Source organism: Plutella xylostella, chromosome 16 (genome assembly GCF_932276165.1).
Source record: "Plutella xylostella chromosome 16, ilPluXylo3.1, whole genome shotgun sequence".
Lineage (NCBI taxonomy): Eukaryota > Metazoa > Arthropoda > Insecta > Lepidoptera > Plutellidae > Plutella > Plutella xylostella.
The window spans coordinates 149,595-221,613 of NC_063996.1; the positions used below are offsets into that span (position 1 = coordinate 149,595).

At 39.1% G+C, this 72,019-nt stretch overlaps 1 protein-coding gene and 1 non-coding gene across 2 annotated transcripts; both read right to left on the reverse strand.

Moving 5' to 3' along the window:
• Positions 1–3,928: 3,928 nt before the first annotated feature.
• Positions 3,929–4,001, reverse strand: Trnar-ucg. The gene has a single exon. It is a non-coding gene; the product is annotated as a tRNA-Arg (tRNA).
• Positions 4,002–29,973: 25,972 nt separating this feature from the next.
• Positions 29,974–57,535, reverse strand: LOC119693836 (D(4) dopamine receptor). The gene is made up of 2 exons (XM_038118571.2): positions 57,157–57,535; positions 29,974–31,442 (listed from the first exon to the last, which is right to left on the reverse strand). The coding sequence occupies exons 1-2, from the start codon at positions 57,297–57,299 to the stop codon at positions 30,224–30,226; spliced, it is 1,362 nt and encodes a 453-aa protein (XP_037974499.2). The 5' UTR covers positions 57,300–57,535; the 3' UTR covers positions 29,974–30,223.
• Positions 57,536–72,019: the final 14,484 nt, after the last annotated feature.

A 72,019-nucleotide genomic window follows, 5' to 3' on the forward strand; every position in this document is an offset into this window, starting at 1 on the left:
ACCTGTCTTTTCATAAATATCTTCATTGATAATAAAATAATAATAGGTATAGGGACGGCTAATATTAGGTAGGACTTATTAAGGACAATACCTAACTAATCTTTTTATAGAGCAAAACAAATAACGGATCGTTACTTGGCAAAACTGTAACCGGGCTTCCGTAATATGCGGAAAATTGCCGTAATGAGACAAAGTCCCTTGTCCATTACACCCAAATATGGCCCAATTTAGCATGATAGCGGGTCCAAGGATGCCGTGCGGCTGGGGAGGCTGCGGCCTCCGACACCTCCTCGTGCCTGATGGAGCCCTGGCACGGGATCCTCGTCTAGTAAATTCATGGTTAAAACGTTATCAGCAAGTATTCCGTTTTGTAGAGTTTACCTGTAAAATTAGTTACATTTTCTTACACGGAATACCTACTCCTGTATTTTGTGGTAGTGTACCTAATGCTTGACTTGGATCAGTGTATTTGCTAATACTATAACGTCAGGCATTTTTCACTTTCATTCAACGCATTATTGCGTACCTAACTAATGTTTGCTCGTGGGTTTATAAGTATTAGGCTTTATGGACAACACATCAAATATGCCACTCAAACTATAGCAATATTGGTATCGATTACGTTAAATTAATTTCTACGGTGTCTTGACCTTCGCAGAAACAAGTAGGTACCCGCGCCGTTCTTTCAGCGGGTAGTAGGAGTATCGAGTAGGAGGTGAACTAATAAAAACAATAGATTACCAGGAACCCATAACAACAAATGAGTCAATTGGTCACTCCCGTCCCGCCACACCGCCACAGCATGTGGCTTGTATAGGTAGATTTACTTTGTTTCTTACATAGTAGATTGAACTAGATTCGTCCAGTAGATTCATTCTTAAGATTCTTAAGCTGATAAATGGTTTTATATCTTGCAGTTACACTGGGCTGCAAAAATAACACTTCTTTCACCAAGTGTACCAAAGAATCCTAAAGAATTATTAACATTTCGGCATAAAAGAAAATAATACTTAATGTAAGTAAGTACCATATTTTTACCCGCTGCATCGATAGCGTTGGCGGACTCTGTGACGGATAATTGATGATTGATTGAATTACTTACTATTTAGCTGAACCAATAACTAGCTATTTGCTATAGATATTGTGGAGAATTCTTAGAAGAGGTGTGAAAACGTAGGTAGGAAAGTACGTAGGTAGGCAGGAAAATGACTCCTGAAATAAACTAAGTCAAGGACTGAGAGTAATTTGAGAAAAAAAGCTTTCTTAAAATGTATGGTGACCTGGATATTAGATTGATTGACAAATATTGAAGAAAAGGGGTCATCTTTGAAGATTACCTTCTTATTTTTTATTATATTTTTAAACTATTCTACTATCTTTTAAACTCACGAGTAGAGTAGGCATATTTTGAATGATGATGCATCATTTTGGTAAGTAATTAGTTCTATTTACTTATGTTTAATATTTCAAATTCAAGATTATAAATACGTATAGGTAAGTAAGATTATAAAAAAATGGAAGCCGAAACCTTCGATCAGGTTTTTTTAATAGATAAAGTACTTAGATTATTTTCACAACTGAAGAGCCGCAGTCATTGATACTTACTGGAACAGTCCAATACTCGTTCAAACTGTTACGATGTCTCGCCGCGGAAATGATGAGATCCATGTGTGTAGTGTAGGGCTTTTAGAGCTGTCACTGACCCGGAGACCCTCCCCGGACCCCGACCCTGGTGCAAGTACCTAAGTATATAGGTATTATACATACCTCGTTTCAGCTAAGATGATTCTTGTGACAGTTATCATCGTAGCATATAATAAAATCTTAGCTGAAACGAGGTTATAGGGTGTTTTTTTCAGCAAATTTTTGCTGGTCTAAGAACCATCTATTAAAATAAATTGATGTGCCATATTATGTTATGTCCTGTGGTCCTGTTTCAATCTCCGCTGTGAGAGTGCGAGTCTCCTGCAGGAGGTTTTACCGGAATCTGCACGCCTGGTTCTCTATACACATAACCACGACATGATAATAAATAACCAGCTCACTCGCAGTGCCAGGCGCAATGTGACAATGATACAACGAGAAGTAGGCGGCGTGAACCGTGAACTGATTACCAATGTGCTGGACAGTGGGAGACTGAACTATAGGAACCTTACCATGTCGCTATGTCGATAGTGTAGAGTGCTGTAGACTTGTAGAGTGATGAGCACCCACTGTAACTAGTGAAACTACTAGTGTAGCAATTACCATGGAATATAGATATAATATGAATGGAATATTCAGGATAGAACTGAAAGCGCAAATTGAAAAGATACCTTCACAGTCTAACCATAACCACGTCACGTCATTAATGGCTTGTTTTTCAAAGTTTTGTTATGAACAATGCGACTTGACAGTCATCAATCTTCCATCTACAGATCTCTGTGGGCCAAGGGCCAAGACATTAAAGGACATTGCCAACTTACACCTCTAACTTTCATCATCTTAAGGCCCTGGTTATAAGGGTGAAATTGCCGTGGCAGTATGTTTAAGTTTTGCAGCGGGCTACGGCGTGGCGTCCAGGTTTGGCAAGTTTTTGGAGTCAATGTCTCGCGATGACGTCCGCGCGCGGACACAAAACAAATATTAGTGAGCAATAACATGACGCGGGCGAAATACTAATCTAATGATTTGTCCAAGTTTGTGAATAGATTTCGTATTGCAGGGTTTCATATGTTTCATAATATTAATGCGGCAAGTATAACATAACATTACTTTTAAAGCAGTCGGCGACTGACAACTAATCTGACAAAATAGTGGAGGACTGGGCCTAAAACCCTTTCTTCCAATTAAGGTACTTATACACTAGTCTAGTTTTTGTCTCCCACACGATAAGAACATGAGCGACACCGTTTTCCATTTATTTGGTTCTCCGTATCTGCATTCACCGATTGTATGTTTGTCCCACGGAACCCTGCCAGTGGTGGGCAGTTGGATTGCAGGAATGGAGGCGATAGCTGCCGATGTCAACATTCAGCGGGTCAAGTGGCTCATCAATCATCATGTGTACCAGCAGCGGCCAAATGTAAATAATATGTTACTATTGTAATTTATGTAGCTACGACTATGAATCCATGACCAGTGATAACGTAGTTCAATAAAAAAAGCTTATATCCGAAACCCATAATACTTCAACTACTTTAGTATGGGTACCAGTTAAGTTGAAATATACAGTCTGGGTCAAAGAACGGGGCACGCCTGAAACCTTCAGCAAGGCTCTTGTTGTCTTAGCTAATGCAAGTTCAATACATACATATGCTATGCCTATGTATGTACAATAATTTTATTGTACATCGTGAGGTAGGTATGCCATGTTGGTTTCTTATGCTTAACCCTAACCAATATTTCATCATCCTTCGCTAATCGGGTTACAGGTTTTCCCCGAATACAAACATTTAAATTATTAAATTATTTCTTTGTCAAAACAATGCTTCAAATGGACCACGTAAGGTTTTGAATTGCAAATGGCTGGCGACCTCAAAACTTATAAAATGGTTTCCTGTTTTGGCTGTTTACCCTTATACAGTCCTGGTACCGTTCGTGTCGGTTACATAAGTCATCGACGAATATTTTCGGTGGGAAAATAAATTTGTAGGGAAATCCGGCTAGATTCTGCTTAATCTGAGAAAAACTTACAAATATGAAACACATGCAGCGCAGGTAACTCCTTCCTCGGCTTTCCTCACCCGGATACAGTATCCAAGAATCCAATTTTCAAAAGGCGACAAAAAATAATTTATTATTAGAATATTAAATTTTGTATTGCGCAATAGTACCTAGTTATAATGTAAGTAGAATATTAATTATAATAAATAATTTGCATTCGTTTTGTTACATAACTAAAAACTTATTCCTATAATCCTTTCCTAAAATAAAAATTTCTAATTTTCGACCGTGACAGGACTCGAACCTGCAATCTTCGGATCCGAAGTCCGACGCCTTATCCATTAGGCCACACGGTCCTTGTTATCGCTGTCGAAATAAGCGATCGGTTCCCATAGCACGAGCCTCCGCACTCGTGACATCACTGTGACGTCACCAGGCCGACCCTCACAGATTATTGCATAACAATTCTTCACTAGTGTTTTAGGCTCATTCATAAAAAAAACATACTCACAGTTAGCTAATGTAATGTTAATTAAAGTTGTAAGTTGCTAATTCATTCATTAACTTAACTACTTACGTACGAACTGCTATAAAAATAAAGAATTATTTTATGATGAAATCATGCGCTGAGAAAAGATAAGAAAATCTAAGAAATTAGGTACCAAATTACCAAAAAAACGGAGTGGGCTGCGTTGCATTGTGGCACAATTATCCCTACTGCAGCCGCTACCGGCTGCTGCGACGCGATGATTGATTCATCATCCAGCCACTGCCGACACCCTGGGGAATCACCCACTTTCCTAAGCTGATTCGCTGATCACCCTAGTCCAGCTCTCGTGTTCCTTTGTCACCGACACTAGAGGAAAACCCAATGTTTCAGGATACAAAAAATGGCCAGTAGAATACAGATTCTACTGTAATTGTTTATAATGAAGGGCTTTAGTCTGAGCTTGCTAAAGGTAAATATTCTTTGAAATATCTGATACCTATCCCTATAATTATGTGTTAAGTAGTTCATTAATTTAGGGATAGGTACTTTTACCCGTTAAATTTTACTATATTTTCGTGTTGCAAAGCTAGCGTTGTCAGACTCTATCATCCCTATATTTTTAATGACCCTGACGTTATTAAAGATTATGTATGTACCTATGTCTGTATGTATGTGTCTGGCCCCCTGTGGGCGATAACCCGGGGTTTCGCGGCCGCGGGAATATTCCTCGCACTATCAGTTAACCGCTGACGCAAAAATACTACATTCATAAGTTTTGCACCAATAGTGTAATTCCTAACATTGTATTAAAGGTTTAAACTGTATGTTTTGACTTTAACTTACTATGTATTAGTAGGTAAATATTGTATTATATTATATACGTAGTATTATACATTATGTTTAATATATCTATTGTATTAGATACATACATATAGTATAATATGATTTATATAGTATATAGGTTAGGTATAGATATATGTATAGTGCGACAAACTTATCTGTTCCGGTGAGAACAAATTAAATTATTCCATATCTCGTTACTCACTAAAAAATTATATATTGATATAGATTAGATGGATTTATTTAAACCACAAGGGTAAATTACCATTACGGTAGAACTTAACATCCTAGAGAATTAAGAAATATTAGAAATTTACGTGAACTCTAACCGGAACAGATAAGTTTGTGGCACTGTAAGTACATTTCATATACCTATGTTGTATTGCTCTATCTACTGCATTTTTTCATAGACAACTATTTTGGGAAAAATCTTTATATATAAAAAAAAAGTGTAAGGTGTTTTGGGGAGTTGTTTAAGGTATATTTTTGTATGAGAGCAGAGGTATATTTTTGTGAAATATACTGGTAGACAATTAATTTGTAAATTTAAATCTGTAAATATCTCAGCAATCGTAAGGTGTTTTGAGGAGTTGTTTAGGGGGAGTTGTTTTAGGTATGTTTTTGTATGAGGGCAGAGGTATATTTTTGTGAAAAATACTGATAGACAATTGGAAATTTAAATCTACCTGTAAATATCTATGAACTTGTGCATTATATGCATAGTATATACGTGATTTTTTTTAAATACATACAAGTAATGAAAAAGTTACAATATTGAAGTACATTTCAAAATTGTAGATATACTAAATCATATCAGTATATATTATTATGTCATGTATACCTGCATCATTTATTTACTGATTATTTAGTACACTTCTTTGATCATAAATATCTTTCATCCCTATGGTTTTCTTGAAAAATCGCTTTAAGCGATAAGACTGCCAGTTTTGTACATATGTTAAGTTATGTTTCATATGTGTGTGTACAAAGGAAGAGTATTCTATCTATCTATGTATCTAATATTAGTAAAAAAATTAAATGTTTATAGGAGGGCATCCCCTTAACTTGAAAATGTGCGGCATAACGAAAGTACTTCATAAGCGAGGAGCGGCGTAACGCAAGTAGGTTGAAAGCGTAGGATCGGAGCGGCGTAGCGGCGGCCCGACGTTAAGCCAGCAACTCTAGCCCCGGCACCATGCATATCTCAATTATGACGAAGATCGCAGGAAACGGCTAGGCTATTTTATAAAATAACAACGTTCCATTTCGTTCAGATGCTCTACAATTTCAGGTGGATCGGCCGGCGGTCCCGTTTCAGGATTTACATCACGTTGACCACGCGATTACATTAGCTCATACGGAATCAGAGAATCTGGAGCAACCGACTTACTGTTATTGAGATAATGTAGGCTATGAACTGTATTAAAATTTGAATGTTGTTTGCATAGCTAGGTCTGCCGTAGTGCGGAAACTTCCCCAGTCTATAATAACAATCATTAGAATCGTCTATCCGAGTTTAGAAACATGGGTAGGAATATTAGAAATACCTTATTTCGTTGATTTTATAAGCTAAAATGTAGGTACAGGGACGAATTACGTATATCAGTGAATAATGTCTCGTTGGCTTAATTATAAAACCTACCTACCTATAAAATTCCACCCTGTATATGTATAGTCTTACGAGTATCTCGGCACATCGCCTCACATGTCCGAATTAATTAATTATGCACCGGATGCATTATAACGGTGGTTCGTTGTTGGTGGATCGTTCAATATTTATTTGTAAGATATTTATGTACTTACATGAACATTTACAATTTACAGTTCACGGCCGTCTTATTGATACATAGAACAACGCGGACTCGGGTGATGTATTGATAAGTATTTGAACCGCCCCCCCCTCTCGTGGTGTCGCTCAGCTCCAAACAATCATTACGCGTAAACGTAATGTAAATGTAATGGACCTAACTTTGAGCTTATTTTAATAACTGATAAACTTTACTGTTCTTGAATGTGCGTGGAAAGATTTGCTGTTAATTTTAGATGGCGCTTTTATGGCACGTTGTGTTTTATCTTATTGTTATTGTTTTTGCTCGTGAACATTGACGCTGCTGGTATTACATCAGGATTTTAAATACATAGATAGTAGTAATAGTTCATAGTTCTGAATCAGTCTAATTAAATAACTGTAAGTAATTAAAATAAGCGATACGAGTACCTACCTAGGAGGTAGCAGTGCAAATCAAATTTCCGTACATGTTGAATAAGCCTGCATGATATCTTTGCAGTTATTAGGTATTTCTTAAATATTTGTACTTACTTATAATTAATAACGTAAAGATACGCGATATGTAAAAATAACTCTGAAAAGTTGAAAATGTACCCGCGTATTTTGTAGTCTACACGGGTAGCGCCGCGGGGCGCCACCAGTCAACAAATCACTGCCAATTACCAGGGAACGAGGAAGCTCGAGGAGATATAAATAAGGGCAATTTTGCCTTTGTAAGGTACGCGTGTGCTCGCTCCCTCCCGCTGCGGGCGAGCTCCTGCGCGCCGTGCCGCCCTGGTACCCGCGTTACAGCCGCTGTAACCAGCCAGAGGGCGTGCCGGTCTCACGATCAACGATGTAAATGAGATATAGATTCATTACGGGAGGTGTGCTTGAAAACGTTTATTAGTAAACAGGCAGCGGTCTGTCAGTCTGAAGTTTCAATAAATTTAATGAAAAACTATTATTTTATATTATTATTAGTTTCGCAGTAGAATTATCAAAGTGCGAGATCGGATTAATCATTATAAATCAACTACTACTTATGTATCTAACCAAGGTTTGTTTATTACTGGGCATGAGATTTATTAGTTACTGGATAGATAGAATAATTATTATTATCCTAACTAATATTATAAATGCGAAAGTAACTGTGTCTGTCTGTCTGTCTGTCTGTCTGTTACTCTTTCACGCCAAAACTACTGAACGGATTTGAATGAAATTTGGTATACATACGGTCTAGACCCTGGGAAAGAACATAGGCTACTTTTTATCCCGGAATTCCCACGGGAAAACTTTTTAAGGCGAAGCGAAGCTCGCGGGAACAGCTAGTACTTAATATAAATTGATAGTCTTTGGTTAATAAGGTAAGCTTATCATACTTCATCACACGAACATCATAACATTTTTTTATCTGAAGAAACGTTTACTGCATGTATACAGTACCACCGTAATGCAATAACAAGCAAGAATTCAGTACGGCATCAGCAGCGCGTTTTGCGGATCAAAATGTATTGAATTTGTCACTAATTACTTCGTTTTGACTTCGCGATAGGGCCTCAGGGTGGAAAATTTCACACAAACGACAAGTCACCGGCCGCGGCCGCCTGCGCTGCAACGTCTCATTACGGAAGATTATCAGCAACCAGCGGGATAAGGCGAAGCACCATCCGACACATGTTTATACTTCTTACGTGTCGGTGACAAAACACAGAGGCCGGCCGCGCTTAGCGCCTGGAGTCTAGCGAAGCGTAGGTATTATCTGTTTAGTTTTTATCCTACCACACACACATAGACACCATTTATAAACACTTCATATAAAATCTCATATCACAAATCACAATAAGAAGTTTATCACGAATTTCCAAAAGTCGATGAACCAGTTTCCAAGTTATTTAAATTGAGCCCTTACCACTTTTTGCAACACCTCCTACTTTAAAGATACTTTAGTAGTACTTACTTCTTTACACTTCTAAAAAAAACGGCATCTTAACCGGGACATGCTGGTGGTCCTCTGAATAATTAACATTATCTAAGTATGTATGAGACAGCTATGTATGATCTCTATCCTGACTGAAGGAGTGGAAGCACCACCGACTGCCCGGCTGTGATGGGTGACTTGCCCTTAACATAATCAGCTGGTAAGAGCGCGGTATGTAACTACTAAACACTGGTATATGTTTCGGTGTTTTTCCTTATGTCATCTCGCTAACTGTAGCTCTGTAATCAAATACGGTTAGTAGATACAGTCAGTATGATATCATTATACATGAATTCAAATCATTTATTAAATAAAATACAAAATTTATCAAACATTAAACATAAAATCCACCCTAGCTTCGTCAAAAATAAAATACATAAAAAAATAAAAATAAAACAAACAAACAAACAAAACACAACTTACTTAGCTAAATAAACCACCCCAGGACGCACCCGACCCAAAAGTCCCCATAACGCTAGCTGCGTTGCCGCGCTGCACGGCAAGGGAGATCCTCTGTGCCAGGTACGCCCCAGAGCGGTAGTCAAAACCGCGGCTCCTCAAGCGTCGCCCAATCTCCCTGACGAACTGCCTCCCCTGTTCCCCCCAAACCCCAGTGGCCTCAATGGCAAGAGGCACAAAAATATAGCCACCCGCAATCAACTGGCCGTATTTGACGCACTTCTGTCGTGCAGCCGCCTCGGCAGCCGCACCCACCGTGCCAGCAGTGTGCCCCACGTGGGACGGGGCAAATGTGCAGACGCATGTGGCGTCCCAGAGCAGGCACCGACCTTTCTCCCACGGTATCAAGGTGAGACCGTCCGGACGCCTCCCATCACTGCGACTGAACCCCGGCGGCTCAAGAACCGCCGGAATGTCAGCAGAAATGAGAGCCCTCCGAACGATATCATTTATTGCGTGATGCCGTGAGATTCTGCCTGCACTTCGGACACAATGAAGCCCATGGCGTCCCTGCACGTCAACGTTTGCACCACAAACACAGCGATGCGGCTGACATACGTCACAGCCCAGACGAAGTGCCACCGCCACACGCAAGGAATTGTCATCTAACAAAGTCCCTAAGTGCGGCGATGGCAAAGCGTGAAGCCACAGCCCGGACTCAGGGCGGGATACAGCCAGCAGACGCGCACGCTCAGCCCCCGAGCTATGCCCTAGGAGGCCATCGAGGGATACTCGGCAGATCTCCTCATCCCAAGCATCATTATACATTGGAACTTGAACTAATACCGTCCTTAACTTGAGAGTCGTGTTGGTGATGAATAAATCTGTAGTCCTACTAGGTAGGTACTTATCAGATCATAAAATTTAGGAGTGTGCTCGAACAAAACTGCATATTACATCTATGTAACGACTGAAAAACCTTCAATCGCAGCATTATTTTTAAACTTTTTAAGCGTTTTTTCAGTATTGATACATAGATGTAGGTAACATACAGCGTTGTTCGAGAAAACTCCTCAATTATTCTAACAGAATCCTTGTAAATATTATTAGAGCTAGTAGGTAAGCCGTTACGTTTTTTGCCACCTGCATGCAGCTGCTGACTCTACCAACCTGTTCATTCATCATTGTAAATCACCTGTTTTAAATGCTATCCTCATTTTTTTCCTGAAACAGTTAAAATTTAAACCCCATAACCCGGATATCAGCAATAACTATGTTACACGAGCCGACAAAATGCTGAATTTCACAATTGAAATAAAAATCTGTACATTTGTTGCTAACAGTCGCACATTTCACTTCGCATTCATTAGATAAGGCCCTGTAGACACTGCGGAGGGCAAAGATCAATATTTGTTATATGAATCAATTACCTTTTTTTACTATGAGTTATTTATATTTAGGTTCTGGGCCTATATATACACAATATTTTTTATTCCTAAATTTAGAATAAAGGTAGGTATTTATAATAATTAACTATGTATCATACCTAGTTGATAAAAAAACCCAAAGTATTAAAGCTCATATCTAGAAATTGTTCTATTGATAGAACATAATCTCTCATTCTCAATGACAGTGCCCATCTCCACCTATTCTTCTCCAGAGTGGTGGACTAGGCCTAAACCCCTTCCTAAATTAGAAGGAGACCCGGGCACCCAGCACTGGGGACGTGATGGGTCGTGATGGTGATGACGAAAACATTATAAACCATATGCATACACAGTTATGTAATATTTAGTGTGAAATCCACCTAATAATTGAGAAGCTTGCAAAAACTATTTATAGCTCACATCTCGAGCGCAATTTTTTGCTTGTAATAAAAATATAGTTGCAACACTGCAAATAAGTCATATTATTTAACCTTCCTGTAACAGTCGCTTGTTGCTACATACGGCTAATTACCACATGTTAAAGTATTTCAGATGCAGCATCTAATGCTTGTAATTAACCCTAGTGATTAATACATACAGGTACCAGGTACGCCATTACCTATTCTAAAAATTATTTTATCTCTAATCGTTCTTTAACAAAATACCTTCAGGTGGAATTTCGCCAAACGCTAAACGTATTTATAGTCGTCTGTCAAACGTCAGTCAAAAGTTTGGGGGTGGCTTCCACCAAAAAGTTAATCAAAATTAAATCTATGATCTCTTGCTCTGACATTGTAAAGCACCCTAAAAGTTGTTCAGATTCACCCCCTGATTCACCCCCATTCGGCTTAGCACCTATACCACTTCTTTATATACCTACTCTATATATAAAGTTATCGTGTATACTGTAAAGTTCACATAATATAATATGGTTCTATCCATGTAAGGGCTCGTGTCACCATACATGCCTCCCGCTAAGAACACGGATGAAGGCATCAAATGACAGATGAATGATGATTAGTTCTGCTGATGACGTCACGCCTGCTCATTGGACTCCGCGTGACAACAGCCCCCCGGCCCCCGCCCCCGGCCCCGGCGTGGCCTGCATGTGACGTGAGAGCGAGTAGACGCATCGACATCGACACCGACCAGCGTCGAATATCGCCGGCTTGCATTTCACCTGCTCTTGATTATGTTTCATCGATCGAATTGTTCAGAGACGTTACACGTGTAAGTTGGTGTTGCTGGGTCAGGTATGGTCAGGTCAGCGTGTTCGTAGTTCCGAGCTGGGGTGCAAGGAGCCCCCAGCATAGCAACTGGACTGCTGCAGTTTTAACAGTCAGTGTAAGTGTCATCGTCTATCGCTAACTGCCCAGGGTGCGTCTCGACGCTAATCTGACTGGCTAATTCATATCACATTGTAAAGCACTGTGAGAAGCCCTAGTGCAGATCTAGTGCTTATCACGCAAAGAATTGCACAAGTGCCATCCATAGAACAACGCGGACTCGGGTGTACCCTCTACTCAATGGTGCCATCTGACCGAATGTATCATCTGAAAAAAAGAGTACATAACTACTATTTAATCTAACTGTACCCTCCTCAACCTCATGTCCAGACATCGTCCTTGAAAACTTGTGCTTATATACCTACTGTTAGTGGTTGGCCCGAGGGGGGCAGCGCGACCCGCCGCCCGCCACTAGCCGGGTCCGGTGGCGGCTCGGACTCCACTTGCAACTTGTTCACGGACAATCAAAGTAATTAATCACTTCCGAGGAAGCCTTCACCTTGCGTCGCTCGGGGTCTCGGCTGTCGGCTAAATAATGTCAGTTACGTGGATTCTGGTCCATTACTAAGTAACTTTAAATAATTATTTAAGTTAGTCAGCATCAGCTCCAGCATCAATAAATATGACGGATAATGTTTGATCTGTCTGAAAGTATTTCTGATAATGTCCAGATGGGCCGAAGTGTCGTAGCGCTACCGCCACCGCCGCGGCCACTGCTACTGAAGTAAAAGACATGACCCTGAAAGCTGCTGAAAGAAAGGCCATTTAGCGTCTTCATGCCACCTCAGCCTTACCAATACGACAGTGAGTTTAGTACATCAACGATACTACTGAAATACTCAGAGGATCTGAGGATCAGCTATAAATTGTAAACAAATATCGTTTCAGTAACGCTGAGGTGGCACGAATACGGCACCTGATAGTTAGTACGACTTTGGAAACTTTCAATGTGAGAAACGATTTAATAGCTCTATTTTTACTTGTGAAGAAAATAGAAAAGTGAGATATTTTAAAGAGCTATTCTTGAGTATAATTCCGCCTTGAGGTCTCCCTCCCGCCGCCGCCGCCGCCCCGACGACCTCGGACTAGACTACACCAGCCCCGCAGGTAGATCCTTCTATTTATAAGTATGTAGGACTGATGCGCAGAATGGTTTCCTATGTAGTTATAAATAAGTACGTAAAATACAATAAAATCACTTTTTAAGCTCCTTAACTTTTTAAAGCTACACTTGTTTTGTTTCTTTCACTTGAGTGGTCTAAAAAAGTTTGAATACTAAATAGTTATTTTAGTAGTAGATAAAGATGTTCCTGTAAGTAAAAAAAAAAGGTTAAAAACCTAAAGTAAACGGACAAAGAAACCTTTATAATAGACGTAAGTAAATTGATCTGTAATTGGCCAAAGTAAATGAAATAGGCATTATGTCCTTATGTACAATGCACAAAATATAATCACAAATGATCTAGGACAAACTGCGGACGCATATGAGGGGCGGAATTACACTCCTACGGAATTTTTAAATGGCATACCTAACTTGTTTTAGAAACTTACAAATAAAAACTATTTATCAAAGGATTTTGTTAATAACATTGGCGCCGACTTGCAAATCTTCTAATCCTTTCAAAATGTTATGAATACTGCCCGGTGTTCTCAGTAATCACAAGCAAAGACATCGCTTGATGGACAGCCGAGTGCCTCGTGATGAGTGGTTTAGTTTTTGTTACGATAAAGTGATTATTTCCCTGAACTGCGAGGGTTTGAGGAAGTTTCCTCGCGGCGGAGACAATGGACTATTGTCTCTGAATACGTTTCATAATCACTGTAAATAGATCGGATTAAATCCTGCATTTTTTTAAATGTAAGTATCCTGTTTTCGGTCAAAAAATTATGAGTTAAAAAGAACAAGTTAGATATCCCATTTTTTTTTTAATAAATACGGTTAGTTTGTTGGTTAACAAAGGATTCCGAATCCCAAACAAACTTGGCAAAAATGGCTTATTTGATACTACAGCACCTATTTCAAATTCTAGCCCCATTATTAAGCAACATTTTGTCACGGCTAGTCTCAGACTACCCCGGAATATACCCGGATAAAAGTACTTTTACCCGGATCCCTGTCTGATCGTGTGTCACGTATTGTATACCCAGTGTGCTGTAAATCGAGGTTATATGAATTATTCGGGGAAAATACCCTTTAACTTAATGATTTTTGTCCTCCAAAAACCATCAAAACTAAATTAAGGTGGTACGTGCCAATAACAAACAACGAAGCAAAATTGAATAAACAATTAAAGTTCATTTATAAATCTTACCTACCTCCCTGTGTTATGTGTTTATGGATTCAACTATCATCATGATATTGGTTTAAATTAATAGTGTACCTAGTTAAATCAAAATGGGGTTCATCATGACAATCAGAAATCTTCATGACACATACCTATATGGTTAGTAATACCTAACAGCCACTTATGATGATATGACTGTATTTGTATCATTTGTACCTATACACATTAGTTATCTTGTTAAGAAGGTCGTTTAATTTGTCACAACATGCGGCCCTGAAGTCCTAACTCCGACTCCCCGAGGCCCACCGTGGCGTGGGGCGCCCCGTGACTCCGTGACTCGGGGACTCGGTGCGACAATGAGCGTGTGAAATTGTGAATACTCCGCTGAGCCTGCTGTTGCTGTTGCTAGCTCTCAAGTAACAGCTGCTGATGATCTGGGTGTAGTGTAGGGACAGATAGCAGAAACACACGCTTCTCTAGTAATACTTTTTACAAAAAAACACAGTCATGGTTACCTACCTAGTTTTATTTCTACATAGATTAAAACGATACGTAAGTAAGTATTCCACGCTTAAAATTATGTGGAAAATTTTTGGGGTATCCGCACAGTACCCAATAAACCCTCAAATTATTTAGATTTTTTGCCATCCGTATGCGCAAGCGCATAATGACGTCACAATCTCTCCTCGCTGACTCCACAGCGTGTAATATGACAGCTACCACATTACAGAGCGAGGAATGTGTCACGAAATGTGGTGTATGCGCGGCGTCGTCATGGCAACGGGCGTCTATTAATCACTAGTGATGGAAGCCCCACTGCGGTCCGGATTGTCATTAATTGATGTCGCCATGAACCAGCCCATCATTATGTACCTACTTATAAGGAGTACCTAGGTGCTCGGTCGCGGTAAAAATCATAATTATGATAGAATAATCACCACTAATAATATAATAACCACTTCGCTAAGCATTCAATAGTTTTCCCGTGAACGAACCCCTTCACTCAGCCTTTTTACAAATTTAATTAATTGATGTAGGTATTATAAAGCATAGTAGGGGGGGTAGTTAAATATTTAATTATAGTCACCCAGGACATAATAACACAAATGATTCAAAACCGAAATTGCCACTATAGATCTCATGTTTTACCGAGACTAATAAGATTGAAAATGGTTTCAGAATTCACCTCAATTTTTCCTGCCTGTACCTATACGTACCTACGCCAGAAACATAACTTGTTTACCAGATGTCTAATGTTTCAGCAAGTCGAGTCCCGATTATGTTAATTACGAAGCAGACATCTAAATATACGGCACACGAAAATAGAGTCGTCAAGTTAAATCTGTTAGTGCGAAGCGACAGGCGTTCGCATTTCCACCTCAACGTGGGTTAATAATAGCCAAATTAGTTCTAATACTTATGTAAAAAAATGCAACTTTATTAAGATAAATATAAAATAACGCATACAAGAAAAAATAAATATGTTTTTGTATATATTTTTACAAATAAAGGGGGGGGGGGTGCGACATCGTTTATAAATGTCTTTTCAAATAACATCGGTAAAAGTGCTTAAAATATACCACCAATTGGTCGAACTATGCGAAATTCACAATTTCTTTTTTTTTTACACACACACACACACACACTCACGCCTTGTACTAATGTACTCCCTTGCGGGGTAGGCAGAGGTGCATTGCTGCACCCACTTTTCGCCAGAGTCTTATGTTGGTCCCAATGTAATAGGGGGCGGGCCTATTGCCATTTTACGGGCACATCCAAGACCTGAGAAAAAATATCTGTGTTTAAACAAATATCTGCCCCAGCCGGGAATCGAACCCGGGACCTTCGGCTCAGTAGTCAGGGTCACTAACCACTACGCCATTCGGTCGTCGTTTTTTTTAAATGTCGTATTAACTTCAGCAGGAAGACTTTCAGGCAGTTTTCCCTCTGTATACAATAGGAATACAATTACATATTCATAATATACTTAATAGTAGTATTAAGTTAATACTGCATGGCTTCGCTTCACCACCAATTAGGTTCTTCGAGTTGGCAGCACACGAGTTCCCAAACTTATCTACGGTACAGTCTAGCACAGATAATCTCCATACATACATACGATATTTTCTAAATGGACCTAACCTATAGGGTGTTAAAAAGGGTTGGTTGTAAGCTGTTTTTTTTTTTTATAATTTATCTTTTGGAGTAGTAGAAAGCAGATGAACATAATAATAATTATTTTATATACTTACCTATTTATGTCTCATGTTTGAAGCTAAGATTCCAGAAAACCTGAGCGGAGTGTAAACACCGAACAGTAATACATTATATACAACATTCGATCAGCTGAAATGAGCTGTACTTCAGTCACTCGAGTGTACTTCTCCTGCAGGAACTGTCGATTAGCGCAGTGTCGGTGATGCGATGTGAATGACAGTCGACGCTGAGCAAATAATCATGATAGTTGGATAGTCGGTGGTTTAGGTCCCACAAGGTATCTTCAATTGGGCCTTAAATATAAATCTTCCTAGTCCAATTCTATGTGCTATGAAAGTATTAAGGATGTAAAAAAAACTTATCTAAGTATGTATATGGGGTGTAAGGGGTTTTACCATCATCTTTAAAAAACCCAAGTCATCCTCACCTGCACGTGGTGCACCCTGCTGTTCAACCGACGAGGCTCTGACGCAATCCCCATCAACACGCACTGGACCAGCGCGGTGGGTGTAAGGTCCAAATCCCCCTTTCAAACATGAATTCACAACCCGAACCACGGCCCCTAGTGCCCGGCGGCTCCGGAGGCCCCGGCGACGACGGTAGCCGAGCCACCTCTGGAGCGGGGGGTGCGAAGAATCCCCGGGCGAATACGACGCTCCGTCAAACGAACTTGGCTCATTGCAAATCGGATACTAGATTGAACCTTTTGACTTACAACGTTCGAACTCTTATGAAGGACGAACGACTAGAGGAACTGGATAATGCCATTAAAGATATTAACTGGGATATAATAGGACTCTCGGAAGTGAGAAGAACGGGAGAAGAGACTCTAGAACGGGATGACAGTATATTCTACTACTACGGAACCACTGCTGGGCTTTACGGTGTGGGATTTTTAGTAAAGAAGAAATGGAAGCATTATATCCTTGAATTTATAGGCTGTTCTGAAAGACTTGCGGTTTTAAAATTAAGGTTTTCTAATAAACAGACACTCACCATCATCCAGGTTTATGCCCCAACATCATCACACACCGACGAAGATACCGAAGAGTTCTACGATAGTTTGAACAAAGCTTATGACGAACACAAAGGTACATGGACGTTGGTCTTAGGTGATTTCAATGCGAAAATTGGTAGCAGACAGGATACCGACAATGACCAAATACTTGGTCCCTATGGTCTAGGTAGCCGAAATGATCGAGGCACGCGTCTGTTACACTTCGCATTTGGGCAAAACCTGAACATCAGCAATAGTTTCTATTACAAAAAACCCCAACGCCGCTGGACTTGGATTTCACCAGACGGCAAAACAAAAAACGAAATAGACTTTGTATTATCATCGAATAAAAATATAGTTAAAGATATTAGTGTTATAAACCGATTTAATTACAGTTCTGATCACCGACCGATTCGAGCAAAGATATCTTTAAATGTTAAAGATACTCGGAAACAATTACATTCCAAAAACAGTTTAATCAGCAAAGAAAACTTATTAGTTTATGCAGATATTTTTAATTTGGAATTGAGTAACAGTTTTAATGGGCTAAAAACCGACACAGATGATGCAGAGCAACAATATGTGAACATCCAAAAAGCCATACATACCGCTAAGAAAAAGGTCAAGCAAAACTCAAGCCGAAAGAACAAGAACAAATTAACGCCAGACACATTATTATTAATAAAAGAGAGAGAAACACACCCCAAATGCTCTAAAGAGTATAACACCATAGACAAACAAGTTAAACGTAGCATACGGAGAGACATTAGAACTTTTAACACTGAAATAATAAAAGTGGCATTAGAAAACAACAAGTCTTTAAGAGCAGCCAAAAATGGTATAAGTAAAGGAAAAACATGGATTACTAAGCTAACAGACGAGGACGGTAACCAGCAAGCAGGAAGAGATAAAATTATGGAAATATGCACAAAATTTTACAAGACATTATATAGAGATACAACAAAAACTAATTTCAATAATCACGATACATATTGTCGTCCGGACTCCATACCACTAATCACAGGTCTTGAGGTCCACCGCGCCATTGCGAGTTTAAAATGTGATAAAAGTCCGGGCGATGACGGCATCACCTCAGATATATTAAAAATTGGAAAACCCGTTCTTGCCCCTCACATAGCAAACCTTTGTAACACTATACTAATTTCAGGAAAAATCCCTAGCAAACTGTGTCACTCAAATATAGTTTTACTCCATAAAAAAGGTGATAAATCAGATATAGGCAATTACAGACCCATTAGTTTAATTTCTCATGTGTACAAAATTTTCATCAAAGTCATAGAGAACCGGATTTCTGGCATACTTGATTCCAACCAACCACCCGAACAAGCTGGATTCCGCCCAAGTTTCTCCACCTCAGATCATCTCCACACCCTCAACCAGATCATCGAAAAGTCTACCGAATATAATAAGCCACTCTACTTGGCTTTTGTGGACTACGCCAAAGCATTCGACAGTCTTTCACATCCTGCAATATTCCAATCACTTATAGACCAAAATGTCCCCGAAACATACATAGAACTAATAAAAACCATCTACCAAAATAGCACCGCCAATATCAAACTACAATCAGCAGGACCCTTGTTTAATATAGAGAAAGGTGTCAAACAGGGCGACCCGCTATCTCCAAAACTATTTACTTGTACTCTCGAAGAAGTTTTCAGAAAGCTCGCGGTCCCATGGGAAGACAAAGGTATCGAGGTCGGCGGCAGAAGATTAACGAATCTTCGCTTCGCCGACGACATCGTACTCTTTGCCCCGTCGGCATCAACACTCGAACACATGCTGCAAGATCTCAGCACGGCAAGCCTTCAAGTCGGATTGTCGATGAATCGGTCCAAAACCAAGATCATGTCCAATAGCGCGACACGTAAGGTCACGGTTGACGGTCAGGATATACAATATGTCAACGAGTACATTTACTTAGGCCAGCTAGTCTCATTCGAAAACAGGCAAGATAAAGAAATCGATAGACGTATCGAAAACGCCTGGAAGAGCTACTGGTCTATGAAGCAGCTGATGAAGGGTAACCTTCCACTGTCACTCAAGCGCAAACTCGTTGACATGTGTATCTTGCCCGTCCTAACCTACGGCGCACAGACATGGTCACTGACCGAACATCAAAAGACCAGACTGAAGGTTTGCCAAAGAGCGATGGAGCGTAGTCTTCTAGGTGTCAAATTGACAGACCGTGTCAGAAACACCATACTACGCTCCCAAACTCGCATAGTCGATGTTGGTGTCGAGACCGCGAAGCTCAAATGGAACTGGGCCGGACACGTCTGCCGCATGCACCCGGACCGGTGGGCCAAGATAGCGACCGAGTGGGTGCCGAGCGACGGGCGCCGGCGGAGAGGCAGGCCGAGACGGAGATGGCGGGACGACCTGGATAAGTTTGATAATAACTGGGCTGAGAGTGCACAGGATCGAAGGGTGTGGAAGGAAAAAGGGGAGGCCTTTGCCCAGCAGTGGGAAACAAAATAGGCTAATTAAAAAAAAAAAAAAAAAAAAGTATGTATATTCTTTACACCTTTTTAACCGACTTCAAAAAAAGGAGGAGGTTCTCAATTCGTCGGGATCTTTTTTAATTATTTTTATGAGGTGTCAGTAAAGCCGCCGACCACGAGGTCCAGCTGCCAGGTCCAGCTGCCAGGTCCAGCTGCCTGGTCCAGCTGCCGGGTCCGACGGGCCCTGCTCCGGGTCATCGGTCGCCGTGTGCTGTGCGGTCTGTGTGAGCAGCGAGGGGCCACACTAGCTTACGAAAGCTGCGCTATTACCACGACTCTACAGGGTGTTGCAAAAAGGGAATAATAAGCCGAAACCTACATGTGCAGCATGGTATATCTAAGCCCGAAACTAAAATCAGAGTTTCAAAATTCGCGAAATAAAAACCATTCTCCATAGTAAAAAGTCACGTGACCAACAAAGTTTCTATGGAAAATGTTTTTTTTTTGGCGAATTATAACGTTGTATTTGACGGACCGATTGTACGACAGTTGTAAGTCCCGTTTGTTTTCTGTTAAGGTAGAGTGACCCTCCTGAGCCGGGAGCCGGGTCCCAACTGCGACGACGCTTCGTCTGCGGCCAGCCGCCTGGAAACTGGATAAAAATGGAAATTACCGTGAAAATACTTATGTTTAGTATTAAACGAGACTAGATTGGTTATGGTAAACACACTTTAGATGCATAAGTCAAGTCCAGTTCATGTAGGTATAGTTGTGTGATGATGATTAAAAACTTACTAGTTAAACTTGTAAGTTGTGTGACTGTGGATGCCGATGTAAAAGGTCAGAGGGACAATTCTCAACCACCCGCCTCCAATTTACCTGACAATGGCATGTCATAAGATAATTAACGCTATAATGAAGATTTGGCATTAAATCGTAATAACACTCGACTCGAAGTAGAAATTAGCCACCAGAAACTGATCACTAAAAAGGTTCAGGGTCGATAGAGGACTTGAAATTAAAACAGTGGCCCTGAAACAGGAAGAAGCTTTGCTCTGGTGATAATCCTATCAATCCATAGAACAACGCGGGCTCGTAGTGCTCGTACTCAATGCATCAATCAGAAAGATTGTTTGCTGTCATTTTCCACACATATAGGTAGTGTTTATCTCCCAATGGGCACTTAAAACATGCTTACAGCTGTAAACGGGTCACTAACCTACATTAAAAGCATTAACTTAAAATTGAAAGTGGGGTTCATTACTTTTATCTACAAGTTTTTTCTCATCGTTTTAAAACGATTTTAAAATGGTTCTTATCATATTTGTGTAGGTAATATCCCCACCATTACACTTCTAATGATCCGCTAGCTTATACTACGCTAGCTGAATGATATTATATAAAATGATAATAGTGATATCAAATAAGTTTTGTAAGTAAATGAATTTCAAAGTATCACTTTGAATTCTGCCTATCCTGCCATCCGTTTCGGCAAAAAGTGCTGAATAAACTCAAAAGTATTCTGCTACAACTCTATAAGACATACATACAAGTACAATGTACATATATACGTACCTATAAGTACACATAAAACATCATTAGACTAATGACGGCCGTAGTCTTCGCTTACAGCGGTTAACCGACTTGTGTCGTCCACAATTACACATTATGTACATACATATAATTATGTAATTACATAACCCAGCTACTGCTTGTATAAGGTTTAATGACAAGTTTGGACTTTCGGAGGCTGTTTAGAACGTGTGTGGTTTCGCAAAGGTCACGAGCAGACACGCTAACTTTGGTATGTGGAAGTATTTGATGACTTCTTCTTGTTATCGGGTAGGTAACTACCTCACAATCATATAGACTCACTCTCTTCCATCCAAAGGTTGTCTGGTAGAGATTGCTATAAGCAATAAGGCCGCCTCTTTGTACAGTTTAATTTTACAGTTTTGTTTTTTTTGTAATTTTTGTTCTTTGTGCAAATAATGTGTATTGTATTGTAACAACAAACATTACTGGAGGCTGGATTAGCGTGCACAACATCCGTCTCTACTCTACACGACGTGCCTACCTCAGTAATAGCTGATTTTGAAATCTCTGACGCAAACATTGTGTATTTCCAAAATTGTTGGGAATTTTTATGGTAGCCTAATTATGATAATTAATTACTCCATAGACAATTATAAAGAATACTGTTTTATTTTACTTGAGTGTGAGATTGACGAAATCCGCCACAGAGGCCGCCAAGCATGAAGTTTGACGGTTAAACCCAGGGAACTACTATTCCTGTAGTGGGTACATTTATAAATTCTATGGGTTAAACCCCAGTTAAACAATTAGACAATACTTACAAGCTGCGGAAATCCGCGTGCGTGAGTCCTGTACCCGTATCACGAAAATTCGAGCTAACGTATAGAAACGAATGCGAGTGCGACAACTGTCAATTTTATAGGTAAAAAGTGTTCGAAAGTGCTGTCAAGTTGCCACTAGTCGCACTCGAATTCGATTCTATATTGTTCGTGATCGCCCTGCAGAAATGTTGATCTAATCTTTGGGTTTCAAGAGTCATTCGTTGTTCACCTGCAACCTGGTACCAAGTGTGCGTACCAACTAAGTTCTATTAGTTACTAGTTATTATTCTGTGGTTCTATGTTGTAAGCTTTTGTCTATTTTGTATCCATTGAGTACGAGTCCTCATTATTCTACCTACCTATAGTTTTATTCATCAAATGAACTTAGTATATTGTTATGCTTTGCTACAGAATAGTAACAAGTAACTAGCGTTATCTTTGCTTTGTTTTGTATGTCAAGCTAGTTTTCGTTTCGATAAAAATTGCGCTTGAGGTGGAGTTTTCTTATTGCGTTCAATTCATCAAAAATGCAGTAAAAATGTAGTAAGTAAACACAACTTTTCAACAAGGCTGAGGCCTTTTAAAACTTCTGTTTACTTACTACATTTTTATCAGTTCTGTACATAGGTCAGACCATAGGTAGTAAAACGTACTTACATACAAGGAAAGTATAATAATAGTGTACACAATAGTTACTTGTAAGAACTATGTATTTCGAGTATATTTCCTATTTTCCTACAAGGAAGGAGTCTCCACGCGTTTTCTTCACCGCAGTTGCTAGAATTCCTATTTTTGGGAAAACAAAACACAGACACTTAAGTGTGCGGCGCAAAACAACATCATAAAACGATTATTAGCAACTACCGGAGCGTAAACAGAGCTTACCAAAGCTTATGTTTTAGCTGTCAATATGAAAGTAGCGAGACAGAGCGCGATTGTTATCACGACGTGTTTTTTTTGTTGTTTTTATTGTGTTTGTAGGTACTTAAATGATATTATATTATTAATAACACTATGCTATTTCAAGTTATTGACGAGTTTCGTTATCACAACGCTGACGCAGAGCCGAGCCCCCGCGGCCGCGCTAGCAACGAGAGAGTGAGAGTCTCTACGATGTTTTTAACCCTGGGATTTTATTCTTATACTTACCTACTTATTTACCTATGTTTAAATGTGTATACTACAGTCATGTTTGACAGTAGCCGAGTAGCTGTTGAAAGCTTTAACGGTGTGTCTATATATGCCGTGTTTCATCGAAATTAGTTCAGCAGTTCAAATCTTAATAAGTTTCAGTTTTCTTGGTTTTGTTTTTTATACGTTTACTTTTTAAATTATATGCAAAAAAAATACTATGATAAGTATCTAAATATAGAGCAGAAGTTCTATCAAGTATGAAAACCCTTGTTTGTACAAATACAAAGTTATCTCAAGTTGTGAGGTTACCCGCTTTACCCTTTACCCAGTTCTGACAAGGACTGTTTACGGTTCGTAACCTACCCGTATTCAACTACTATAGCCGCTGCCAATGGCTACCTTACACAAATAGTAGGAATCATAGGTCAGGGCTTCAAGAAAGGGGCCTCCTTGAGTTAGATATCACCTATTACTTCCTTACATACTCACGCGCAATGAAATAGTTCCACCTACCATCGATGTCCCATTATAATATTTTCCTGGAGCATTTTCATTGCGCATGAGTGTATTGTATAAGACTAGCGCGATTTTCTATCTAAGCACCTAAATGGTAATAGCAAGGTATGTGGTTCTACCTTTTTTGGCATAAGATTTTTTTGCCTAATCTCGTATTGCATAGTAACGTTTGGTCAAAGTCTCGTTACGCCGAAAATCGTATGGCATAAATCTCGTTTAGTAAAAAGTTATTTCGCATAACATTGTTTAGCCTAATAATGGTATGGCCAAATCTTGAATAGCCTAATAATGCTATGGCATAGGTTTATACAAAGTAATAATATTCTTTTGGCTTTAACTTTGACGGAGCGTCTCCCTACATAGCGCAAACTGGTGCCTTGTATTGTTTCCGCTGTTTGGAAAACGCTCCGCTCCGCTTCGCTGCGCTCCGCTTTGGTTTTGATGAACATGTGCACCTAACACGCTCCTCCTCGCTTTGCTCGTCGTCGCACCTATTTTTAGGTTTCGATCTCATGGGGTTTGTAATAATTATATTGGTCGTTAACTTTCGATTTTTTGATCATACAATATCGTGATTTTCGGGATGTAGGAGAAAAATACCACAATTTGTACATTTACTACATACTTAATATATTATTTATTAAGATAACATTAGGAGAAACAAGATTATACATAGGTATAGACGAACATAAATTTGATCAAACGAAACTTAGGTGTTTAAAGATTGTGCCTAAAGAGTTTTAGACGAAACGAGCCTTATGCCACATAAGTCTTGGCAAAGTGATGGTTCGGCCAAAAAAGTTTAGACCATACGAGTTATGCGAAATGAGTTTTGGTCAATAAAGATTATGCCAGATGAGCGGAACCCACCTGGCTGGAATCAGCACAACCGAGTTTATTGTAGGGAGCGGTCTGACTTCTACTTTCATAATATAATCTATCTGTTGTTACTCGGTTACAAAATACCATGTTACATTACAACAATGCAACAACTTAGATACTTACAGTAAATGTAGCGTAGATTGCTACAAGCTGAACCTCAACTGATATAATTATTGTTTTGTAAACTAATTACTGTACGTTTAATTTCAAGGTTGGTCCAATTGTGTGTCTAAGTAGCGACAGGTAGGTACTGTAGTAGATGTTACAATGGCGTGCCGATCTCAATTTGGTGTCACTGGACCTTCCAGGTGGCCATGTTTATAGACGTCTTAAATCTGCAATTATCTAAGTACCTACCTAGTTTTAGAGGCCCAAGGCAGGTATTTACTTTAGATTTGTATTCATTTGTCCTCTACTGAAAAAAATAATATTTAACATCATTCTAACAGGGGATGTATGACTCATATATCCTAATATACAATATATATCTGTTTAAATACATAGTATTACCATATTTTATCATCGTTTCATAAATCAAGTTTTCAGTAAGTAGGTAATTTCATTGAAATTTCTTGTTCGTACCCTAGTTTAATTATCAAAGGAGAAGCTATTTCAAATAAAACCGCAGGAGTGTATTAAAGTGTTTTATTGTTTTTTAAGTCTCTCGAATATGTTTCTTTCATCTTGTTGAAAAAGCTGGAACACTGAGCAGGGGGGTCATTCTATGTAACGATAAACGAAGTATCGGAACGCTGCTGCGAGCCACGACTCTACCTCGTTGTATTAAACGTGCCGATTGCACGATAGCTCTCGTTCCTTCGTTTTACGTCAGTATAGAGTAACCCCAGTACCTACACGAAGAGGCGGCCACGTAACGTGCTGAAATGAAACGTGTCAAGGCAGGAATGTCCTAGATTGTAGTTTTGTCTGAATACTGAAAGCTCACTGGCATGTGGGTACGCGAGCATGTCTCACAAAGGTTTCATATTATAATTTCGTTCGTTTTACCAGCAGTTCTTTGACAAATGTGAAAGCGTAAAACTGAACATAACTTCTCATGAAAATCATGTCATGGACCAATTTTGATTCGATGGCATCTTGTTGGCATGGTCATTTATGTACCTAAGCATGTTATAAAACTTATAAATTTTAATCATCTGTGGAGTGAAATAAAAATATTTCATTAAGTAGGTATTTCTTTTCTTTTGGGTCGTAATAATTTTAATTTTTCCATCCGCAAAATAATCTGATTTTGCATTTTCGGACACAAAGAACCAAAACGGTTTATAAATTCAGGCAATTAAGTTGGTGGCGTTTTTCAGCAGTCCTGCATTTCCTGTTTGTTCGCGCGCGATGTCACATTCACGAGCTGATACACGTTCAGTGTCCGCAGCTGACAAGTCACTACCACTCTATCTCGTTGTTTTCAACATACCGATTGCGTTACAGCTCTCTTTTGTTTGTTAATTTGAATACTAGAGTGACCCTCCGTTACGCAGTGGGTTTGTAAATACTTAGCTGATACTTGGAGCCGTAGGTAGTGGCAAGACCAAGCAAACCTTTGATAATTATGATACACTAGCGGAAACACAGACACAGAGCTCTACACAAGCTGTGTGGTGAACAGTCCAGCGGTCAGTGTCCTGATTTGTGCAGGTACCTTCAGACATAAACTCGAACACCTGCGTATAAAAAACAAATAAATAAACAAGACTCGGCGAGACCTTCTTATCGTTAATCAATGGCCGCTCCTCGCGCGCACCCATTGTTACTGCGGGACGCAGACTAACAATATGCGAACTAGATGGAGTGTCAGAACAAAAGAAACGTCCCGACAAATAATAACTCACGTCTACGCCCTTATTTTGAATTAGTTCGGTTAGAAGTTTTGTGACCTTATTCACTAGTACAATGGTTGTCATTAGGTTGAAATTAAAAAGGTTTGATAGTAAACAAAATGCGAACAGTTTTTGCTTTGTTTTTGTATCTGAGAAACCATGTTGTTCTCATATTGTTAATCTTAGTTGACGCCAATCATAGTCTCGATTCTCGATACATTTATATTCCGTATATAATTGTATTGTGTTCCAGTGTATAATTACCATTTTAATGTGTACTGGGAAGTCGTCACCGTCTTGATGATCGTCATTAAACTCATTGACATCATCATCACCGACGTCATCGTCATCCGTGACGAAATGACGCAGTGTCCGATCTTTTCATTGAACGTCATTAATTAAATGATGGTAAGCACACATAACTAAGTGGTAATTCCAAAGTGCCGGCAGGTAGGTCTACTTTACGGATGTTTTTGATTTTAAATTTATCTTTTCTCGTAAAATCGTTGAGTCACGGTGATTTTTATAAAATCCTATTGGATTACCTTAGATGTACATCAGGTACATATCAGCCATCGTTTCTTGAGTAGGTCTGACGTAGTGTTTGCAGCCGGCTCCTTCACGACTCCACATTCAGTTAAGTTAAAATTCTTGAATATTCTCTTGATGTGCGCGACACAAAGGCGACTTTTTGTACTCTTCTATAACATTATTTAAATTAAATTTATATAATATTTTATATTCTATAAAGAATTGAAGAAATGAACAAATTTTAAGAATGTTTCCTTTATTAGAGTCATGGATAGGGGAGACCGGGGACAAAAGTAACAGTTTGTAGATTCTGTCTGATTTCTCTTTATTAATAACATTTACGATAAAATAAATATAGTCACATAAAACTTTCGTATATAGTCTACAAATATCCATTATTACTTTACTTAATACATCTCGAATTTTGGGATTTCTAAAGCCTCAAAAAAAAAGGGAAATCGTTACTTTCGACCCCATAGTCAGGACGAAAGTAACAAGGCATGGGTCGAAAGTAATAACCCATAAATTCTGCCCAATGTTATAATTTCGATTTAAAAGAAAGAACAAAAAAACAATCAAATTATTTAGTTAATAAAACTTCTTAAAAAACTATCGAAACTAAAAAAACTTATGACTTATTGACAAAACAAAAAAAAACTTCTTAATATAAACTGTAAATGACATCCATCATTTAAAGTGACTAACTGATAAGAAGTTGTTTTATTTGTGCCATAATATACAATATTATGACACAAATATCTAATCAAAACAACAAAAAATAAACATTTATAATGTGACATGGCAAACTTACATAAGTAATTCGTTACTTTTGTCCTGCCGCGAGCTGTTACTTTTGTACCCATCCCCATTTTTGAAATATCAGGTGACATCACTTTAAAACAGCACGTGTTATTCGAAAACAATTTATGACATGCTACAGACAATCTTATAATTAATCAATGAACAAATAGTCATATGGTTGTTGGCATCTTAATTCTACGTAAAAACTAAATGAATAAACACCAAAAAACTTACTTTTGGTGTGTAAAATCACGAAATGCTCACTAAAACAACCTTGCACCGCGGCACGGGCGCGGAAAATGATATCATGCGCGGGGGGCATCGCATGCTGACTACCAGCTGTCGCTTGGGGCGTTAAGGTTATTGGGGAAGTCCACAGAGTCTTTGTTACTTTCTACCCGCTGTTACTTTTGTCCCCGGTCTCCCCTACCACATAATATCTCATGTGTTCAGATGATGTGTAGATAGTAGAAGTTGGATATGAAAAGCGTTCTTCGGTCTATCTACGAGGAGGTAAATGAACAGTACCTCGATATAGATAGAAATAGTAACATTTTTAATTTGTTTACTACATACAACATACTAGTAGGAAAAGTACAAGATACTCAGCTTAATGATGTGTTTACTGCCATCATGCGAGCATGTATCACGACTGTGTACGACTGCCGACTGTCTGGTGTTACATAGGATTAGGTATATTATGTACTTCGTATGTATTATCGTTACGACGATGTTGTCATTCGAATATTTATTTACTCAAGAAATCACAACACTACGTTTGTTTGTCTCGTGTTTGCCAAGTCGCTGCGTATCGCAACTCTAGCGGGACAGTGTGAACCGTGTGATGATGTCGTCAGATCAGATTAGGAATACTTACTTCGGAGATTGTTTCCCTAGCTTTTTTGCGTTGTAGCCAAGAATGTTTTTACAGAATCATCTGAAAATATTAAAACTTTGCATAAAGATTAGGCATCTTCATGCAAAGTTTTAATATTTTCCGTGTATTTATTGTAAACGAAGTACAATCTTAAATTCAGTTTACAAAAAGTGCATTATTGTACTTTATCTATAGTTACGTAGGTTTAGGTTTAGTTTTTTAATACACTTTCATATGTCAGGCCATATCTGCAGTAGTTCTGAGATCATTGTACTGTGAATCAATGTAGTGTGCTTGCTGTTGTTGCTTGCTGCCTGTTCTATTCCATGAGGAGGCAAACATCTACATCTAGCCCTAACCAGTGGTTCATTTTGCGGTGGTACCTAGTCAGTTTTTAATTTGAACCTTTTATTTTCTAACATATATCAAATTTATCCAAGATTGCACTGTATAAGTTTTATGTTCTTGTAAAGCCGTATTTAAATGGGTTAATTATTATCTCTATCCTCCACGGGACAGGCATTGCCTAGTGTGGGGTCAGTACATTCACCATCTCTTGTATATTTTTAAAGGAAATAAACATTTTAACTTTTTTACTTTACTTTAATGTTCCATTGAGTTCGGCCTCGTTCATGAAACCATCTTTATTAGATTTTCCATCTTTATATACTTACTATCATTATTCACTACACTTACTCGTAGTCTTCCACAGACGTATATTTCTCTCATTTCATACTTACACTGTCACGTAACTTCGTACTTACTCAGCCGGTACCAGGAGTCCATAGTCCTCCATGTTCGGATGTCCTCCCAGCTCCTCCTCCCTCATTGGTCGCAGCTAGTCTCCTCGTCCAGGGTTGTGTTATGATTGTGATCACTGACCTTATGTATTGTACTGAATCGTTTTAAATTTCTTATTTTCTATGCTGTATTTTGAACAAATTCAAAAAGTAATATGTATTAAGCATAAGTAGTTATGCTTTTATTCCTAAAAAAGCTATTGAGGTATACTTATTCACGATGCATACTGTAACAGTTAACGAATACTCATTAATCTAAAATGTTTGTTCGTGAAGCTTGTAAGATGTCATGTAGGTAAGTAACTAAGTACTCTACAACTACACCTAATTCTGATGCAATGAGACGTGAGGCCTGCGTGCGGCGCTGGAGCCTCCGCCGGGTCTCACGGATGCAGGTCAGTGGGGCGGGGTACAGGTAGACTAATGAAACAATAAGATTACATTTCGATGCGAATTTATATTTTTTTACCATCAATACTTATTCAATTCACACATAATAATATCAGGTATTTTACAAATAGTGGTCCGCTCAGCGGAAAGGTACATATGGACACGTTAATAAATAACTTAGAGCTAGATCAGTCTCACGGTCGCGCGGGCGCGGCTTAGCCTAGTATCACAGATGAGTAGAGCGGTGGGGCGCGGTGCGGGGCGCGCGGGGCGCGGGGCGCGGGGCGGGGCGCGCGGTCACTCGTCCGAGGCGGAGGACAGCTGCGTGCTGCCGCCCGAGCTGAAGGAGCCGCGCCCCGCGCCCCCCGCGGCCCCCGCGGGCGCGTTTCCCGGCGCCGCCCCCGCGCCCCCCGCCTCCTCGCCCGGGGACAGCGTGCGCAGCAGGTCCAGCGCCGCGCGCGCGCGCTGCCCGTCCGCCGCCGCCGCCGCGCCGCGCTCCCACGCGCTCTTCTCCGGCAGCAGCAGCCGCCGCGCCTCGCGCTGCACGCGCCGCGACCGCAGCGCGAACAGGAAGGGCGCCGCCGCGGCCCCCAGCAACAGCAGCGCCAGCGCGGGCAGGCGCGCCGCCTCCCCCACCCCCCCCGCCGCGCCCGCCGCGCGCAGCACGCCCAGCGCCGCGTGCGGCACGTGCAGCAGCACCAGCGCGCCCGTCAGCAGCCCCACGCGCGCAGCGCGGGACTCCTCGCGGTACCGGAACATGGACGCGTTGGAGATGCGGCAGCGGATGGAGGTGATGCGCGACGCGGGCGCCGGCGGGCGCAGCAGCAGCGGCGCGGCCAGCAGCGGCGCCGAGCTCACGGCGGGCAGCGCGGGCCGCTCGTCGCGCCGCGCGTGCTTGAGGCTGGCCACGGACGGGCAGCGGCGCGGGCGCTCCGGCGGCAGCAGGAAGGGCCCGTAGCGCGGCTCCTCGGCGCCGGGCACGTCGATGCGCAGCGTGAGCCCGTCCTCGTCGGGCGGCGCGGGCTCGTGCAGCTGCAGCGCGCTGGCGCCGCTGGCCCGCGCGCGGCGGCCGGCGCGGCGCGCGGCGCGGTAGATGCGCGCGTACACGGCGCACACCAGCCCGGCCGGCGCCAGCACGCCCAGCAGGAACACGCCGGAGTAGGCCAGCCGCAGCGCAAGCAGCAGCGGCGAGGGCGGCAGCAGCGCCTCGGCCACGGCTAGGGCGGCGCGCAGGGCGGCGGCGGCGGCGGCGGCGGCCCCCGCGGCGGCGCACAGCGGGCCGGGCCGGCGCTGCAGCAGGCGCGCGTGGCAGCGCAGCGGGTCGGTGACGGCGTGGTGCTGGTCCAGCGCGATCAGCGTGACGCCCAGCAGCGCGGCCAGCGAGCAGCCCGCGGCCGCCGCCTCGCCCGCGCCGCGCCACGCGCCCGCGCCCGCGCCCGCCGCGTGCTCCGCCAGCAGCGCGGGCGCCAGCAGCGACGTCGTCACCACGTTGCCGGCCAGCAGGTTGATCACGAACCTGCAACAACAGACGCCGCGGTCAGTACACAGCAGACAGGGTCGGCTCGGCGGCGCGGCGCGGCGCGCGCGGCGGAACGAGCACGAGCAGAGAAAGTAATCTCGCGGGTCATGTCACCGCCGTATGCAAATGTAGAGTCGCAGAAAACAATTTATGTCTTAGATTAGTTTGTCTAACAAGCGTAATTGGACACTCCGTGCGAAATGAAAACAAATTAAAGTGTTCGACAGCGGCGATGTTTGCTCGAGTGCGACCTTCGGGCAGTCGTTAGTGAGGAGTGATGGCGACCCGGGGCCACTCTAGCTAGCTTGACCATAAACTAACAAACGAGAGCTTTCATGCTACCTGTTACGTTTAAAATGCTACAAGATAGTGACTCCTCAGGGCTGTCGCAGTACCGTGCGCCGACACCTCACCTCACTATTGACATTCACAAAGAGGTCGGAGAAAGTCAAAGGACTACTCAGAGAGTTCGAGAATCCCACAAACCATCAGCCTGCGGGGTGCGGCGGCAAGCATCGCTCGAGAAGGGCGCTGACGGCAAACATACTCTATTTGTGGTCATCGCGTCACGAGCCACTCCGAGCCACGAGTGGAGGCGACTGGCAACAACACTCTGTCACTATCGGACACAAAAAACTGACAGTGACGGCTTCCGGTTGCGAAAAAATAACTGAAAAACTAAGTAACAGCGAGAGACACTTCTAGAAGAAACTTTGCAAGATCTAACCGGCATACTATAATGGGGAATAACAATTTTGTTGCAACTGTAAATGTTGATGTGTGGATAGATTAGGCGCCATGGTTGGTACAGTCGGCCACAATGCCACTTGCGCCACGGCCGGAGTTGCGTAGCGTCGCCGTCGCTGCGATCAATTCACGTGCTATTTATTTCGATTAACTTGGTCAATGAACGCGACTGTACCACAAATACGAAGAAAGTTAGTTTCACTTTTCTTACTGACTGTACGCTGTTTTGAATATATTTAAACAAAATAGAAATTAAAGAGGAGTTTGAAAAGTACGCTGGTACAAAAATCTAATAATAATAATAAGTACTTAGACAAAAATAATTTGACAATATCAAGAATGTAAATTGAATCGGCTTTTTTGCTAACAAGTCACATTTCAATATGATTTATCGAATTTCATTATAATATGATCTCTGCTTGATCTTTGTATGCAGTTTATATATGTACCTATCGAAATAAATGAAATGATTTCCATATTAAATTTGTTTCAATAACTTCAAGTCTCTTTAGTACACAGGGCGTTGCAACAGTAGTTTATAGAAAGCCAAATCACATAAACAACACAATGAATTTATCGATGTATTTATACTCAAACAAAGTATGCAATCTAGTGCGATGAATTTTCTTTTGTCTTCAGTATGCAGTTATTGCGAATGTGTAGAGTCGGGAAGTAGGAAGCGGCCGGGCTCTGCTCATTACGACCACCGATAGAAAGGTCACCACAGACAGACAGACAGATACACGCACGGGGTGAACGTATAGCTGTAATTAATGCATTTCAAAACACGAGCAGTGCGACCTTCACACTCTCAACATTGTAAAAAGTAAGCGTGATTAAAAACTGTATAGTGCAGTTACCGGATTTTGAATTAATGAAAATTATGTTTTAATGTGTCCTTCTTATATACTTATTTAGTGATATGATAGCTAACTGTTCCTGAAAGCTAGTCAATTCAAAGTTAGTTAATTGTGTGCTAATCATAGCTCATGTGTCTCTTTACGATTTATTGCAATAACACAGCACCCTGTATTCGTGCAACATGTAATTATCAAAAGATTAATTTGACTGGCGGTTGCAATCTCATATGACATTGTAAACATAATTGTAGTGGATTGGTTTAAAACAAATGAAAGAATTTTTATTAATACTATTAAGAACCAAATTCTTTGTTCAAATTCGTTCCTAAAACAAAATGATGAGGTTGCGCAATCCGCCGGATGTTTTAACAAAGAGCCTGCGTCTCGCCTTCCCGCTACTGACGCAAAAGAATTAAAAGTAAACTAATCCACAGAGTAGATGTATGATTATAAATGGTTGCACTCTCCGCACCTGCCTCGCCAAGGGAAGGTTGTTTTAAAACAATAAATATTATAAAACACAACACCGCTGCAGACTGAAGGAACTAACCGCATTCTTTGAAATAAAAGTTATTTTTGATATCCCTAAAAGCTTGACCCTTTCAATAAAGCATGCTGAATAGATAATAAACAGGTTTGCTCAAAATAAACCATTTTCCATGGATTTAGTGCGCCACTTTACAGGTAAGTACCTATACGTAAACTGATTGATTTATTTATTTAATTTAGAAGTATTATTTTAAATAAAACAGTGTTATATAAAATACCACGTGCTACGAATAATAATATAATTTATTTGAATGTTGCTGCGTAGAATTTCGTAGATCATGGCGACTTGATGACGCCATGATGCGGAGAGGGCTGAAATCTGAGCACCAATGACTTATAAATTTGTGAATATAAAATTTTGAAGCTTCGCTCATCATAATTCCGAAGAACTGCTTTTAGTTAATTAGTAATATACATTTATTAGATACTCATATTTATAGTAAGTTGTTAGTGTAGTTAGATTAAAATTGAGCCATCTCCATTGTGTTGCAAAACATTGCAAATTCTTAACCGCAAAGTACAACAAGTTTTAGTTAATTTGATATATTTGTTACAAGTCTTAGAAACGAGCCTTCTGTCCTAGTTAAGCCTTTGAAACAATGAAAGCAATCAAGAGTAATCAAGACTAAACAATACAAATCTGGGGATTGACTCGCGCTGACCTTTAACTAAAGCCCTTTTTAGCAAATTAATGGAGCAAGGGCGATCCAGAACTCCAGAGCATTCCTCGCTTATGTAAGTATAATTATAATATGCGGGGCTGCCCTTGGAGCGCAGGCGACCTTCGGCAGATCTCGACAGGCGCAGTCTAGAACCTCCGCTGATCATTATTATCTTGTTGCTAGGTAACGCGCCGCTACAGTACGTACCATACACAAGTAGGTTCTTATGTATACCCAAGCAATCCTAGTTCAAAGTAATCTAAATCTTGCCACTCACGAATGAGATCGTGACAACATCTGAGTCAGACTCTACGTAAAAGGATTTAAAATGCCATCTCATCTAAATAAACATAACGGTCAAAGCTCGGCCTGATCCATCTTCGAAGATTCACTTGACGATATCACTGGCATGCTGTTAGAGGATTAGGGAAATCAGTGTCAATGTATAAAAAGCTAGACTTATTTCAAATAAATCACTGATAAACGATAACAATATTGAAATGCATAAACATGTTATTGCAACGAATGGACGTGAACCTCCCACCTCGTCTCGTATATCTAAAACCGAATTCCAATAGTTAACAAACCGGTTGGAGCTGGATAATTTAAATTATCAACGAATTAAAATTACATTTACTACAACATAGAGTCATCTGCTAATCTGTGGCAACAATGATTGCGACGGGTAAAAACATTAGGTTAAAAAGTTGAGGAGTATAAAACTCATTAGGTTAAAAACTTGCCGAACGGGTGTGGTATCACAAAGTAATGTTCAGTAGCTAATTTGCGTTGGTAATGTATTGAACGGTTGTAGAAACATCGGGGCCGTCGAAAATGCATGTCGAGGTGACTCCCGCCGCCGCACGCGCCGTCACCGCCGCCGATGCACTGTGTCAACACAACACAAATCGAAAGAATATTGAAAATTACCACTTTATGGATAAAATGGATATTATAATAGTATATTCATCTGTTTCTATACTGTGCCAATAAGTCCACCTGGCCGGTATAGAGCCGAAAGGTACACAACCTTAAGCCGGGATTATTTATAGAATTCATGACTAAGCAATGCGCGGACGACAAAAAGTCGATTAGTTGCAAGAACCGGCACCGTCTGCTCCTAGCCACTCGATTTGACTCGATAGATACGTTTAATGAGGCGGCGGAACCTATTATACTAAGCTAATGTTTGTGTTTAGAGCAACAGTTAAGTCGAAAAAAGTTCTAGTTGTTACGAAATATTTAAAGCATGCTTTTTTCCTGTTACTAAAAGTATGATTATCGAGCAGACGTCTATCCGGAGACAGACATCAGCGATCTTCGTTGAAGGAAAACGGAAATAGATGATAATCGGTTAAAATTTCGGCATTAATAACGATAGACCTTGACACTAAAATAGATTACTTTGATAGAGCAATAGTCAGCTCGTCACTAAACTAAAAGAATTCCTGTGAAAGAGGACGCACGTGCTAAAAAGTGTGTCAAATCTTAGAAATAATATCCCAATTTCAATTTAATTCTCACTGAAGTAGCTTTTATGATATAATTGAATTGAAGCATCAATCATCTTCCGTGTATATAACCTTGATCTGAATATTTAAATTTATATTTTAGAAGATATTCGAATTTCGGTATATCCTGGATTGATGAGAGTCGTTGAGAGCTTGTGTTGTCTGTGTGTTATATACAAGTTATACAGTTACAACCAATACAACCCGCAGCTACACGCACATTGCCATCATACGCACATGTTGTACGGGACTCAATAATAAAAATAACTTGATTTACTTAAGTGTCGTTCCAAAACTTTCCGTTTGCAGAGGAGTGCATGAATGTATTTATAAACCTCACAACTTGTTGATCCAAACAAGAGCGGGGAATCCCCAGCTTTTAGTCAACTTGATTGAATTGAATTTGAATAACCAAATTATTAGTCTGACGATGACGTGCTTGCCAATCTACGCAGATTTCGTTAACATTATAATTAGAAATATTTGTATAACATATTGATCAGAACTGCGCCACGTCACGGCTGCTAGACGGTTCGGGAGACCCGAAGGCTCGTTCCTCAGAGGTACTGAGGTAAAGACAAATAAATCATGGCAACAACAGTTTACTTACTTATTACAATATTGAAAACATGTTATAAAACTTTTCTTATTCAGTCAACTTACGAGCAATATTTTTGAATAAAATCAAATTATTTTATGCATACAAAGTACCTACGAATAAAAATGAATTTCGATTAAAATGTTACTCTATTTTAACGGTTTATCTCTATTACTTGTCACGTGCTTTTTTAGCATATTTATTGTTTTCACCAGAAACACTTTATTTTTGTCACAAACATAATTATTAATTTAACGATTTGATGTCAATTTACATATTCAAATATTTTGCATGTTTTTCTCCTCTTAGTGGTTAATAAAAATATATCGCAGTATACCTAAATAATAATAATAAATTCTAAGTTTCAAACTTTGATTAATTTAAACTATTAAGAGCTTGTAACCTCGTTTCTAAAGTTCATGAAACAAAAACAAAAGGTCGTGGCGACGCTGTGAGTCAGTGCTAGCGGCGGCTGGCGGCGCGCCAGCTGCGGCAACTGGGCCGCCCTGCTGCTCACCTGAGCACCACGAGCCAGCCCCGGCCCCGGTTCCACTAATCCGCGACGCCGGCGCCGCACAGACACCTCTGTTCATACTAATCAGGCTAATTGGTTGCGGTTGGGTTTCCTTCGCGGTTAATGGAATGGCACCTCGGGGTGAGCGAATGATGAGTCAACTGGAGGTTTCTTCCGCTGTGCCAGGGATCTTCCATGCCGTATACATGTATACTGTACAAGTATACGTACAGGTGCAGTACGGGACATGCTGCCCTACTTTACACTCTGTACCGTTCTTATAAGTTCGCGCAAGAGGCAATGCAGAATGTTCGAAAGAGTTAATTTTGTATTGCACTTTGGGTGGAGTCCAATCTAGTCTCTACTATTTATTTACGCTAACATGAAACTTAACTGTCGTACTTTAATGATTGAAACACAAATTTAAATAGGTTTACTTTAATAGCTTTGTTTAGCTATGTAATGATACCTCTATCTATGTACTTATTAAGAGTTACGTATCCCATGTCTTGATCTTTGGACGTTGGCTGTCGGTAACACAATACTGGAGTGAATACTGCTGAGTCACCGTTCCACGTACAGAGAGCCGTAGAGCTCCAATCAGAAACTAATGACGTGCATGGAATGAAAACATTCATTCACACGGTCACTGCTTTTTAATTTTTATAGTGTCATCCTAATCCTAACTAATATTATAAATGCGAAAGTAACTGTGTCTGTCTGTCTGTCTGTCTGTCTGTCTGTTACTCTTTCACGCCAAAAGTACTGAACGGATTTGGATGAAATTTGGTATATATACGGTCTAGACCCTGGGAAAGAACATAGGCTACTTTTTATCCCGGAATTCCCACGGGAAAACTTTTTAAGGCGAAGCGAAGCGCGCGGGAACAGCTATATAGTAATATTTTAACCAAAACTAACCAAAAAAACTATAGTCCTAATTTACTACGTGCAATGTACCTTTAATTAATTTCGATATTAACAGTATTCAGCAATGGTTGAATCGTTTGAAGACAGAAAATGAATGACGCATCAGTTCAGGAAGTAAAAACGTATTATAATTTAATTAAGCCATACTTGAAGTGGTATAAGCACCTCATATAAAACAATAGGACATGCATTAATACCGCCATTAGGTACCTAATTGATAGGTTTCCAGCCAGGTCTAGCCTAGTCCTTGCTGCCACAAGTGGGAGTAACTAAACTGTTTTCCGTTATTATGACAAATGATTTCAACTCTTTATTGAGGATGTGATCGGCTGTAATTATAACATTTGAATAAGAAATCAATGTCTGATTTGTATTCTACTTTTGAAGACTTTAAACAATGTCCTAAACATTGAAGAAGTATCTATGGGACGCCATCCGGCTGGACCAACGACGACGGCTAGTGGACGAATGAGGAGGGCTGAGGATGTGCGGTGGACGAGGAAAGTGCTGATGATGGTGATGCGTTTTGAGAGATGTTGCGTTTGATTACTCACAGGATTAAGCCCAGTGGAAGAACTTAATCCATGTGATCACTGTATTATATTATGAAATATTATATAGGTAACATACAATATGTAGAGTCGGTCTTAACTCCACACAGATTTACAATTCAATTGTGTGTATTTTTTGCAAATGTTTGGCGCGGGCCGAGGCGCGGCGCGGTGGCTATTGTCAGTGGCCTCGCGCGTCCATTACGGACATTTCTTTGTGATCTCACCCGCGAGTGGGTGCAGCTTGATGGAGTAAACACAGAATTACCACCATCTTGTATAGAATGCCTTTCAAGCTCAAGAGTTATGGGGGTATAATGTTTATGCGACGTACCTTCTTTGTACTGTTGTTTTTTACTGCTCATTGGCATATCAACCATTTTGTGGTTGTTTTATTCGCACCAATGAACATTGGACTATTTTTAAATAACAAGTTTTTCCAAAAAAATAACGAGTTAAGTACTCAGAACAACACTTTAAATGAGTAACAAACATCGAAACGAAGAAACGATTCAAGAAGAAGACCGGATAATAAAAGTGAATAACACGTGTAGAATAACACACTTCTACATTCTAATCAGAGGCTATTGTTTTATTATATAATCAACATTATAAATTGATTTGAATAGGATGCTATAAATTAAGTAGAGGTTCAGACACGGCGCATGCAAACATCAGGCTGATTCGCGAAGTGAGCACTCCTTATTATTCATTAACACAACTAATTTATTTATCATTTGTCTATAATTAAGTTGCCGGAATGCACACAATTGATAAAACGATGGAAATTTTAAATTTTCATTAATTTAAGTAACAGGTTCGCTGCGCGTTGCACGGCCCAGTTTGTCTTCATTGCAAAGCTCCGTTAAACAGAGCTTCACTGTTCTTGAAGCAGATATATATTTTTTAAATATTTATTCCAAAAAGTAGGCACTTTTAGAGTGCCGGGAATGGAATCTAGAACTCATGACTGGGAAGAATCGCATTTTACCAACGTCTGCCTAAATAACTATATAAACCTGTAGCTGTTTTATGTAGTAGAGTAGAGCCTATATACATACATACGTAGTAGAACCTATATACAGTGAGTTATGCATGTAACTAAACTGTGGCAGTCATTAGCTCCAAGTTAAACCGGTTTGTAGTTTCTATTAGGTTTTAACTCTCTCTCTCTCTAGGTGACTCATTTATTGTGCTTATCAGCCAATATTTTTGGTGTTAAAAGTTTGAGAATGCAATTTTTGAACTCCAAAGTAATTGAACACCTTTATAGTCTTAAAAAGTCATATAAACTGGCAAAACAGCTTCAACTTCTTTAAGTAATATTTTTCTTCAGTAAAGCATTAACCGAAGTTTTTAGAATTTTTTAAAATGTGCCAACGTTGGTCCCCGTTTATTAATATCTGGTTATCGTCATCTATACCATAAACATAAGACGACTGTGTTCGTTAAGGCTCGTGAAGGTAATGAGTCAAAACGGCGTGTGGACATATTATAGTTGTAAAAACTAATACACACACGACCGGCATTGACATTGATCACCGAGCACAGACAAAGCAGAGCCGCCCGCAGCCTCGCCTCATTCATAGCATTATGTAATACTTTTCAAGAACAACATCGTAATTAAATAGAATTGTTTTATATTACACCTTTACATTGGATCTTAATAACTTTGTAGATAATCCGCGGCTCGGTCAGCTGTGTGCTCTAGAGTCGTGCTTTATTTGCGGACGAGAGATAAAGCGGCTTCAATGCTACAGCCGAATGCCGAGGCGAGGGGAGCCCCCGGCGGCGGCGGCGGCGGCGGCGGGGGGCTACTTTTACTCAAACTTTACTTTTACTCCAACTATACACAGCAGGAAATGCGGAAAGGAACTGGTAACTTTTAAAGGTAAAGGACAAACAATTAATTTATTATTAGTTTACTATCTTAATCGTTATAGAAAGTGTAATAATATGCCTGGTTATCTCAAACTGAATGATAAAACCTTCACGGAAATCCAATTTTAAAAATGTTTCTTTTTTATCCGGAAGTAGGTAGCGTTATGTTTATTGTTTAACATCCTGCGACGTTCTTAAGACCATACAATATGTTTTGATACACCAAGTAACTTTCAATAAGTAATTGAAATAATCAAACTTTGCTTATTAGCAGACAGAGCAGTATAACATCGAAAATATGTTGAAAGTTACTTTAATTTATAAAATGCACATTAAATTGTGCAAGGCCAAACATTACAAGTTCATTACCCAAATAACGTTTACTTTCCGTGTAAAATATACAATTAGGTTAGTTATTCCGTAGGGTCATAGAATACAATACAATACGTGTGTGCAACTGTTTGTAGTTGGCAAGTAGACTGCACTCTGATCAGAATAGATAATTAATAATAGGCGATATCTCACGTAGCAAGTGTGGGTCGGACGTCACTTCACGCGTCGGCTAAACTTTCCGCAAGTGTGTGGATAGTGAGAACGAGCGGGTTCTCCAAACAGTGCGGAACAATGAGCATTCACTGCTCTACACCTGAAGCGAACACTTCCGCTCAACAATTAACACTTAAAAAGTGTAATTTTTGGTTAACATCGTGCCGTAGACCGAAGTTCAACATAACTTTGCTACAGAATCTAACGGTCTTATTCATAAAAAGTTACGGAAGACCTATAGGCCTGCTATAAGCAAATGTCAAAAAAACTTTATTCATAAACGATCAATAGCGCTAAAGAACTCTCCAACTGATTCGTAAAACCTTGATATGCTAAAGTTGGCTGGACCCTACTATACACCTTCCGTAAGCCTCCTCTTGTACAAAAACATGGCGGCCGGTCAACAGCTGTTCTGCTTTATTGACGATTTGACATTTGTTGTGAGTTAATATTTGCTGAAAATAAGTTGCCATGGTAACGTAAAAATTTTTTTTTTTTTTTGTGGGTTTTGGCTTGGCCAACTGCGCCTTTAAGCCAACGTAAACTTTTTTAAGTGCCGCGCCGTAGGTGTGTGAAGTTAGCAGCCTAAAGTTAGCAGCCTTTGAATACCCGACCAAATTAAGATGGTCACTTCAGTCATTGCATACTTTATCAATTAAAACACGTAAAAAGCCCCAAAAACATTGGAATAATAATGCTAGGTATTTATATAAACACTAAAATATGTTCTAAAATAAATAAATTCAAAAAAATACGACGTTTACTTACTGACGCTCTTGTTGGTTAATGGATATTTTGTATGGGGGCACCAAGATGCTATAGACCTGCCCGCATCTCACCTGGTTTATTATGTGTGTTGTGTCATTAGAAAACACTGACAGAAGTTTCATCAACATTGAAACGGTACAGCAGGTGTCCAGGAGCCACTTTCTGACAGATTTTGGGTGAAAAATTGTCAATATTTCACGAATATTCAAGTTTGCAGGTGGAACCTGAAGAGATTCAGTTGAATTCTTGACATATGTGTCAAAAGTCAACAACTAATCCCTTGTTGGTTTTGTTTGTTTTGAACATGTAAAAGTCATTTCCATCTCTCTTGCTAACCTAAACTACCTCTCTCTCCGCAGGCTGGGTGATGGGTTGGCTGGGCGGGTTTGGCGTGACGGGCGGCGCTCATCGCTATTGGACCCACCGCGCCTACAAGGCCACGCTGCCTCTGCAGGTCGTCCTGATGCTCTGCTACTCGGTGTCTGGACAGGTATGGACTATTACATCTTCTTTTACACTCATGAGTCATGAAGAAATTCCACTTACGAAATGTCGACACAATGACCCTATTTTGTCTATTGGTGGACATAATAGGCCACTCCGGAGAAGCCTCACAACACTCGACCCACGGCCTACTTTAACCACGATGTGTAAGTAAAGTACCTACTTAATTGCAATTTCTAAAAATAAACAGTTTTCTTCTCTGCACTCTACTCCACTTGATTAAATTTTTCAAATGCCTCTGGGCCCCTATCGCGAACTTGTTTTGCTAACGATTTTTGGATTCAAAATGTAATGTGATTGTCTCATTTATAAACCATACTTAGTTTTGACTTCGCGATACCCCCCCCTTTTCTTTAACCTACCTAGCTCATCTGAATATCTAGTATCTATCTAGTATCTAATACTACCTTTCATATGAAAGGTATTATTAATACCTAGAAACGGTTTTCAGCAATTTCAGATTAAATGACTTTTGGTGAATATTCAAGGTGAAAACCAAAAAATAAAACTTAGCAGCCCAAGATTAACATTTTGTATGGGGGCACCAAGATGCTATAGACCTGCCCGCATCTCATCTGGTTTATTATGTGTGGTGTGTCATTAGAAAATACTGACAGAAGTTTCATCAACATTGAAACGGTATAGCAGGTGTCCAGGAGCCACTTTCTGACAGATTTTGGGTGAAAAATTGACAATATTTCACGAATATTCAAGTTTGTAGGTGGAACCTGATGAGATTTAGCTGCAAATGATAGTTCATATGAAAGGTATTATTAATACCTAGAAATGGTTTTCAGCAATTTCAGATTAAATAACTTTTGGTGAATATTCAAGGTGAAAACCAAAAAATAAAACTTAGCAGCCCAAGATTAACATTTTGTATGGGGGCACCAAGATGCTATAGACCAGCCCGCATCTCACCTGGTTTATTATGTGTGTTGTGTTATTAGAAAACACTGACAGAAGTTTCATCAACATTCAAACGGGATAGCAGGTGTCCAGGAGCCACTTTCTGACGGATTTTGGGTGAAAAATTTACAATATTTCACGAATATTCAAGTTTGCAGGTGGAGCCTAAACAGGTACAGCTGCAAATGATAGTTCATATGAAAGGTATTATAAATACCTAGAAACGATTTTCAGCAATTTCAGATTAAATGACTTTTGGTGAATATTCAAGGTGAAAACCAAAAAATAAAACTTAGCAGCCCAAGATTAACATTTTGTATGGGGGCACCAAGATGCTATAGACCTGCCCGCATCTCACCTGGTTTATTATATGTGTTGTGTCATTAAAAAACACTGACAGAAGTTTCATCAACATTGAAACGGGATAGCAAGTGTCCAGGAGCCACTTTCTGACGGATTTTGGGTGAAAAATTTACAATATTTCACGAATATTCCAGTTTGCAGGTGGAGCTTGAACAGGTACAGCTGCAAATGATAGTTCATATGAAAGAAATTATTAATAAATAGAAATTGTTTTCAGCAATTTCGGATTAAATGACTTTTGGTGACTCTTCAAGGTGAAAATCAAAAAATAAAACTTAGCAGCCCAAGATTAACATTTTGTATGGGGGCACCAAGATGCTATAGACCTGCCCGCATCTCACCTGGTTTATTATGTGTGGTGTGTCATTAGAAAATACTGACAGAAGTTTCATCAACATTGAAACGGTATAGCAGGTGTCCAGGAGCCACTTTCCGACAGATTTTGGGTGAAAAATTGACAATATTTCACGAATATTCAAGTTTGCAGGTGGAACCTGAAGAGATTCAGCTGCAAATGATAGTTCATATGAAAGGTATTATTAATACCTAGAAACAATTTTCAGCAATTTCAGATTAAATGACTTTTGGTGAATATTCAAGGTGAAAATCAAAAAATAAAACTTAGCAGCCCAAGATTAACATTTTGTATGGCGGCACCAAGATGCTATAGACCTGCCCGCATCTCACCTGGTTTATTATGTGTGTTGTGTCATTAGAAAATACTGACAGAAGTTTCATCAACATTGAAACGGTATAGCAGGTGTCCAGGAGCCACTTTCTGACAGATTTTGGGTGAAAAATTTACAATATTTCACGAATATTCAAGTTTGCAGGTGGAACCTGAAGAGATTCAGCTGCAAATTATGGTTCATATGAAAGAAATTATTAATACCTAGAAATGGTTTTCAGCAATTTCAGATTAAATGACTTTTGGTGAATATTCAAGGTGAAAACCAAAAAATAAAACTTAGCAGCCCAAGATTAACATTTTGTATGGGGGCACCAAGATGCTATAGACCTGCCCGCATCTCACCTGGTTTATTATGTGTGTTGTGTCATTAGAAAACACTGACAGAAGTTTCATCAACATTAAAACGGTATAGCAGGTGTCCAGGAGCCAATTTCTGACGGATTTTGGGTGAAAATTTTTAAATTTTTCACGAGTATTCAAGTTTGCAGGTGGAGCCTGTAGAGATTCAGCTGCAAATGATAGTTCATATGAAAGGTTTTATTAATACATAGAAATGATTTTCAGCAATTTCAGATTAAGAGACTTTTGGTGACTCTTCAAGGTGAAAATCAAAAAATAAAACTTAGCAGCCCAAGATTAACATTTTGTATGGGGGCACCAAGATGCTATAGACCTGCCCGCATCTCACCTGGTTAATTATGTGTGGTGTGTCATTAGAAAATACTGACAGAAGTTTCATCAACATTGAAACGGGATAGCAGGTGTCCAGGAGCCATTATCTGACGGATTTTGGGTGAAAAATTTACAATATTTCACGAATATTCCAGTTTGCAGGTGGAGCCTGAACAGGTACAGCTGCAAATGATAGTTCATATGAAAGGTATTATTAATACACAGAAATGATTTTCAGCAATTTCAGATTAAATGACTTTTGGTGACTCTACAAGGTGAAAATCAAAAAATAAAACTTAGCAGCCCAAGATTAACATTTTGTATGGCGGCACCAAGATGCTATAGACCTGCCCGCATCTCACCTGGTTTATTATGTGTGTTGTGTCATTAGAAAATACTGACAGAAGTTTCATCAACATTGAAACGGTAAAGCAGGTGTCCAGGAGCCACTTTCTGACAGATTTTGGGTGAAAAATTGACAATATTTCACGAATATTCAAGTTTGCAGGTGGAACCTGAAGAGATTCAGCTGCAAATGATAGTTCATATGAAAGGTATAATTAATACCTAGAAACGGTTTTCAGCATTTTCAGATTAAATGACTTTTGGTGAATATTCAAGGTAAAAACCGAAAAATAAAACTTAGCAGCCCAAGATTAACATTTTGTATGGGGGCACCAAGATGCTATAGACCTGCCCGCATCTCACCTGGTTTATTATGTGTGTTGTGTCATTAGAAAACACTGACAGAAGTTTCATCAACATTGAAACGGGATAGCAGGTGTATAATAAAAATATTGTAAATTTTTCACCCAAAATCCGTCAGAAAGTGGCTCCTGGACACCTGCTATACCGTTTCAATGTTGATGAAACTTCTGTCAGTGTTTTCTAATGACACAACACACATTATAAACCAGGTGAGATGCGGGCAGGTCTATAGCATCTTGGTGCCCCCATACAAAATGTTAATCTTGGGCTGCTAAGTTTTATTTTTTGGTTTTCACCTTGAATATTCACCAAAAGTCATTTATTCTGAAATTGCTGAAAACTGTTTCTAGGTTTTAATAATACCTTTCAAGTGAACTATCATTTGCAGCTGTACCTCTTCAGGCTCCACCTGCAAACTTGAATATTCGTGAAATATTGTAAATTTTTCACCCAAAATCCGTCAGAAAGTGGTTCCTGGACACCTGCTATCCCGTTTCAATGTTAATGAAACTTCTGTCAGTGTTTTCTTATGACACAATTCACATAATAAACCAAGTGAGATGCGGGCAGGTCTATAGCATCTTGGTGCCCCCATACAAAATGTTAATCTTGGGCTGCTAAGTTTTATTTTTCGGTTTTTTCCTTGAATATTCACCAAAAGTCATTCAATCTGAAAATGCTGAAAACCGTTTCTAGGTATTAATAATACCTTTCATATGAACTATCATTTGCAGCTGAATCTCTTCAGGTTCCACCTGCAAACTTGAATATTCGTGAAATATTGTCAATTTTTCACCCAAAATCTGTCAGAAAGTGGCTCCTGGACACCTGCTATACCGTTTCAATGTTGATTAAACTTCTTTCAGTATTTTCTAATGACTCAACACACATAATAAACCAGGTGAGATGCGGGCAGGTCTATAGCATCTTGGTGCCGCCATACAAAATGTTAATCTTGGGCTGCTGAGTTTTATTTTTTGATTTTCACCTTGTAGAGTCACCAAAAGTCATTTAATCTGAAATTGCTGAAAACGGTTTCTAGGTATTAATAATACCTTTCATATGAACTATCATTTGCAGCTGTACCTGTTCAGGCTCCACCTGCAAACTTGAATATTCGTGAAATATTGTAAATTTTTCACCCAAAATCCGTCAGAAAGTGGCTCCTGGACACCTGCTATCCCGTTTCAATGTTGATGAAACTTCTGTCAGTGTTTTCTAATGACACAACACACATAATAAACCAGGTGAGATGCGGGCAGGTCTATAGCATCTTGGTGCCCCCATACAAAATATCCATTAACCAACAAGAGCGTCAGTAAGTAAACGTCGTATTTTTTTGAATTTATTTATTTTAGAACATATTTTAGTGTTTATATAAATACCTAGCATTATAATTCCAATGTTTTTGGGGCTTTTTACGTGTTTTAATTGATAAAGTATGCAATGACTGAAGTGACCATCTTAATTTGGTCGGGTATTCAAAGGCTGCTAACTTTAGGCTGCTAACTTCACGCAGGTCCGCGCCGTGGCTAACATAGATAATAGAGATTGATAAATGAATGAAAGTTTTCGCTATTTTTGTTTATGGTTTCGTCGGACCGGCAACTTAATAGGGTAAATGTCAAAATGTTTGGTCTGTGAAATCTATTAGCATCACTATAGTTACTGAAGGTTTACGGAACTATTATGAATAGAGATTTTTACGAAACCTCAAATAGGCTTAATGTGTTCCGTAACTATTGAGCTCAGTAAACCTACTTTAAGGTTTTTTTATGAATAAGACCGTAAGTTTAGACCGTCTCATGAGCTTTTAAGTACCTACAATCATTTCGCAATACATACGCATAAAATTAATATTTCGAACACAGTTTTGAATTTGAAATGAGATCGATTCGAATCTTTTAAAGTCGTAGAGGCTATCTGAGATCTTCCTCTTTTTGGGGCATTGTGAGGAGGCGGAGGAAAAAGGTTTTTCCGAATTCAAATTCGAACCTCTTTGTTGATCGAACGATGACTTCAGCCTCTTTGAATAGAATAAAAATACACTCGTCGTTCGTCAAACGTCGGAATTAAATGGTTTTTGGTCTCAGTATTCTGTGCACGATGGTTCTTTGTGGGGATTGTCCAACATGAACATCGGTGAAGGTTGCCGCGTGTGGACATGTCTGTGGGTGTAATCGAGCCACTGCTATCTGCACAACTGACTTTTAAATAAATCTAATAAGTATTTGAAACAAGGATACATATAGGATGTGGGTACCCATCGTCGTATTGCAGGATGTACCTAGGTAGGTACTAGGTACAAGTATATTATATTCCAGTGGTCGCGATCACGCGCCCGCGCGCGGACAAAGGACGGTGAACTGATTGTATGTAAATACGGCGACGACACATTTCACAAGTGTGAGAAAGTGGTAGGCCTTACGATTTATTGCAAGAGCTGACCCAAAAATCTGAATTAAATACATAAAATAAGCTAGCTTGTTGTAACCTATATTACGAAACTCGCCTGTCTCCTAGTAAGTAGGTATGGCAGGATCAAAATCCTGGATAATCCTCAATCTATATTTGCTTATGTGTGGCCCGGTAGTTATAATGGGAAGGGCGGTTATGTCGGGGAATGTGTTTATTTATAATTTACATGGTACAGTCATACACTTCATCGTGCCATCAGTTGCATTGTACTAAGTCGGGGAAAATAGATAAAACTCTAATGGACTTTCCCGGTATGTGTAGTTCTTTAATAGTTTATCCTGTACATAGTTGAACATTGAAAATCGTACATAATATTTAGATAATAATAAGGTAAATGAATTTTATTATTTGAAAATTCACCCACGAGCCGCCGACAATTATACTAATTTTTATTAATATTCAAGGCTCAAAGAGCAAACCGTACTTATGATAGGTGCCTACTAACAATATTATGATTATGACTGACCTACATTAAACATAATTATTTTGCAATTAAAAGCAGGATATTTTATAACTTTTCTTCATTTGTTTTTGTATGTCAGCAGCGTTTACCGGGACTAGGAGCTCTTATTATTGGAGAATCTTATTATTATTATACGTTCAACCTAAGCAAAGCAATTAGTCATTTAAATTTTTAAATAAAGTTTTAAAAATATTACCTAAAACTACAGTTGTATAGTATGTGAAGAAATAGCCAAAGTGTACTCATGATTTGCATTCCTTCATCGGCATGTATGTAATCTGTAGCTGGTGCAGCTCCGTTTATCGCGTTGTTATAACTCGTGTGGCTCAAACATCCGCTCAGCACCACTAACATAAACACGGACGCCTAATCTCTGAGGGGGTAGGCAGAGCTTCTTTACTGCTCCTATATTGTAGACTTTAGCACAAAGATTCAGGCAAAGGGAAGGGGGTTACCGCGCGGGACCTCCAGCATTCATCATCATCAGGCTGTCATTAGTTGTACAGAAACAGACGGATACAACCTGAAGACAGGTGCCCCTGCTGGTGTCAGGGCGAGGTGGCTTCAGCCTGCAGTGTCTGAAATAGGTCAGCGGAGCCTCCACCGCAGCCGCCCAAGGGCAGGCCTAGCGTGAGCCGCAGACCTCGCCCGTTCCACACAATTAAATGCACCATTTCAGCAGTTATTATTGCAAAAAAGGATCATCTTTTCAGCCTTTTTTGCTGTCAATAATTGGCGGTTTGCTGGTTGCAAGCCCTTTATTATAATGTCAGTTTACGGAATATTTTCGAGATGATGGCTGCTTCAAATTATGTTAAACAAATGAAAATAAGGATGTTATAAGTTATTATTTGTAATCAAGAGTTTTTTCATCAATATCGGCCTATAAGCGCAGATTTATTCTATTATTTTAAACTCCGATTATGATAAAAATAGAAGCCGATGACAGTATAAAGACGAATGATTACTAAGTGTAATGGCGGCGAGTATCGAGAATCACTATAATAATGCCTTTGTATTTGATTCTCACGGATAAAACGCAAAAAACACTCGATTAGGCCAAATGATGATGCATTTATAATATCAATGTCACGCGGAAAACGGTCGCCATCTTATATTATTACGACTAGTTTTCTTGCATAAAACGTTTAAAAAATACGAATTTTACATTAATTAAAAATTAAAACATAGGTATAGCTTTATAATTTAAATTACTCTTTCGTACACGTTTGGAAAATGTATTAAACATATTGCCAAAAAATGTAAGTAAGTAAATATTCAATTAAAACTACAATAAAAAGTTTATACAGCTTGTCAGCCAGTCCAGACCACCTCAACATTATGAAACATGAAGTGATGTCATTACTCGCAATCATTAGATTTTACGCATTTCAAGAAACACAAATTGCTTCAACTTCGATGCTTGAAAGTAATCCGATGTTTCATCTAATAATTGCGAAAATGTAGATAAGCATGACTGTGGCTCGCGTGATTTGGGACCACCTCGCCAAGTGGCAGACATTGCTATTGCAATACCTATAGGAAACTATAGGGAACTATGGTTCCTGATTGATGAACATTTCAGGCCAAACAAACTCTATGGTACAAATAGTACCTATAATGGTAAGCATTGACTTATAATATTTATAGGATCCTTTTGAAATAATTGATGGTAAGTATTCTTGGATATCATTCGAAAGCTGTTTACCTTAAGTTTAGTAAACTCTCTATATATTTTAAATACACAATAATTAAAGTGTCCGAAACGAGATTATGAAACACATTCCTTGACAGAATGTTTGGCACAGTGAGTGCACTTGTTTAGTGACCCTCCACCAGGGGTCGTGGTCTCCGGCTCTCTGAGGACCTGGTTCATTTCACTGAGTGAGCTTGTTTATTCAGGGGTCTACGTACGATGGTTTCTTCAGCTTCTGTACTTTATATATTTCAGTGGAACTTTGCATGTGAATGCAGCGGAAATGATTGGTTTTCAAACAAGAATATTGATATTGTTCGATGCTAACGTCCTGGACTTGTTTATTGAAGATAGTAATTATTCAGTAACATTTTCTGTTAAATTTTTCAGCAGCAGTATCTATAATTTTTAAGACTTTTTTAAAGTCAAAAACACCGGTGTGCGTTATTTTTGTAAAGGCATACAGATAGAAACTTTTACATTGCCTGTCTCAGTATAAATTTATTTACTTTCTTATGCGCCAGATACATAATGAACCGTATCGCTTAATGAATACACTGTGAGTATATAAAAATACATACATGTACATTATTTACATACATAGTAGCACTTAAGCTCTACGGTAATGTGCCACTTTCAGAGCTGCAGGTCGAAGTTCAAAGAAATCACAATTATTTTCATGTGAAACACAACATTTTTATATAAGTATAGATTTTTGGTGATATATTTACACACGTATGTTAAAGCAGGTACTTATATGAAAATTAGTGACGTCATATTTTCAAAACACATTCATTCAAGCATAAAAATATTTTTTTCGGTTAGTTAAATGTAATTTTTTTTTTTTTTTTTTTTTTTTAAATGTGCAAATGGAATGTTCCAGTTTCTTATGTAAGAAAGAAATATGTGTCTGCCACGTTCATACACACGTATACTCAATACAATAGCTAATAGAATTGTATGAATTCTCTGTGAGAAAGTTGCACCGATTGTTGTTGTGAACTTTTGAAAGTTGCGACTTCGTTCATTCATTTGTCAAACTGACGCAGACTACATTCTGGTCGATTATAATCTCGGAATATTGAATTCACACAAGTCGTATTACCATCACGGGTCGTTGTTGCAAATCTATCAGTCCTTCTGCTGAATCGACAGATTTAGTCATCAGAGCTTAGATTTTCATGTCACAAACACAGTAGTGTAACCATAATGCAGCTGTAAAATGGGATTCATTCCTGCGATGGTCTCAGAAACGTTTTTTAAACGCGACGATTTGAAAACGTCTTTTATATTTGAGGTCTAAATGGAAAATGACAGATTGCGATTTATTTGGGACTGTCTTTAATAGACTCACACTCTTAGTGGAATATGTGAGGCAGCAGCAGGCCCCCGCCGCGCCGCCCTCCTTGTCTCAGTACAATCTATCAATAGTTCGGCGTCCGATGGCACAGACCGCCATTAATCATTTTCTGAATATAGATTTAAAAAACATTTGCATCGTTATCGTAACAAACACGCACTCACAAGACCATTTGCCACCCATTTCATATATGTGCAAAAACGCGGGCACCGATGTACCTCCTTCCACGTCGAGCAGTTAGGCGACACTTGTAAGAAACGATTAGCGCACTGAGGGGGGCACCCAAGTTCATAGGTAAAACAATAGCCTTGATCACGTTTAGGACACGGCAATGAACACAAGTTTTGGGACACATGAATTTTCACTTACCGTTCGTTATATTCTTTATATATTTCAATAAATGTATTCCGTGACAATACTTTAACTATTAATGTATCAAATGAAACTAAGTTTAACTATCAATACTCAATATTTTTTCATCAATGAAGAATAATACAAAACGTGGTAACGTGGGGACAGACACGGCAATGAAAGATTTGGGGGTTTAATATTTTTTTTAAAAATATCCATTAATCCTATTAAAAAAATATTTAGTGCTACACATAGATAACTATTTCACTTAACCGGAAAAAAATATTAGAAAATTATAACTTGGTTCTTTAGTACCGATTTCATTGATGCCACGCAATTTTTGGCCGCGGGAAATTCACCCATAAGGTTCTATTTTATCGATGAAAATAATACATAATATGATAATACATATAATTTCGTAACTACATTTACTTTAATGTCAAATAGCATGTGATGTCCCCGTAAGTTGAACGAGGCTACTCGCTGCTTTTCCATTATTTCGACTGTATATAATGTTCGTTTACCGATATTGTAGGGAAATGTAAAGTCATTAAGATTGTGTGGAGCGGAAGGTGAAATAGTGAAAACCCATTTACTGATATCGAATGTTGCCCAACTTGAGGCATGCACTTAAAACATTTAAATACATAAACACATTTCACAGTCTCTCAACGTTGCATTTAGAAATTACAACTTAAATCCACTTTTAAGTTGTCGCCACTAAAGAGTTCGACTAACAAAAAACAAGCCGTCGTTATATTTTCAAAAAAAAATAAGTTTCAGAATGATTAATAGTTACGGACGGATTCAAATGAATTAATTAAATATTATAATACAATCCATGATTTTTTATGAAATCACTAAGTAATCTGCAGACTGATTAAATACTAGCTAAAATGTCAATTACCTTTTGGCATCTCTGGGTCAGAGATAATGAATCAACAAATAACAATATAAGTATTCAACACGTAGACAGATAAAAAAGTGAATAAAAATATCTCGAGTGGCAAGTCCAGTGATAGAGATAACAGTAGTTCGGTTATCTACACGTCCCGCGGGTCAGGAGCCTACCCTCATTTCTGGACGTGGAGCGATCATCACCTACATTTATTGAACCTACTCGTAGATGCGTGAATATCTGTTAAACGGTTCGAGAAACAAAAAGTTAGCAATTGAGATAAAATAATAGCCCCAAACAACGGTTCATTGAACGAATATCACCTCTATAGCACTAGAGATAAAGCCAACAGATGAATCGATCTTGACACACATACCAATCAGTTTGGTTCGTTCGGCGCGCCTGCACAATGTCTTTGTCAAGGTACATGCAAAAAGCCAATAATATAGTTATCACTTCACTCATAATCTCCTGGTACGATGGAGCACATTTGTAATCCACTGACCTATTTTTTTAATGGGTTTTATAGCTCGTACTTGCGATCAGGAAATTAATAAACTTTTATAGTGCATTGAAGGTTACAAAATTACAAACTACTAACAATTTTGTCTATTAGTAATTCGTTCACGAAAATATGATTATCCTACTACAGTACGTAGTTGAAATTAATTTAAGAATTTCCTGTTATCTTGAAGATTTCTGCTGAAAAATCTGTTTTTATATATTTTCTCTTGTTAGATTTGAAATGTTCACAGTAAATGGGTGTGTGAGTCAAGTTGGTAGCATTTCGCAACTTGTACTTGGCCGCCTTCTACAGAGGTGTCAAAAGAGCTTACAACTAATTTTTTTCAAGGAAGTGATGGAAGTATCAACTCTACGGTTATACGCATAAAGTCCTTTCCCCCAAATTTTTCTACACTCGAGTAGAAGTTTTAGAACGCATACATACGCACTCTAGATTATCTACAGCTACAACTTTTACAAACAATGATTTACGAAAACTTCAGGACCATAAAGTTAATCCACCACGTTTAACGGGAGTTTGACGGAAATGAACATGTTTTTGGCAGCCTCTTGACAGCTTTTTGCAAATTTCTAATTTTTGATGAAGGCCTTTTATATGTCGTTTTCTTCTCTTGATGACATATTGTTCCCTTCATGTCCACGAGTGTGGTCTGCGGGTCTCGGACGTGCTCCGCGCGCGCTCGACCACTATCTTAGATTATTTGTGAAAACATTACAGTTCAAACGTGAAGATATAATACTTATTACCGTATTACATTAAGGTGGTCACGTGTAAGGTTTATATACTGAAGATAAAGTACTTACTTTTACTTAAGTTCTTCTTTTTGCTTTCAATCGGAGTCTGAACTATTGATAATTTATCTCTGTTAAAATGTTTCTATACAACAGTATGTACTTATTACATGGTAGGTATTACAGATATAAAATAATTAAATTACAGAAGGATTTTTTTATATTTTTATTTGTCTTCCGGTTTTGCAAGAGAAAGAACCTTCTAGACTTTTGTAATAAAAAAGTCATTATTTTCCTGCAAACTTTTCACTTGGCTTTTATAAAGCTCTAAAAATAAATGTGACTGTAAAGTTAGTTCCTTTATTATTACGAAATCGTGAAACAGTTATAAACACCAAAGTACGAAATTTCACACCAAAATAACACATGACTTGTTATCCTAATCCCAGATCCGACTTGTATCGGAAAACTACAAGTTTTTGGTCATTATGTCAGCATTTCCTGGAAATTATTCCTACTTCAAACACTAGTTAGGCTCTTACTTAAAAAAAGTACATACTTCAGCAGAGATTTTATAAGTCTAGTTCATGTATGAAGTGAAAACATTTAATTTCTGCGTATTGACCACGGTAACGTGAACTTTATATGCTCATATCAAATTTTGCGCTTAAAACATCTGTTCAAATTTGAAATGACGCATCTGCATTGTCATTGCTGTTCTATGACGCAATGCTGGTCTACATGACGATCAAGTTTGGCGGTAGTTATCGTTTTTTTGGAATTGCTGAAAACAGCGCTATGGCCGACCATAGCATCAAACTGAGCTACAACTTTTTTTAAATTATCAACCATAATGTCTGTAACACACAGAAGTATAGTCATTGGTAATAGGTGGTTGTTGCAGTAATGGATTGAGATTCGAACATATTGCCAATTAGTGCCGATGGAAACTAAAAATTAAGAACAATCGCATCACCAAATTGGGAAGTTCAAATAGCAATTTGGCGTGCCAGCAACAATTGACTTACGGAGGTCGCGGCGTGACTCACGCCTGAACTCTGCCTCAATGAGCGGAGAGCTCCACTGCTGGACAGATAGTGCACAGAATGCGCTGATAACTGGAAATTAATGGGTCAGGGACCTCGTTTTGCCGATAGACGCACTAAGCTGCTCTTTACTCTCTTGTTTATATGCTTTGTACCACGTGTTTGCGTTTTCTCCTATTATAGTAACAAGTATACGTATTTACGTAGCCTTGTAGAGGTGCGGCTTATTTGATTTAAATTGTGTCATTTACTCCCAAAATTACTCAAAAGTCTGTCGTCTGTAAACACAGTAGAGTATAAGCAGAATTTTCGTAAAAACTGATGATGCTACACTCTGTTATCGGAACTAATTGTTTCGCCGAGCGACGACGAGCCAGCTGGAGGTTGATATTCGATAATAAACAGAGTCGAGTTGCCGTCGACGACTCGAATCACTTGTGTTTCCAATGAAACCACTTGACAATGACAATTACAGTAATTCTACAGACGAGAATGAAAAAATCAATAGCGACAATTATGTACTTTCTTCAATTTCAACACTAATGCGTGTATGTACATAATAGTGTGACATAAATGACTTTAAACATATATTTGTCCGTTTGTTGCACGAGTTGTTCCGTAAGTATAAATAAAGTCATCAAGAATTCATCATTAATGTAATTTTAAGAAATGTAGCTCTTGAATTTGTGTAAGTACCTAGTTTCTCTTTAAGATTCTTATTTATATGTCTCAGAATCAATTTATGTGTATATAAATTATGGTGGTGTGTAAATGATTTTAATTAAAAGGGTCTGAAAGATCTTTGAACCTTTACTTAATACAATGACAGTTAGATAACAATGAATAGCGCACAGTTAATGGAGTCAATTTAAATGGGAATATTTTGAGCATGGAACATTCGGAGTCACCGTTAGCGTGTGAATTTTAAATTGTAAGTAGAGAGGTGGAGTTTTTGCAGTTGCAATTCGCCGCATGATTTCAACTACCGTTAACGTTTTGTGTTCCAATTTAGTCGGTTTCTTTAGTCTGGGATCAAGCGATGGTCCGACCTTCGTTCTTTCACGAAACTCTGATTGCACCAGCCGAAAGTGAATGAATATAATGTGATGACGTACAGAAAAAAACAATTGACGCAAGGCCGGGCTTCTCATTACAATAGACTTTTACTAATGATATTGATATTGGTAATAGTGGAGTTTGAGCAATGTTTAGAAATGTGAATGATAGAAATGCTAGTAATGTCGAGGGTACGGGGCCATAAATCATAGATTTCGGATGAGAAGAGCAGTTTGTGCAGCTAATAGCGGGGCAGGTAGACGAACTGTCAGCTACTAATAGCTGCATGAGGCGGGTGTTGGCGGGCTGCCCGGGGCGGGGCGGGGAGGGGAGGGGAGGGATGTCGCACAAAAAAACTTTTTAAATAATCTGGAACCGTGACGATAACCTCCTACCGCTGCAAGGTCATTTTTGTTTTCGAATATATTTCATATATTTTGTTTCCCGAATATATAACTTTGTCTTGGAATTTTTTGGGAATGATTGCTTCATTTTTCTTTTTTATTGGTGATTCAAGAAGATTTTGTGTGTATTTTTATAAGACCAGTCATAAAATAAGTAAGAATGGTAAAATTGAGGGTCGGTTGGATAATTTGATGGAAGGTGAAAGACGTAGATCTTGTAAATTATATTAGAAGCCAGCTGGATCTTCAAACTTGGATGTTTGATTCCAGTATTTAAGTGTGCAGTTTCTGCAAGTCGCAGGTAGAGCTCACAATCAGATAGATCCATACAAAGTGGGTATTAAGTTTTGCGTGAAGAGCCGAGTCAAGGGCGTCCGCTTGCAATCCTCTTACTTAATTAATAACATCCTGTTTTAAACACGAAACGAACTTAGTTTGATGGCTATTAATATCAGGTCTCTACATAAGTATTTCAGTGTCGGTCGTAAAAGCTGCTACATTAGGAATTACCAAAGCTTCTAAAATTCCGAACCTAACAAAGATATTTAACAGCTTTGCAAATGTTTCAAGTTACCAACACCTAGACCACAACGAAACGACGTCAATGAATGACTTACATAAAATATTATCCGACGAAGGAAACGAAAACACAAATTGTTTGTACGGCGATATGAACTGCATCCGAGGGGTCGTGGAAGATTCCAAACATAAACTTGGAAACTTGATTTGAGAACTTACCGGTTAGAAATAGTCCTGAGTCCAGGTCGTCGGCAGAACACGAGCAGAGCCAGGGAGTTCCCCGCCGTGGAGACCAGGTACAGCGCCAGCAGCACCACCTGCTCCACCAGCCGGTCCCGCTCCATCCCCTCCACGGAATCCATCAACGGACGTCCAAAATACCAAACACACGATCCGAAAGTTCTATTAACATCACTATGCACTTGACACTGTCCACAAAGAAGAACACTCTTTCAGAAAAATGTATTCCTTTTTCGAATTTGCAAAAGGAAGTTGTTTCGTAAAAGCTGTTCGCGTCAAGTTTGTAAAGAGAACACGTCGAGCTAGGCCCGCGTCTTTCTCTTGCGGCTGTCGGGTGACAACTGGCGCTCGCTGCCTCGCTCGCGGCTCGCGTGCCGGCCAGGTTATCCCCTCTCCGAACCTATTCTACAGACCATGCGATAAATTCTCTACTAACTTGTTCACTAACTACACGGAGTTCGGACAAAATTCTCACGGTATGGATGTATGGAGTTAGGGAATAGTTGACTAGTCTCGGTTGAGTTTCTCAGTTTGGATGCAGAATTCTTGTTTGATGTTTTACATTCCTGGTGCGGTCGCGTCGCTCGCAATTTAGATTTGTTTTGCATTAAGTATACTTAATGCCGGATTAAACAAAAATCCGCTTTGTCTGCAGAAGGAGGCTTTAAAGTAACAATACACTGCCAATTCAATTCACTTCACTAAATAATGAAGTTAAAAAAATATATTACGAGTATAAAAGTGATGTTTTCTTTCAGGACAATTACTTATTGAAATATTCGTGATTTCACGCTACAAATACGATAAGCACATTTATTGCAGTAGATGTTATTACAACTTACGTCAATTTCATATTTAATAGAAATATTTTGAAAGATATCTAAATAATGAAGTGAAAATAATAATATTATATTACGTGCATTGTAAACATTTTTTTTATTTTAAAATTATTCATGCATTATCAGCTATAATTAGTAGTATACCTACTTAGATAAGTAAATAAATAAATAAATAAATAATAAATATCTATCAATAGTAAGCTCAAAAAAAGGCAAATTATAAGACAGTCTTTTATGAACCACTTTTTTAACTTTGGAAAATACGATGGGAAGTTGATTGTTTTTTAATTTGTTTTTCTTTCTTGATATTTTGAATCTTTCAATTTTGTTCCTATCATTTTAGGCCTTCTCACTAAACACAACTTTTTCAACTTCTCGCTTTAAAGTAATACTTACAAACATTGAATTAAGTAGTAGAAGTAGAAAAACACGTCGCTGACTTCAATCCATCTAGTGTTAACAAAATCTATAATTATAGAAATCTACGCTAACAAAAGCTATTAAATTCTTGATGACTAATAGGTATATTTTTATTTGTTAGTACGAGTATTATTTATTATTATAGCAATCATTTCACATTGACGATTTGTCATTGACAGTAGTTTAAACAAACATAAATATCAAACAAAATACTTACCTATTTCCATATACCAAGCTAACATATTTTATTAGTACGAGAGGAGTTAATAATAAACAACCGCAATATCACAATTTAGAAATTTTCTCTATCAATTTAGAAACAGACGGGACCAGCATAAATATTCACAGTGTAGAATAGAATAGAATTTTTTTTTATTTTACATCATAAAAGAAGATATTACAATACAATGTGATAACTTATAAATTTCATCAAATAGGACATAAAGGCTTATTGATTAATGCAATCTCTACCAGACAAGCTTTGGATGGAAGAGACAATGTTAACATAATTTATGAGAGTTGAGGTGCAAGATATAAGAACAATGTACAGGAAGTGTGCGGAGTGTGACTCCGAACCATAGGTGCATTGCTGCACACAAAACATATTGACCTGGATTTGTATAACTCTATGCTAATTGTGCTAATATAAAAACTGTAAATAGGTATACCGACTAATTGCCGACCACCTTTCATGATGTGAAACTATTCTGGGACTCCAGTCAGGAGTCTGGCTGGACCATAAAGACATGCATTCTTTCGCATTTCATCATTTCAGGCCGGTCACTCCAAGTCATTAAGTTTTGGAGCGCTCTGCTGCGTTCACGTTATTCTATGCTACAACTCTATCTCATTGCATTTTAAATGTACTGACGACATGATAGCTCGTTCGTATTTTTGGCAATAATAGCAGGGCTATACAGGGTGACGCAACTCCAAACAAATTCTAACAATATGGATTTTTGTACCGGTGGCACGCAAAAAACTGATCCAAGGTGTCGATTTTCAGCAAATTTATAAAAGTGTCAATATCTTGAAAATTATCGAGATTTTACTAAGGTCATATTGTGATATTCTGGCCTCTCATGAGCTGACCTATCAGCCCTTTAAGGGATGACGTTGACTTTTGGGACACCCTGTATATGCTAACGACTGTAAACCCCGAAGGAGTCACCCGCTTTTCGCTGTACATTTGTACTCACGTGATAGGTCGCGAGCCGTATCGCCGTTTTGAATGAGTACAATGCACTAAAGTTGTCGGGTAAGTAGGCAACCTGACTGTCAGATGTTTTCAAGCTGCCCGAAGGCCTCTAAACAGGCTTAACGACTGCTGCCGAAGCAGCAACCGGGACCTACGGCTTAACGTGCCGTCCGAAGCACGGAAGCGTCCAGAAAAGTACCACTTGAAAATCGGTCACCCATCCAATGGCTGACCGTGCCAGTTGTTGCTAAACCTCAGTGATCAGTTACGATCACTGAAGCCAGCTCGGCTACGGACGCTTCTACATAGTATAATAAACGGTATTCCCCACGTTTTCGCACTTGAAATAATAACCAAGTGCAGTAACTGCCCTCACTCACGACTCGTCATGGCGGTGGCATCCTCGCACAATGCACAAGTAAACAGAAAATATGTTATTATTTATGTACTATATATAATAATAATAGGTACGTGTACGCTCCACCGGTTTATGACATTATCGGTCGTAAATAGGTGGATTTGCAGTATTTGCACGCCATTATACTATCGTCATGTGAGTACCTAAGCTATTCACAGTAGGATGGTATTTCTATTATGGAACCGCTACACATCATGTCCATTGGTTCCGGACCTCGGCACAGACAGATACAACCAAACGTATGACAGCTTGTTGCGGTCCGCGGTTATAAACAATGCGGGCGATGTCCGCGTGATGGACAGATGTTCGATTATTTATTTATTTCAGTTCAAGTGCGAAAAGAAGCTTGTCTGTTAAACCGAAAATAAATTCATTGAAACTGCTGCACGATGATGAATGCGTGATTCATTGCAACTTTGTACGAATAATAACATTCTTCAGGTATAAATTGAAAGAGTATATTCTTACCGACTAAATAATAGACCCTGCGTGTTTTATATATAATTTTTCACGGAACAAGCAGCAATATACAAAGGAAAACTATCACTAATTTAAATTAAAACTAGACATTAAAATCTGTATTATATGCACAAAGGGGATATTATATTCATGGGTCCCAAGCAAGAGAGCCAACGTACAGGAACTTCGTTCCCCCTAAGAGAACAGAACAGAATAGAATCTGTATTATAGCCATCAATCTGTTAGAAATAAATACTTACAGTGAAAAAATATAAAAATCTGGAAATTTCTTAACGTTTAATATTCGATGCGATTAAGATTTATAAACTTTATTTTTACTTATTTTTGGACATACTGTGAATGAGTGCTTTATTTACTTGAAAAACAATAAATCTAAATCAAAACTGAGCTTGGTGCGAGTGGTGCAGTCTGTGGGTTCTTACTAAAGCCAAGCGTTATATTCGAAAGATATGTGCCCAAAAACTATCTCATTGTAAGTACCACCTGAAAGTTTATTATTAAGTCATTATTTACTATCAAATGCTTAAGTAGTGCTAGGTATGCAACTATGCAGCCTTAGAACACTATGTACTCATAGATAAAGTTAAGCAGTAGGTACATAAGTCGAATGATCAATGAACTTTATTTTGAGTCACAATACTCACAACGCGGCGCGTGTAGGTTACATTATTATTGCCGTAAGTATAGCACACGTGAGTACCAGTTATGTTACATTTAATAAGAGTCTTCGCTGCATGGGTCCGTTATCGCCGACAAAAAACTTCACTAACGTCACATGTGTTGAAAGCTTTAATAAAGTTTATCGTCGTCGATAACGAATCCGTGTCGCGAGATCAGGGAGAACTCTTGCTAATCTGTCCTTCTTGTAGAGCTGTCATGCAGCAGGCTGTGCTAAATCCACTGAGATAGAGACGAGGTTGGCGCTGAAATATATGTAGTTTTTCGTAAAGCTATAGATTGACCCATCTGCACCGTCACGCGCACTTTGCGCAGCAGGGAGACCCTTTAAGCTTTAGACAAACCCCACAGATTGCAAAGGGAGATTCGTTAATTAACAGATGCTGTGGCCAATGATTATTGTTACATTACGAGTACATAGTAAAAGTTTTTATTTATATGCAAAACAATGCTATCTGCAATATACAAACCAAATATTAGATAATGGTAGAGTATAACAGTGTTAAGCCAGCGAGCACGCGCCCCGGCAGTGATTCACTGAGACAAAGATGATCACTGGATCACTACAGACATAAAGGGATTTAGACTCGACACGTCTCTGATTACTTTATCTACAATCTCGTGTCTGGATATTTCGGAAAGTTTATTGCCAGTTGACGTCAAGATACGATCGGTCAGTACCTAGGTAGGTATCTACATTCTATCTAGAGATTAAAGTGCCGTGTGAGATTTGTTAGAATGGGATTTTAGATATCGGTCATAGAATAACCCAAATTTTATGAAAAGCCAGACTGATATAATATCATACCACTAACGTAATTCCTCGTGTCAGCTTGTGAATAAATTTACGTTGCGATTAATTTTCATTTTCCAATGACTGGTACTTGACAGTACCTACAGGTACTTAACAGTAGTAAATTCTTATCTACATCTACAAGTAGAAAACCTAAAGGTATAAATAAGTAAAATTAAATGAAACTAAGCTAAAAAGAAGAAAGGTATCTCTTTAACTTCATCAGGAACCTCACAAGAACCAGTGCAAACCACAAAGGAAACATGCATAATAATATAACCTAGGATAAGAGTATTTATAATAAATCTGATGAGTATTTTAATGATGGCGATGAAAATAAATAACAGGTGGCGCTTGAGATGAAAGGTCACGATGATAGAACATCATGTTGTGGAGGTCAAAGTTTAAGGCTTCAGGCTATAGACATCAATCCTTAATTTCGACATTATTAAACATTAGTTTTATACACAGATTATGTACTGAGATTACGAACAGGAACTCGTCCAGTGGGAAGCCCTTCGGCTGGCTGGACCTATCAACCACGTTTAAAAGAGGCTCGAGAATGGTCGACAGTATATAGTTAGAGGCCTATGTCCAGCGGAGGGTGATGATGGAGTTTGTAACCCTTCTAGCTTTGAGAAACTAAATTATACATACTTACTTACAAATTGGGCTCTGGGGCGTACTTGATGCAGAGGATGTACCTCGCTGCGCAGTGCGGTAACGCAGCCGCGTAAAGAAAACCTTTTTTGGATCGAGTGCGCAACAGAGTGGTCTTTTTTAATTGATAAAAATTTAGTCAAATTAAGTCTCTTTATGTGAATAATTTGATTTGAATAAACAATTATCTACACCTTACAAATGATATAATTTTACATAAATGTTTACAAAAATACTAACTAAATGAAATCATCGCATACCTTGATTATCTTCAATAGATTACGTATCGGCACTCGAATGTGATTGATTTCCAAGGAATCCCCGGCGAATCACTTATTGTGCCTTCCCTTGCCCGTCACATCCGATAAATGCAGATTGCAAGATGAAATGTTATGAAAAATACGTTTCGTTTCATTTAGTTAATTGAAAACCAAAAATACTATCTTCATGCATTTCCCTCTACATTTACGCATAACATTTAACAAACATCGCAACTTGCGCGAGTGCAATGAATGAATAATCACTGTTACATTATGATTGATCCCGCTGATCACTGCACACGAGCCACGCGCCAGGCCTTGCACTTCTAATGATAATGATAACAAGTTACGGAGTCGTCGAGACGCCGAGGCCGCCGTCTGAAGGGGTACGTTTTGTAATTGTTATCAATTTATCAATGTTTTCGGTATTATCATGTGTATAGGAGTGTGTTGATTGTGCAACTTGCCATTGAACGAGCCGTGACCTAGCACAAGCTGAGTTTATAGCATTGATACTGAGTGTTCATTTGATCATTTTAACTTTATCATACTTATAATAGCTTTTTATGATGGTAATTCCAAACCTGAAATTCATGTCAGTAAAAGATTTTTTCACCTACCTCAAACTGCAAGTCACCGTGAACATAACAATTCTACGAGTAATTTCCCTATTTTTAAACGTTATCGTTCCATAGAATGCACTAATTCGCCTGTTTCCTTGAATAAGAAAATGATCTAGTCACTGTGTTTAATTATCTCTCGTCCGTTTACCTTCCGAGAAGCTAGTCCTACCTAGGCTGGCTGATCACCTGTGACCCGCGGCGCGTGCTGGTAATGTTTTGTACAGTTCGGTTCAAACAACATGGTAAGTACTTAGGGTGCTTACATAAAGAACCGGGTTGCGGGTTCCCTGTATCTACCCGTACCGGTAACTTGATTAGGTATGCGAACTGAGAGATTTAAAACCCGCAAATGCTCTAGCGCACTCGCAGAAAGATAAACAGCAGAGGTTACCGGTACGGGTAGACAGGGAACCCAGTCTCTCTATGTAAGCACCCTTAGTTATGAAATAGGCAGGAATGCACTTTTGTACCTTGTCAAACTTAAAAACCGCCTATTCTCCTACTAATAATGATAATATGGGCCATATTAGCGTATATTTATTTTATTTGGATTACTAATAAGAATCATGATCATAAACTATTGTAGTTAGTTCACGTGACTGTCCATGTGTTGTATTGTATGTAATTGTATCTACTGTATATTATATCGCAACGCAACACAACTATTGCAATACGACATGCTCCAAAATTATAGGAAATTGATATCATTCACATGACAATATTAGTCATTGATACTTGTGCCATGTGCAGTGTTATTACTAAATACTGTTTTTGGGCTTTCATTTGAGATAAGCACAGTCATGTCAACCAAGAAACTTATTTAATGTATTGAAACTTTTTATTCTATATACAATAATTATACATGGGCACACTATGCCTAATATACTTAAGTGCAAAAAACCCTCGCATTGCTTATGTATTATTATTATGAAGCATATATTAAATACCCTAGAATTAGTCTGTATAAGATAGCGTGTTCTAGTAGTGAGGTCGGCTGAGCAGATCATTGCGAGGTAATGTCGGCAATTACTCGCCTCGTTAGTCTATGCACGGCCAACGGGGTAGGGGAGGGGAGCGGGGGCGGCGGAGCGGAGCGGAGCGAGGCGGAGCGAGGCGGATTAAGCAAGAGAGAAGAAAAATTTGACGCTTGTAGTAGGTACGGTATATAAATTGTCTCCTTCATCCAAAGGTTGTCTGGTAGAGATTGCTTTAAGCAATAAAGCCGACTTTAAAAAACTTTTTGTAAGATTTAAATGTCATGGTACAAAATAAGAGTATTTTTTTCTAATATATAAGTACCTATGTATAATTTGTGCGTTGTGGCAAAATGATTAACTGTTTGTTTCCAAAGATAACAGAAGTAATTAAAACCCTATGTCCAGCATTCGAAGATTGTCTAATGATGATATAGTTGACCTGATTGAAATGATCTATGATTGTATAATATCTATTAAGTAAGTATTTTTTTTCCCGAAACTATGTCGAGAAGTGTAGTGGAGTAGGTCATGAAGTGAAGGAATAATCTCGTGAGTCGGGACACTTGTGACCAGACCACCAATATGTCGGTCAAGAATTACATTTAAAATCCGCAAAGCTGCTGTGTAACATCACGAAATCCTGCGTAATATATTATTTAATTTAATGAACGGAAGACCTCCTGGGTTGTGTTCTGCTAATTGATGTGGAGTTGGACAAATTTTTATCTACGAGGACAAAGTTTGGTTAAGCTAAGAGAACAATTTTAGATTGAACATAGCCAATAATACGTGTCGTCTACATAGGTACTTAGTACAAATAGTCTGAATGAAGTGATGTTCACAGAAGTGTACTTGGTCGCGGTGCTTGCACTTCAATAGCTCTTGAAGGAGAAATTCATAAAAAAATTGAGATCCGAGAGATATTCTTTTTTGGGCGTAGTTACAGATAATACACTCCGACACACCGTCGCAAGGAAGTGAGCTAGCAGAAAGTGCCCCCATACTGCGTCCGAATTCGCATCTCGTATCGACGAGGACGCGGCAAGGCGAGCGGTCGACTCGTGTTTAAACTGTCTCTCGGTGATGCAGCACCGCCACACTACGGGGAGGCCATTCCAAAATATAGGTCTCATTTGACACATTTGTCAAATATGACCTCAGTATATTTTATGTTGCACTTGTTACCTATTTGAAATGAATTTCAGATACTTACATCGTCCCACCCACCCCCACTCCTCGCTATAAGAAGTGATAGATTTACAGCATATATAAGGTATCTCTACGTTTATATATTGTTAAAATTAAATGTATTTAGCTGCTTATCAACGGTAGATAGAGTTATTAAACTGGTAGTTATTTGTTAGATTGGATAATAATATGTAATATTAATCCATGGTTGTAGGTAAATGTACGTACCTAGTGCAGACTCTCGTTCAAGGTGAAGGAGATATTATGCGGAAACGAATAAAGGCGGACTGGAGGTCATAAATATGAAGTTCTGCCATAAACATTCGGTGACAAATGTTTAATAAAACATCCGGTGGAATTTCAAGTCGCCACGCATTTGAGAAGGTAAGTAGGTAAGTGTTTTATATTTGTTTTGTATTTGTAGTGGTAGATCTAACAGTCAGAAATTAGATGGACTTGGATCATGCATAGGTAATTATTCTAAAAATCATTTGGCGTATTTGAAGATAACCTTTAAATGCCAAAAAGCTTTTAATTATATACCTTAAGCACTTACATACGTGTTTGGAGGCACGCACTATCTAATATTTTCCATCTTAATAAATAAAACATTAATAATCTGAATATAATTTCCCCATTAATGCCTAATCAAGAGTAATGTAATGAATAATTGTCGAAGCTCATGTGTCTCCTGGTTTATTGCAGAGAACAATTTGTGTTGCGCAAGCGCATCTGTCCTGGTGCACACGACCCCGCTCCCCGTCCGACCTGCGAGTTGGCGCAGAATATATAATATTTATAATCATACCTATGATGTACGTATTGTTTCTTTTAAAAACTAAAGGAAAGTCGCATTAAGTAAAACTTTCTGCTTAATTTAAATTTCTGATTATTCTTCCACTCTCTACCTATATATATTATGTGCACTGTGCAGGTATATACCACTGGAACTAAATTTGTCATTTTTAGGCATAAAATATAACGTCTGTACGGTTACCTACCCTAGTTAGGTTACACGCAAACACACACAGTTATACACACATAGTGTAAGTTAAACTTTCTATACAAATCTCCAATTTTATCGTAGCTCAACGGTTTTTGTTTGTGAGCTCCCTAGATCCACCCATTAAAAATGATAGAAGCCATCAACCACAATATGTGCAAACTGCATGTTCGTATGTCTCGGGTCCAACCCGCTGGTCCGCGGGCCACGTGCCGCGTCACGTGTCGCACATTGGGCAACGCTCGAGTCCCGGCCGGCACCGGACACACGTGAGCCGGTCTAGACTGCCTAGGTAGTCTAGGTGCGTTGCAATTATCATTATACCTAGATTTGCAGCGGTCGCCGTGGCGCAATGATGAGATCGATGCACTCACGCGGCCGTGTCGATGTTGTGGATTGTGAAAACTCATTTTGACATCAGCAGGCATAGAAAAGGTTTTGATCTATTGTGTAAAAAATGAAAGTCTAGATTTTCTCGCAAACAAAGTATGTAGCGAAAGCGAAGCTTGCGAGGCCAACATGAAACTTTTAACAAATAACTTGCACTTTTTTCTATTTTGCTATTTTTTACACTATGTAATATAATGCTCACGAATGTAATCCCCGAAGGGGTAGTCATAGGTGTCTAGCAAGAGTCGCAAGCGAGCCACCAGCTTTTCGCTGTACTCACGTGATATCGCAAATCGCAAGCCTCATCATCGCCGTTCATAACTTTTTAACTTTTTTAATACAATTTTATAAGCCAAGCACATTTCTTAGCATACCTAGAGCACCTAGGTACTCTATTGTAAAGCCTAGAGCTAGCTCGCACGTGAGTCAGGGGGCAATGTATTCGTGTGAGCTATGAGTTAATTGTTTGTTTGTTTAATCGTTCATACAGTTTAATAGAAAACGTGTTCACTGTTGAGGCATCGATCACATGCTATGTTTTCTACATTTCTACGGCTCTACTAAGTATTTTGCAGAGGGAAATTCCTTTAATGTTACAATTTTTGAGATGGAGCTTTACCCCCTTATTCATAGAAAAGTTACAAGACGTTTTAACTAATATACTGTTTTGTCCCTCTCTTTCAAAGAACAAATTGTTCTTTGTCGGAGAGGGACAAAACAGTTTATTAGTTAAAACGTTCTGTAACTTCTCTATGAATAAGGGGGTTAAAATATAAAGGCGGATTAAGAACCTCCCCTTTCTTTCCAAGTCGATTAAAAATACGATGAAAGTGGAAATAATAAAATGGACAGCAGATTGGCAGTGCCTAAGTTTTCTAACCTTAGCCTTAAGGAATTATTTATCTAAACATTATCCAAGTGTAATCGGCGGTAACTCAACACGCTCCTAAATCAAATAAAAAGCCACAAAATTCACTATTCTCGAGACGAATTACTTGAGAACTTGCCAAAGACACGTTTAATAGATGTCCCACTGGTTTGCGCCCGCGGCTTGGGTTCATTCATATGAAATATGTAGTACCTAATCAAAAAAAAACAAAATTGGCCGGAAAACCTCCAAATGTTGAAGATACCTAAAACTATGTAAGCCTGAAAACACCGAATTTTGATCATTTTCTCTATAGTTGTACCATAAATACAAAATAATATATTACCCCGCATCACTCGTTAAATCTGTTGGGACGTGCAGCGTGTAGGAGCCTGTCAGCAGCTCGGCGCGACGCCAGAGACGAGCGGGAACACTGAGCAGCGGGACATCGCCGCTAAATGACGGCCATCATCCTCTCATCTGTAAAAAAACTGTTGAAAATCAACTTTATGAGCTGAAATGCTGATGCTCTGTTAGATTTATGACCCCGTGATCTGCTAAGAGTGCCGTATGTGGCATTGGGGTTTCACTTTACTTAATTGTTTTCAAAGTGATTTTACAACGCGATTATACTTGTTGCGTATTGGCGTCGTTAATGCTAACAGAACAATCCCTACCAAAAAAGTTCGATAAAGCTAGAGCAATACAGCCTCTAATATGGTAGGTATCTACTCCTGATATGTCGGTTATAACAAACTGGGCTCTCATATTCCTTGTGTACAGGATCATGTAATATGTATGTGTAGTCTCTTCCTTCATAATTATGATTGATATAATTTCACCCTGTACAAATTTCCATATAATAATTTCTTATTTAAGAAGCAAGGTGAAATGGCGGTCGTCGGTCTATTTGTCCAGGCCAGGTACAAAATTAGACTCATCAGTCGGAGCTAAATAAATGCTGAGTTCGTATAGCAGCAGGCGACAAGTGCTTCCACTCCTCATTCATAAATATAGATTTATGACGACAATTTTTTGCCACATGCTTCATTTATTTGTAAACGGTCGGTATTCTTGAATAAGTACCTAATTATGTCGCTTTTAAAAAGAAAATTGGACAAGGACATTATTTAATTTTTTCAAAGAATATTAGCTAAATGTTTCAGATTATTAACTTCAGTATATCAGCCTACAGTTACTACTACCATTGACTTATATTAAGTACTTATTATTATATTATATTACTCAGATTGCCTCTGTTAATTTTTTTAGTTTATATTAGGTAGGTAATTCAACGATTATACTTACTTAAATATTTTTTTACTAATTAAAATAAGGGACTAACATAACACTCTGGCGAAAAGTGGGTGCAGCAATGCACCTCTGCCTACCCCGCAAGGGAGAACATTAGTACAAGGCGTGAGTGCGTGTTTTTTTTTTTTAAATAAGTACCTACTCTGTATTTTTTTTATACTATTAAATAATTATCTAATGTGACTGGATACTAATAGCCAGTTATTTACTCAACGGAATGGTCATTGGTCGATGGTGATTGCTGCTCGGCCCGCGGTGGTATCAGCCATAGAGCAACGCGTGGACTCGGGTGTGCCCTCTCCTCGATGGTGTCGCTCACACGACACACGACACACGACACACGACACACGACACACGACACACGACACACGACACACGACACACGACACACGACACACGACACGTGTGCGACCACGCTACCTGCCCCCCCCCCCGTGAGCAGCAGTAAGTACCCAACTATAAACATCTCACATGGTCCACCTACTCAGGACTACACAGAGATTCTAAAGCGATGCTCAATTCGTCGTATCGACGACGTTTGGACACACGTAGAAGCTATAGAAGAATATAGAAGCTGCGTACACACCGGGCCAACGAAGGCCAACGAACGGATTTCGTTGGCCTTCGTTGCTGCAATCTGCCCTGTATTATGAATGATAAATATCCATCGTTGGGATAACCGTTGGCGTTCGTTGGGCGTTCGTTGGCCCGGTGTGTACGCAGCTTAAGAGGCGCGAGCATAGGATTCGAAACCTCCGTTTACGTTGCGTCTCGTCAAATGTCACTGTCAAAATGTAAGGCTAATTTGTTAGTTCCAAAAGTGGCATTTGTTTTTTCCATATGTTTGTGTAGATTCGAAAATAGTATCGAATCCTGTGATCGCGGCTCTGACGTACCGCGATTCTGTTATAGTGACATCATCACCGCAATCTACCACTGCTGAACCTTGTTTCCTACTCATCAATTGAATCTACATTATACATAGCGGTATTGTTTACTATCGCTTTCAAATCCCCGAGTTGCGTCGAATATGGCGCCAGGTCCAGTGCATGTCTACCAGACATCTCACAAGCTATTTAACATTTGGCATCGAACTAACCACACTTGTGCACTAAACTATAATTAGCCAGTTTACTATTCATTTCAAGTACTTACATTTTATGCGATAGTCATTTTATGCTATAATGAGACCGCCTTACTCATCACCATCAACGCGACCAGCTGTGTGGGTCTGTTAGTTCTAGGTTCCGCACCGTGATGCTTCTTCTTCTTCTTATCATCATCATCATCAGCCAATAATCATCCACTGCTAGATATAGAACTCTCCCAAGGAGCGCCACAACACTCGGTCCTCAGCCTTCCTCATCCAACCACTACCGGCTACCCGCCTAAGGCGTCAGTCCAGCGGGCATTCTTATCATGACGGTAACAAACCCTAGCACCGTCTCCACAGGCGAGGAAAGCTTTGCTCACGCATTTAGCTATGAATCTGCAACTGGCGACGTCGCGTGTTCACCGCGGCCCCCGCGCAGCCTCTGACCGCAGCCCGCATGCGGTCTCTCATCCTTGGGCTCCAACTGCTGAGGTACATTAACTAGACAAACCCACTTATATAATTATTATAATTACGAATAGGATGTACTTACTTTAGTTCGTAGGTAGACACTGCCATAAACAGAATGTTATCTATTTACATAGAGACATCGATAGTGCTGCGCGCTGCTTCCATATTTTATAGATACAGGGTGCCCGAAAGATGGCTCCAAGATTAACGTGTCCCTCCTTATTGAACGAAAACTTTTATCATTAAATATCGGTAAGGAACTGGTACGTTGATGCTATATTTACTTAAATAAATATCCAAAACTTGGAAAATAGACAGGTGAATAAAAAATAGGGAAATATAAGTCCCTAGCCCACCTGTGATTCTAAGAATATATTTTTTCCGCCAAATAATAAACATTTAAGGCTTGTATCATCAGGTGTCTGTTTGGGCACGGAGTATAAGTTCTACGAATCTAACAGCAAGAATAGATTATTTATGCGATGGTTTTCCTCATCCTTCTTGCCTACCAATAAACGAAGCTTAACGTTAAATAAATACTCATTAGTAAATCCACTACTCCCTTTTGTGGGACATGTATGGAAGGGGATGAGACAGTTGAACACATACATTATGTTAGCTTGTCAATCTACAACAGAAACGAGGTTATCAATACTTGGACGAACAGAGCTCCTATCTCAGTGGTTGCTGCTCCAGTTTACTCGGGAGTTGGGCTGGCTGAGCTGAAAATACGGGGATTTGTACAAAGGTTCCACTCGAGAGACCCACCTACAGGAACTTTCAGAATAGAACAGAACAGACGCAAAGCTACGTATATGCTTTCATACTGTATGTTATAATCCCTTAGTGATCTCAGTTCCCATGTCCGAGTTAATTATTTAAATTCATTTTATAACAGTATTCAATTAAACTTCAGAAGAGTTGTCAGCTATTTCTTTGTTTATTTTATAATACTCAAGCATCAGAATTAACTGTTGCACAACTGCCTAGATCTAGGTATTCGTCAGTTCGTGCTAGAACTAGACTCAACATTAACTTATAGTCTAACTTCCGCCATTCTTGCCATTTTTCCCACCATGATAAAATTTATATTAATATCATTCGCAAATTAACAGACAGTGTTGGACTCAAACGTACTATATTATTTAAATATAAACATAAATATATAT

What these genes read in the sequence shown, in the direction of transcription:
- LOC119693836 (XM_038118571.2), bottom strand. Translation starts at nt 57,299, where the DNA reads ATGGATTCCGTGGAGGGGATGGAGCGGGACCGGCTGGTGGAGCAGGTG. An exon ending in CTCAGGACTATTTCTAACCG is followed by an intron (nt 31,443 to 57,156) that starts GTAAGTTCTCAA and finishes CTGTTGTTGCAG; the next exon opens with GTTCGTGATCAACCTGCTGG.